At 34.1% G+C, this 55786-nt stretch overlaps 6 protein-coding genes across 9 annotated transcripts in view; 1 reads left to right on the top strand and 5 right to left on the bottom strand.

Moving 5' to 3' along the window:
* The window catches only part of LOC105122953 (E3 ubiquitin-protein ligase PRT1-like), a 7031-nt gene extending 5026 nt beyond the window's left edge, over positions 1-2005 (bottom strand). Inside the window, exons 1-3 of one of the 2 annotated variants that reach the window (XM_011022359.1) lie at positions 1492-2005; positions 244-272; positions 8-170 (exon numbers count right to left, since the gene is read on the bottom strand). In XM_011022359.1, coding sequence (XP_011020661.1) covers positions 8-170; positions 244-272; positions 1492-1661 — 362 coding nt within the window. In that variant the 5' untranslated portion in view covers positions 1662-2005. The remainder of the gene's footprint in view (positions 1-7; positions 171-243; positions 273-1491) is intronic. The other variant, XM_011022357.1, reaches the window with a different exon arrangement.
* A 1524-nt stretch (positions 2006-3529) lies between these two features.
* On the bottom strand, positions 3530-12607 carry LOC105122954 (transcriptional corepressor LEUNIG-like). Its single transcript, XM_011022360.1, has 19 exons — positions 12420-12607; positions 12251-12341; positions 12042-12113; positions 11821-11918; positions 11489-11598; positions 11108-11391; positions 10956-11031; positions 10755-10866; positions 9482-9531; positions 9120-9401; positions 8946-9017; positions 8508-8732; positions 7803-7944; positions 7615-7724; positions 5807-5956; positions 4978-5133; positions 4749-4865; positions 4448-4645; positions 3530-4057 (listed from the first exon to the last, which is right to left on the bottom strand). Exons 3-19 carry the CDS (start codon positions 12071-12073, stop codon positions 3914-3916), a joined length of 2358 nt encoding a protein of 785 aa, XP_011020662.1. The 5' UTR covers positions 12074-12113; positions 12251-12341; positions 12420-12607; the 3' UTR covers positions 3530-3913.
* A 4283-nt stretch (positions 12608-16890) lies between these two features.
* Positions 16891-17800, bottom strand: LOC105122955 (CLAVATA3/ESR (CLE)-related protein TDIF-like). Its single transcript, XM_011022361.1, has one exon. The coding sequence runs from the start codon at positions 17668-17670 to the stop codon at positions 17266-17268; it is 405 nt and encodes a 134-aa protein (XP_011020663.1). The 5' UTR covers positions 17671-17800; the 3' UTR covers positions 16891-17265.
* Positions 17801-22981: 5181 nt separating this feature from the next.
* On the top strand, positions 22982-27066 carry LOC105123165 (uncharacterized; the record flags this gene model as incomplete). The annotated part of the gene is made up of 10 exons (XM_011022676.1): positions 22982-23008; positions 23378-23473; positions 24140-24206; positions 24285-24383; positions 24513-24583; positions 24682-24789; positions 24883-25020; positions 25197-25302; positions 25658-25866; positions 26560-27066. Coding segments are annotated over 10 exons (990 nt in total), but the record flags the coding sequence as incomplete, so codon positions are not given.
* A 2540-nt stretch (positions 27067-29606) lies between these two features.
* On the bottom strand, positions 29607-40042 carry LOC105122956 (glutathione reductase, chloroplastic). The gene is made up of 17 exons (XM_011022362.1): positions 39831-40042; positions 39234-39401; positions 38666-38730; positions 37684-37753; positions 37079-37150; positions 36381-36584; positions 34996-35069; positions 34817-34900; positions 34445-34532; positions 34214-34295; positions 33479-33552; positions 33116-33223; positions 32907-32971; positions 31497-31610; positions 30732-30831; positions 30504-30557; positions 29607-30019 (listed from the first exon to the last, which is right to left on the bottom strand). The coding sequence occupies exons 2-17, from the start codon at positions 39378-39380 to the stop codon at positions 29924-29926; spliced, it is 1497 nt and encodes a 498-aa protein (XP_011020664.1). The 5' UTR covers positions 39381-39401; positions 39831-40042; the 3' UTR covers positions 29607-29923.
* A 2851-nt stretch (positions 40043-42893) lies between these two features.
* Positions 42894-52927, bottom strand: LOC105122957 (Beta-glucosidase, GBA2 type family protein). Of its 3 annotated transcripts, XM_011022364.1 has the most exons (19): positions 52482-52925; positions 52213-52377; positions 51453-51563; positions 51259-51315; positions 51071-51147; positions 50882-50981; positions 50685-50758; positions 50405-50505; positions 50216-50319; positions 49601-49654; positions 49445-49500; positions 49320-49358; positions 47627-47768; positions 47180-47364; positions 46410-46477; positions 46176-46248; positions 45533-45594; positions 44053-45337; positions 42894-43507 (listed from the first exon to the last, which is right to left on the bottom strand). In XM_011022364.1, exons 2-19 carry the CDS (start codon positions 52291-52293, stop codon positions 43246-43248), a joined length of 2931 nt encoding a protein of 976 aa, XP_011020666.1. In that variant the 5' UTR covers positions 52294-52377; positions 52482-52925; the 3' UTR covers positions 42894-43245. The 3 variants fall into 3 exon arrangements, with proteins under 3 accessions (XP_011020666.1, XP_011020667.1, XP_011020665.1); XM_011022365.1 differs by having other exon boundaries at positions 44053-45316; positions 52213-52927; XM_011022363.1 differs by having other exon boundaries at positions 52213-52925.
* Positions 52928-55786: the final 2859 nt, after the last annotated feature.

Genomic DNA, 55786 nt, shown 5'->3' on the forward strand with positions numbered 1-55786 from the left:
TCTTTCCCTTCTCTTATAGGCTATAGGGTACATCTTCATAAGCAGGAAATGCAGCAATTGACACACACTTGGGAAATGATTAAACTGGTGCCGACAAATTGGACAGTGTGACTCACGCATCCCATTCATGCTATAAAAGACACACCAGAAGCATGAAAGGTGGCCACACGCTACAAAAAAAGAAGGGATTTATAAAAATAAGATCACACACTGAGTATAAACTTCAATGTTTTGCCTCCTTACCTAATACAACTGGCTTGTAAAGTAGGTCCCTGTAAAACAAAGAAAACTCCCTTTAAACATGCCATGCACTAGAGAAAAATAGATTGGAATAATAACTATGGGGTCCTCAAGTCTGCAAAGATGCAATTTTGGTCATTAACATGATCCTCAAATTTTTGCATGCAAACGTAGGAAACAAACATGGTTACCAAAAGATCTAAGGATGGATAGTCTGTGTGCCTCTAGAACTTTAGATTAGTTATTCATTTGCTTCTTCAACCACAGATGCTGAAATTCTATCAACATCATAAAGAAGCATTAATTAATATAAAAAATGAGCATGAACCTGTTAGAATTCTACATTTTTTTTCTGCAAATAAGGGTTAATCATCTTAAAATTGTCTGCAAGAATATCGAAACAGTTGGAAATGAATATTTCACATCCTCAAGTAAGCTTTCTAATTTTTCTATACAAGAAGTTTCTACAAATGATCCCTGTTACCATTGGAGGAAGCTGGAAGCTTCCTGAAATTTCTCCATTTCAATCTAAATTCCTAAAAATTTAATATTTGAATCATGGTCCAAATTATTGAAATACTCGAGTACATATTTTCAATACACAGCATCATCAGTACACAATGTAACACACACGGAGTTGATTAAATTTTCAAAAAATGATCTTGACAACCTAGTTTCTTTAAATGAATACAGTGATACCAAACAACCAGCTTGTTACTGCAGAAATTAAAAAAGCTAAATCCAAATTAAAAACAAAGGAACTTCATCTTACTTGGACCCTTATCATAAATTTAATTGAAAAAGCTTCACAGAATCTTAACTGTAAATCTTTTAAGCATGAATTAGCAGCCCAACATAGTTAACAAACAATCGAGGCCCAAAGGTGAAGCACAAAATCGAAACAAAAATATAAAATCTTGCAATGTGACCTCTTTTTTTTCTTTTTTTCTCGTCTACCAGATCAAGCTATTCTTCAGCTGAACTCCGGAAAATTGGATTTTTTTAGAACAAAACAGTAAATTATAGCTTTTGTTCATTACCACCCAACATCAAGAGCCCTATCTTATCCTTTGATATAAACATAACAATTTTCCCAAACTAATCAAACAGCAATAGAAGAAGCCTTTAAGCATTACAGAATAGTAATAGTAACTTTCAACATGGAAAATCATTGCTCAATCAACTTTAAAACATACATATGTATAAAGAAAGAGATTTACACCAAAAAGATGGTGGCAATCAAATACTAACAGGCAAACAGAGCACTGGAAGTCATCAAGGAAATCCTCTTCTTCTCGGACATTATCTTCTTCAATTTGCTGAAGATGTTTCGGTGATGGGGTTTTCTTGTTATCATCGCATTGGCATTGCATTTTCAATTCTTCTGTTGATGGGATTTTGTTGTTATCTTTGTTTTCCATTTTGCTCAATTTGAAGAGACAGAGAGGCAGACAGAGAGAGAGGAAGAGAGAGAGAGATACAGAAAGCAAAAGAAGACACGAGTACGAGGCGGTGTCTTTCTTTATTCGGTTTGCGCAATTCGCATTTTGGTTGGCTTTTTTTCTTTTCTTACAAAAATAAAAGATATAAAGAAAAGGAAAGTAAAAAGAGAATTCAACCCATGTCGGTCGGTAATGGGACACCAACTTGATCGGCGGCTGCGTCTTCAGCTGCGAGCACAGCTCTCAAACGTGGCTGCTGGTGGGCCGATATTGGACTCCTAAATTCAAGGGTTACACCTAGCTAGGTTCATAGAAAAATCTAGATTAAAAATAAAAAAAAAACACTGCTTCTAATGCTTTTTTAAAAAGATATATAGATATCGGAGGCTAGCGAGCAAGTGGGCGTGAATGAGAGGAAGCATCGAAGTGATGGTCATTGATATTGTTATTTTAAAAAATATTTATTTATCATATTTAGTTTTTAGTTTTTTTTTTCTTGTATTGTCAAATGACTGCCTGTGTATTGTTGATGGGGGGAAATATTTTAGTTTGAGATTTATAATACATTAAAAAAAATATTATAGTAATAATTTTAAGTGCTTGGATTGCCCTAAAACATTAAAAAGCCGGTCCTTGCATCCCCTCAGACATGGATGCACATAAATACGTGATAAACATCTAATGAACACGAGTTTTATAAATGGAAGCTATGGCCACTAATTGAAAAACTTAGGGTTGTTTTGCTCAAAATCAAAAATTGGTCAAACCAGCCCTCATATTTGAGGCTTCCTCTCATACAGGCACTCTCTCGCTAGCATACTATATCTATGCTTTTTATCCAATTTTTCATTAAAATATTGAACAAGAATTCTGAAAAACAAATCTCATATCATTGAGATTGTAGCTTGAGCATAGGAAATTTGTGATAACAGCTAGAGTGTGATTATTTGCACGTATGGAAGTTGCTATTTGATATTTTGATTGTAACATGAAAGAAGGAAAGAGGTATGAGAGTTGTGAGGGATTAGAATGGTGAAGGTTTTGAAAAAAATAAAAGGAAAGGAGTTGGATTAATTTGAGTCTTGATTTTCATTTAACTACCATAATCAACTTAAATCACAGTTTATTCACAATCAAATGTATAGCCAATAATTGAGAGTACATGATCTCGAGTTAACATGAACTTATTTTACTCTTTATAAAAGTAGAAGATACTGCATTAAAAAATAATAATAATAATTAAGGACTTAAGCATAGGTCAGGCACGCTGGCTAACATGCTTGAATTTTAGGGTTTTTTTTTCTAAATTTTTTTTTTTAATTGATGGCTTTTTTAATATTTTTTTAATTTATATTTAAATTAACATCCATTCTTCTTTTTATTTTGTTTACTTAACATCTTTTAATTTATAATTATTTTAATCTATAATTATTTTGTATGAATTTAATTTTTAATATGATTATTCTAGTTTATCTAAATTTTGTCTATGTTTTATATAAATAAACTTTATTTTTTTCCATCATGCATCCGTTATCATTTAATTAAATGAAAATTCAACTTTGATAAACAAAATCTTTAAACATAGAACTTATATTTATCACTTCATTTTTTCTATTTTCATTTAACGGTTTTTAAAAAAATATATATACAAAACTTTTAAATTTACACCTCGGATTAAAGGTTTTCTTATATATAAAAATACATTGAAAAAATCTATATATATATATATATATATATATATATAATTATTATTATTATTATTTTGTGGAAAAAAATATATCCAACTCACATCAAAATGCAGTATGTCACCTAAGGTGGAGGATACGGCGAAACAACTTCACATTCAATCATCAATCCTAGCAATGACGGCACAATCTTCAATACGGAATAGAAGCATATAGGAAATGTTCCATCACAAAGCTTTTAAACTCAGATGCCGTTTATAGCAATCATCAGCATGCCGAGACCTCTCAAAGCAAAGCAAGTATACTTCCACCTACTCATTCTGGGTAATTTGTGTTCAGATCATAACAAAGGCAACATTCAAACAGCAAGTCGAAACCCGGAAACCTCGAATCCCCTTATTACATGTAAATAATATTAAATTGATAGAAGAAAATAAATCAAGTTAATGCATCCCTGTATTTTTTTCCCCCAGGAAGACCATGTCAGAGAATGGAAGGACCATTAGACTTGATGATGGGGGATTTGAAGCACCAAATGGCCGACACTTACTTCCATATCTTCACACATTTGTCATGACTTGCAGAAGCAACCATCCCTGTAGCTTGTGATTGAGCCAAAGCTGATATCACACACTCATGAGCCGCAACCGTCATGCTCTTGTTCTCAGCCATGTTCCAAAGCTCCAATGACTGAATTAGAACAATGATTACAACCAGGGCAGAGAGAATAGAAACCAACATGAGTAAAAAATATCAAGAATTGTAAGTGCAAGAGTTCTCCTTAAATGGATATTATGACCCCATGAAGTTAAAAATATAAGATACATTGTTTCCCAAAATACAAGCACAAGAGTTTCCTATGAACAAACAAAAGGTGGGTTAGAACTGAAACAAAAATCCTTTTATCCTTGGAACGTTTCCTATAAATATAACAAGGTTAATCTGTTTTAAATAAAATCGAACTTGAAGTAGTCATCTCCAAAGCAGGTTCAATTACAGGAAACGGCTCATTTCCATGGCAAATAAAAACAGTCAGAACTTAAACACTTAATATCATCACAATAAGACAAGCAAGTGTACCTGGTAGCCTCCAATAACCAAGAGAGTGGAATAGCCTGGATGGAAAACACAAGAATGGAACTTGTTCCCACTTGAACTAAGTTCATGAATGCACTCTCCTGTGGCCAATGACCACACTCTAACAGATTCTTGACTGACAGATGCCAAGTAATCTCCGTTCACATCCCAGCAAACAGAGTGTACCGCTGTAGAGTGCCCCTAGAGCAAACAAAAAATTATTTATTTTAATGGCGATCAAATAACAAACATGAAAGAGCAGAGTTTCATTGGTTTTCTCAACTTCTAAGTTTAAGACCAATACCCGTAATGAGTGTGTCTGTCTGTCAGCCTCGACATCAAAGATGGACACAACATTCTCTGCAGCTGCTGCCAGCAGTTGTCCGATTCTTGGCTGAAATCTAACTTGTGTGGTCCCTCCCTGCTCCAACAAATGACCAAGATTTAGAATAGGCAAGAAATAAAATCCATCAGAAATTCAAGAACAAAAGCGCAGTGTGCACGCGTGTGTGTAAAGGAGCTTCATGGCTAACCTTGGATATATGGGTGCAAGAATACTGATTGATGTTCCAGAAGCGAATCTCATTGTTATCATCACAAGAGCAGAAAACATCATTCTTCTTTGGGTGAAAGTCAAGGGACACCACATGTGAGGTATGCCCCGTATATGTTTGCAAGGAATATCTTGGCTGCGAGGATAAACCACATTATAATCCTAGTATTACATGATAAAGTAACTGATGCCAATTCCTTTTGTGTCTTTTTCCATAAGTTCAGGAAAAAATGTGGCATAAAAAGGCTATAACTTAAAAAAGAAGGGATGCCAGAATATCAAACTTCCTCAAAAAATCACATGTAGAATCTAAAATTACATCAGCAAGATCAAAGGGACAACAGCCATGTTTTACCAACTGTATTTGGCAAACTATAATACAAGACAAGCTGCAGTGTACATGCTGAGTAGAAGCAAAACATTTCAAAGAACATCCTAACCAGAACCTCAATGTAACAGAAGATGAATCGAGGGAATAAAATAGCACTTCAAAAGATTGCTATCTAAATTGAAAATTGCTTTCAATAGAATGAATATATGGTGAGATTCATGTTGTTGTCAAGATCATTGAAATGACATTAATAAAGACATGCATCTCCAATAAAAAGAGTGATGATTTACCTATATTAAAAAACAAGCACCCCCAAAAGCAAGAAATTAAATAAACAAATGCAAGCATAGAAACGTGGTTATCCCATGGCCAAAAGTTTTTGAAAGGAAAAGGAAGCAATTAACTTATGGAACTGATGAGTAGTTGATCCAAAAGAATGAATGATTAATATGAGAAGCATTGGAGGTAGAAAACTCACTACTGCAGCATCCCAGAGACGTATACTTGAATCAAATGAAGATGTCGCCAGCTGAGTTGAATTTGGCCTGAAACGAACATCAGTGATAATGTGGGTATGCTCGTCTGGATTGCACTCTGTTTGCAGAGTTTCCATGTTCCAAAGAACAACCTACTGACATGAAAACATATAAATCCACATCAATTCTTATCAACAAGATATCAACTTTCACAGTTCATAGTTGCTTTTGCTGATAAAAAAAACCCAAACTTGTAACAGATATCTAATGGAATGGTTTTATTCTGGCTTAGTCCTACATTAATTTGTCCACCTTTCCATTCAAGGTGTCCAAAATGTTTACCTGCTTCAATTTTTAAAGCATGGTATACATGAAACTTTACTATTTCTCTTGATGGGAATATTTAAAAACAAAAAAGGGTAGTTTTGGAAGTTATGGGAGCTATCATTTGATGTTTCATTATGTTGCAGTAACAGGATAGAGTAAAAGCAAAACACAAAAGTGTCCTGATGTGGCATCCACATTTTGGTTGCCAAGTTTGCGCATTCAGTTAGTTTTTTGAGACAGTTCCATTATCACATTTTTATCTGAGAATATTTCAGCTAAACTGTAAACACTTCTTTCCACAGCATGCAACTGTACAATTACTTTTGAAGTATAGCAATCATCTTAAATGAATAGAGAAAACTGAGGGAGCTCTGGTCTTCATTTTGCAGAGATCATGTCCCTCCTACAATCATCTGCCTTCTTCACAGTATTCTCATGATGCTTCTACTTTCTCCAATAATCATGAACTATATAAACCATGGTTTGCAATGAATGAAGCTTTGGCTAAGATTGCGATTCTACTGGTTAAGTTGCTCATCTCTGAACATACCAAGTTGACATGTTGAAACATTTAATAGTAAATCGACACAATTAAACTACCTAAAATGGTTGGCGTCAATAGCTAAACTTGAGACGGTTAGTTGTGTTGACTTCCTATTCAACAAGTAACGAGGTCTTAGTTAACTTGAGATAAGCTACATTAATCATGGTCACTTCCTTGTATCAGCCTATCAGGTCTATATAGGCCTTTGCTCTTCAGGTTTAGGAATGGCACACTCTTCATTTGCAGGTTCAACAGAACCATACAGAGATAGCATAGCAGGAAACAACTACAGCAACAAAAGGAAGATTAGAAGAATAACAAACTAGCCTAGCATATGCAGCAGCAAGAACAATGAAATACAACAACGGCAGGTTCGTGCTAAGTATTAACCTAATGGATAAGCCCAAGTACTACATAACTGTAACATTCCTAATCTATCTTGGTCCATTATCTATCAATTAATTGCTGAATAGTAAGCTGAAGCACATAGGGCAAACAAGATGATGCCATATACATAAAAAATAAATAAAAATGATCACTCAAGTATAAAGATGCTGTCTCAATTACTGCATTTATTTATGTATACCCTCGCATAACATTCATTTAGTGAATAGTTTCCCAATGCATATCACATCAATTTCATACTCTGTTTAATTGAACCTTGGAATGAAAGCAATGGTTTCTAAACCAACTTGAATCATCTATTTAACATGGTGAAGGCAAATAATAGGGTGGCAATCAAAATCAGGATTTAAAATGGGTATTATAAGCTCTTTACATTTCTCCACGTTGGTGGAGGTATGCATTAACTAATCAGCAATTTAGTTCAAAAAAACGCAAGCAAAACAGAAGTAAAAAGTTTCAATAATCAAAATTTCCCCAAACATGTAAATCAGAAATGAAATTAATTCTTGCACGCTACAAAACAATGGATTATACCTTCTTGTCATGCCCAGCACTGGCCAACAATTTCCCATCTGTGGAGAAGTGACAGCAAACAACTTTCCCATTACTTTTGCGTATCGAACTAACTTCACTGAAGTTGAAACCTGAGATGTTAAGGAACAAGCATTGCTGTGGTCAATTCGAACAAAATAATAGCAGAAGAAATTGAAAACATTGCTTACCTTTTGAAGCTTCAGCAGCATGTTCAGAAGAATTCCTTTTTAAGGTACCAAACAAATCTCTTCCGTCTCCATCATCAGGTGATAAAAAAGATTCCACATTATCATCTAAGGAGCCAACATCTGCAAAATGCTCAATATCTTCCTGCAGAGAGATGTAAAATCAAAGACAGGCAATGGTTAGGACCAACTTCGGGCACTACCGTGAGTAACACATTAACATACCAGCACAAGCTCAGACTCGATAAAGGATTTATATACTTGGACAAGCAATTTCATTGAGCAAAAAATATAAAATAATTGCATTTTGTAACAATACAAAAAACTGAACCCTTGACTTGACATTTTTTCCACTAGCAGGACCAACAACAACATGGACAACAACCTCCTCCCCCACCAACAAACAGAATCATCAGAAGACATCACAAATGAATCACCATGAAGATGAAATTTGAAGAATTTCCTTCACGGAATTTTATCTAGTTACCATATATTTCAGATAATAAATCCATCAACTACCTTATGTTTATGAATACCAAGCAAAGGCAAGACATGCCAATAATTGATGTTATTCTGTCCTAAAACTTTAGTTGAATTCCATAAACCAGTATGGGGTAGTTTTGGGTTCCAAACAGCAGATTCCCGATGTTCCATTCACATCTCTAGGTTATTCATGTCAAAGCAAGTGAGTTTGTTAAGAGAACATACCAGTGGGTTTGTGGATGATGCAAGAGCTCCAGTTGTATCACCACCATACATCAAGCCTTTTGACATGCTATTGACATGCTGCAAATTGCCTGCTGTGGCAATTCCATCACCAGGAGTATGAGTTGATGGGGTAGATGGCTGAGAATTAGAAGGGCCTACAGTATTTCCTGTACCGGTACTATTAGCAGGTCCAGAAGATGAAGGGCCTTTCCTCTTTCGGTTATTCTATTACACCATAAACAAGCATTGGTCAGTGATTTACCAATATTGTTATGCATTGCATATTTAGAAAAGGAATTCATCCTGGCACTAGTTAATAAAAAACTCATGGGTAAGTGCAGGAGAGTGGATACTTAAGCATGTGGTTTCAAGTAACTTCACAATTTGTTCCAGGTTAAACCAGGTGTATATCATAATGTGTATTTAAGGAAACACAACCTGCTGTCCTTGCTGCGGTTGCAAAGGATCTTGTTGTTGAGAGGATGATTGTTGCATCTGAGGCAAATTCATCTGTTTAACACAACCCAGCACAAAGAGCTTTAAGAACTCATGACCCAATTAGAATAGTTCAGAACATCAAATGTTGAATTATTATAAGGAAGAAAATCCTACCTTAGATGAAGTTGATTGCATTGGAGAACCAATAGAGCCATCCTTTACATTAGGTTGGCCATCTTTGCTATTCAAAGGACCTCTAGGCAACCCCCTAAACTTCCGTGGATCCATATCTCCATACATTGGTGAAGCAGAAAGGTTCCCTTGTGCCTGGACATGTGCCAAGAGTTGCTGCTGTTGTTGCTGTGGCAAAAGCTGAAACTGACTCGCAGCATGTAAAAGAGGCCTTTGAACTTGTGAACCTAAACTCGGCCGAGATTGTTCAATTCCCTGTATATTCTATAATGGCCTAGGCTGTGAATAGCAAGCTATATATTTAATTATACCCCCATAAAAATGAACTCCAATATAGAACTTACAGTTAAGGGCCATCCCTTCAATGGAAGACCATTGACTCCAGGATTCAATCCTGGATACATAAATTAGAAATAATTAAAAAAAATATTATAAACATAGAACTTTAAGAGGATTTGTACAGTAGAATTCTTCTGGAATTTTCAAGAATAAGTTGGAGGAAAGAGCATAGTGAATAGACATTTATCTTTTTTCTTGATTCCACATACCCCATTCCTCTATGCACTGCATACATTTTGTTAGTTATCTAAAATCTAAATCAACCATGAGACACATCTATTTTGATATACATGGCATCGCAAACAAGTCAGTTTACAATTTATACATTTTGAATTGACAGTATTAATTTTTTGGACATAACAGAAGATGATCAAATGTATACGTTTGGACATAACGGAAGATTGTCAATTGGATATGCAAGAAACAATTTATTACTGTTACTATGCAAGATCTGGATTTCAAAAAGGCTTCACACTGCACAATGATGATGGGCCAAAGTATTTGTCCCATACTGTAGGAAATAATTACATAGACAAACAGTCCCGCATATTAGACCATGCAAAATAAAGGGGCATATGTGCAGACCTTTATCCAAAATAATAATTCAGATGTGCAAGTAGCCAGGTACCTAGCTAACAGAGGAATCCTTCATGGATTCACTTAAATAAGAAAACAAATAGTTGATACAGCACTATGAACATAGACAGGAGACACTCAGCCTTCTAAACCTTTATAACACTGTTCTTGGGGTTGGAAACTGGTGGAGAAAGATTCTTTTTGGATCTAGCTAGTACATTAATATCTCAATTAATAGTTAAAAATCAAGTAAAGCAAGTTATGCAGCACGAATAAACCGAGAAAAGTGCAAGCACTCTTCAGGACTTTGCAGTTTTACCTTTCCCATTTTGACATACTCTATGCTATAGTTGGATCACCACATCTAGAGTAGAAGCACGTGGTACTTGCATGCTTATATTTCTTTTTATTTCTTACCAAAACTTTTGAGGTAACTAACTATAAACTGCATAGAGATTTTGTCAAAAGGCCAAGAGATCTCATAGGAAACAATAAGGAAAGTAATTTCAGGGCAGTGGAAGTTCTCGTTTCTTCTTTTAGTTAAGATTTAGGTAAGTCAAGATTCGCTCAAGACTTGAAAATCAATTTGTGGATTCACATGGTTACATGCCCTCATATTAAGTTCCATTTCTGGGATACAGTGAAAATTATATGCCCTCGCACTGAGTTCCAATTCTGCCATACAAGATCCCGTGCATTTACCTGAATTTCCAATTCCAGGTTTTGACTGCATGATTCCCTGCCCATAAATGGTTGAAGGGTCCATAGGCAAAGATCTCTGAGCAGCACCCAGGTTAACTTCTTGTTTGACATCCTGCAAATTGAAATTGAATCAAGAACTCGATGAAAATGTAAAGGCAAATAAACATAACGCATAATCACTATTGCTGTTTAAGTAGTTACAGCAGTCTGTTGAGTTTGTGCCTGGATTTGTTGCAGTGCAGCAGTAACATTCCCTGGATTTCCTTGGACCAACTGGCTGTGTTAGCACAAAAGAATCAGCACTCAAATAAGTGGTACAAACACTGTCTACTAACATCTATAACGAAACTTACCCTGGATGGTTTGTAGTTGATTTGAGAAGGGCCATCCTAGCATCAAGATGCGGTTGGGATGTTTCAGATTCCATTTGGTTGGAATGCTTCAATCGTTCCTCATACATTTTTGCAGCCAACACACTCGCATTTGATTGCCTGAGCATTCCTTCGGAACCAACAGCATTTACCGGACCACCCATGGTTGGGTTGTTATTACCCCCTCGTTGTAACTGAGCATGCTGCATTAGTTGGAAGTGCTGCATTTGCAGCTGTTGCTGTTCCTTTGTTTTGCTTTGCTGTGCCTATATATCAATACCACAAGTCCAGCTAAAGAATATCAAAACAAGATCCATATCCAACAGGGAGGTTTACAACACTCATTAAAATCTAAAAACTTACCTCTAGATATGCTGCGGCAGTCTCAGAATGTTTCTCATTAGTCCTTGCTATAAAAATATCCCAGAAGACAGACCACCATTCAAAAAGAAAACCCCCAGGAGCATCAATTGCTGCACATTCAAACTAGAAATTATAATTACATCTTAAACATTTCAATTTCTTTTACACCATGTTTAAGAAGCTAGTTCAAAGCCAAGCCATAAGAAGTAGACAACTTTCACTTCCATTGACCTCAAAAACACCCGGATAATTATATACAATGTAACAAACTACTTTCCCCGTCAAAATATGCTCCTGAAAAAGCAATGTCAAAGTAGGATTTCGCACATTACCTACTGGATCGGGGGCAACTTTCCCTTCTGTCATGAATGATTTTGCGGTGTCATGCAATTTCTTCTTCACCAAATAATCATATATGTACACATCAAGCCTACCAAACATAGCCAGTTAAGAGAAAAATCCAAAACATGATCAAAAACCGAATCATTAACTTGACTGAAAAAAAATATTAACAAAACAAAAATCAAAGAAATAGAAATACAAGATCACGTACATTTTATCTGCTTCCCAATTACTCTGTGCCATGATTTCAGCTCAAAAATCACCAAATAAAACTGCTAATAACCTAAATTAAAATAAATAAATTCTCAGCCAATAAAATTGACCGATCAAATTCAAATCACAGTTCACTGAATTTCGAAATTTAGATAAAATCAGTGACTCGAAGGAAGTAAAAACTAAATAAATAAATTAAAAAAAGACCTTAATTTGAAGAATTAGATGGATCAAAAAAATATGCACGACTAATCACGGACTCTGTGTGATAACGATCTCCATTGATCAAGCATTGTCACTGAATTGAATTGTGAGACAAAAAATAAATAAATACATAACAAAAAAATGAAATTAAAATAATTAAATTTTTTATTACCTCGAATTCTATAATTTATGCTATTAATGAAAGAGAGAACAGGTCTTGGGGTTTGTGATTTTCAGACGCCAGAAGGAGGTTTTAACGGAGTGAAAGTGGGGAGAGTCGACTCGAGAGAGGAGTTTGAGCTGGATCCGAAGCTCGGGTTTGGAGGGATAAGCCTGAGGTTGGGAGTCCAAAACTGAGGTGGGGTTATTGGTTCATACGTGCACAGTTGAAACCTAGATATGGCCGGGTTGAATTGGTGACGTGGACGAAAGTTAAAAAGCCAGCGGACTTTTACCACGTCGGATATGCCTCAAGTATAGACAAATAAAAAAAAAATTAGTATTTATTTATCTAGTTTATAAATATTGTGGTCAATTAAATGGATCCTCGCGTTGTTCTCGTCAGATTCTAAAATCTAAAAGAATTATGGATACAAATTGAATTGTGAAAATTTCGAATGTGGTATTGGAATAATTTTATTTTTATTTATTTTATTTATAATTTTCATGTTTGCTCCCCCTTAATTTTAAAATTTGGTATTATACCAGTCATCATATGTATATTTTTATTGGTTTTTTAGCCAGTCTAGTGAATCATGATATTAGAAAGTTCATCCAATCTCAAAGTTTCCAAAAAAAAAATGTAGTGTTATTGTCACTCCATGGTTTATCATTTCCACTCCATAATCTATTTTATTTACTTGGATGGATTAAAATATACCTAATTATATTTTTCATATATAATGATAATTGTTAAGGTAATGTTATTAGTTTTAGGTATTATTCGTTAATAAAATACTTATTTAAAAAAAACTAATAGAGAAATTAAAATTTTCAATTTCTATATACTTTTTTTTCTTTGAATTATTTTGAATTTTAATGTTTAAAAAACAAGATATTCCATAATTTTATTGAAACCCAAGGGTGGGGTGATAGTGTCCGTCAAGATATTTTATATTAAATATAAAGTGAGAATAACAATAATTAAAACAAGTAATTTTAAATAATTTGATCCATTCATGCTATGGGTCGATACCTAATACATTTGTTGTTGTAAACTAAAGTTAAAATGTTAGCACAAGCAACCATTCTTATAATTTAGAAATGTGATAAATATTATTTTTTATTAAAAAATTTATTTATTTATTTATTTATTAATATCAAATTATCCTTGAAACTTCTTTTTATAAGAGCTAACTTTGAGATCGTTTGTTTTTGTCTAGTCACGAGTTTAAAAAATTAATGTAGGTTGATATTTTTTTATTTTTTTATTTTAGTCTTTTATATTATTATTTTTTAAATTGCTTTCTATAACATTAGTTTCGATCTCATGACCAAGATCACGGGTTCAAAGGTTAACACGTATTGACTTTATTTTTTTAGATCTTATAAAGTTGATTTATTTTTAAATTTGTTATTGAATATTTGATTTTTTTCTTAATTGATTTTCATGTACTTTTGTGTTTTCACTTTTTTTAATGCGAGGTTATCCCAGTTCTATGTTAATATTTATAAAATTGACAGGTTAACTTATATTAATTCGGATTTTTTTTAAATATATATTTTTTAATTTCTCTACTCAATATTTTTATTGATGATTTTGCCTTGTTGTTTTTTAACTTTTCAGGCGGTCGATTTTGATCTCATAACCATTATTACGAGTTTCAATAGTTAACAAAAGTTGATTTTGGTATTTTTTAAAATTAATTAATTTTTAATTTTCTTATTCAATATTTAATTTATTAGAAGTTGATTTTTATACTTTTCATTCATTTTTCTTTTATATCTATTTTTTCATGATATCAAATATCTTAATATTATTTATTTTTTAATTAAATATCAATTTATTTAATTAAATGCAACTATAAGTATTTTAATTTATAATTAATTTAATTGTCAAAATATATAATAAAAAAACCTACACATTTATTTTCTCACTAAAAAAATATCAAACTAATGTCAAAGCCGAGTAATAGCAATGTACAAGACACGCTCCACCAGTTCATGTAGACGAGCCCACCTTTGTCATGCCGAGCTTCATAAATTTGCTAAGTTCCTTGAACGAGAAATCCTACATCGATAAACAGTGCACCTAAGCAAATGAGAGCTGCTAGAAATTTACGTGCCCGCTACTAGTATACAAATTACGCAGCCGTGCGGTAGACACAAAGCGAACTATTCTCTCTCCTTTTACTAGAGAACGTCGTGTGTCTGCAGCAAATCACGGCATACGCTAATTTTTTAAGGGGTTCTCCTACGGCGAGCCCTGCATTTTTATTTAAACCTTTGTTAAGTTAGTTAAAACACCAATCCCTACGTAACTTGACAAAATTGACACGAACCACAAACCATGGAGTGAGGTTGGGTGCTGGCAATACCACACACAGTTCCTTTAGTTTCGTACATGACTAAAAAAGAGACTCTAAAATACTCTACTAGTACTGGAACATATTCTTTCCTTTCAAATGAAGGACAAAGCAAGAGCACCGAGTAGTTTGTTTCTGGGTTTTAAAAATAATTTTAAAAAGATTTGAAAATTTTTTATTTTTTTATTAACTTTAAATTAATATATTTTTAGTATTTTTAAATTATTTTAATGTGATGATATCAAAAATAATTTTTAAAAAATAAAAAAATATCATCTACATACATTTTAACACAAAAAACTATTTAAAAAGCAATAATAACCACACTTTCGAACAGAAAAGTAGAAAGAATGATTTCCCTAATAATAGCAACCACACTTCCAAACAGAAAAGTAGAAAGAATGATTTCCCTAGCTAGATTAATCTTTGCCGAGTTGAATAAACATTATTGAACCAACCCATCCCACCTCTGGACTTCTACTCGACCACGCTGATATTGTAGCTAATGGGTTTCGACTGTTCTCGATCGTGTCATTATATTAACCCACTTCCTGATGCTTTGGTTATATATCTTGAGACGACCAATCTCCTGTAAGGGAAGCTAATTAGGATATAGAACATGTATGGTGAATGAGGGATCATGACTGATGACTCTCCGAGCAGCAAACCGTTGCCAAAGAGAAATCCCACATCGCTAGAAGCGTTTTGACACCAAACGAAGAGCTGCGATGTAAAGCAACCCACTAGAGGTTGTTTAATTACGCAGCCGCGCGATGAGCACAGAGCGAACTATTCTTTCGCCTTTTACTAAAGAATACCGTGCGCTCACTGCAAATGGTGGCATACGCCAATTTTTTCAAAGGGCAATCCTCCCGTGGATAGCCCTGCGTTCCGAGTTTAAACTTCAAAGAGTTAATGTTTCTCACCCAAGACAAGAGATCACAAGCTAGTGTCGGTTCACATCTTGCTTGATTCTTTTGATGCAATGCTTGTCGCTATTGAATCAATAAACTCTTTTACTCGTTTGTAAGAGTTTTTTTCCTAAATCCAAACTAAAAAAATTAGAAAAACACTTCTTAACAAACAGAACAAATGCAAAAGTATGTCGTGCATTGAATGGTTGATTATACTTGACAGTGACAATACACATTATAGGAAATCAGAGGCCAACATTGCTTTATGTTTGTTTCCAACAAAAGGGGCCACATATCTTAGCTGAATATATCCTTTTTCTACTTTCAAATTACAAATGTGATTCAAATTCACGTGAATCCCAATCTGAATTTCAGCTTCATTTTCAATTAATTTCTTGCTAAGTTACTGACAACTTTTATTCTTGATTTACTGATTTAACAGAATGATTTGGGATTTGATTTAATCACTAAATCCGAAATCGTGTATTACACTATTATCTTGTGTTTGCTCCGTTTCCGATTAAGCATGTCTTAGATAATTAAGAAAATGTAATTTCTGCTCCAGTCTCATTTCTAAATGAAATGTGAATACATAACTCCTTTTTCCCTTGGGATTTGAACCAAGTGCAAAAAATTAAATGAATTCAGCTATTGTAAACTTTGGTGGCCTATTTTGCAAAATCTGGGGGCATCAATATCCCATATACAGCAAACAATTATCTATAGGAAAGCTTCAATTATAGAGATTCCTTGCTACCTATGATTATCAAATCATACCAATCGACTTTTTATGGTGTGATGTATCTTGTTTTCTTGTGCTTTTAAAGACAAATGCAAAAACCCAAGGGCTCTTACAATGGCGACAAAGGAAAAAACAAAGAGGACTCAGTACTGAACAATGTTTTGATGACACATCTGACACCATTCATGTCTGCCCTTGTGCACAGATACCACACTCTCACAATTTCCATAATTTTTAGACTCGAACACGAGACCTTTTAGAGAGAGATTCTACTGTCAGTTGAAGTATATCTTCATTGGCTACAATTTGCATCATTAACTGACCAACTCAACTACTAAAACACAGTACCCCTGCAACTAAATCCATCATGGCAACCCATCATGCATTGGTCACATACCAGGCTTTGAATATCTAACCAAAACACCCACTACTCATCTGATAAATAATTGTTGAAAAAAGGGAGAAAAGAAAAGGACTACAAGGCCAGGTTATAATTATACTCACATGACCAGCTTGAGCATATCCATCGCATTACATAATTTACTACACATGTACTACTTACTTATTCTTGTTCTGAGAATTTCTAACATTTTAAGATCAACAGTATAAGCCCCTGCACTCTAACAATTCAACACACAGAAAAACAGAAACTAAAGAAGTATTGCTCGCTAGTTGCTATATATAGACAATATCCTAGCACTTCTGTAGGACAAACTAGACAATGAAGATGAAGTTGGTAACTGCTTGATGCCTCGCTAATCAAATGTGAGGAAGATCATTATTATAATCATGAAACAATAATGGCCACAATCAATCGTGGCTCCTCTTGCTTACTTGTTAATTGGACTCAGGATTTGGACCACTAGGTACTTCATGGAAAGCTGCTTTAAACGGTTGACGTGAAGCAGAACCAGGAGTGGCAGAAACCTTCGTGGTGGTGCTGCTTGTCACTGCAGCAGCATCAGCGGTGGTTCTAGAAGGTGGCGTGTACTTTGGTTCTTGTGGATGGATTTCTGTGGTAGAATGTTTTGCTCTTGTAGATGGCGAGGAAGCTGTGGATTTCTTGGATAAATCTACGGGACGAGCAAGAAGAGGAACAATCAAGAGAAGACCAAGAAAAAACACCATAGCTTGCAATTTTGTCGTGTTTTCACAAACTGATAATTCTCTAGCTGGCGCCATGAAATTAAAATCAGTAATAATGAACCACCCCCCAGTAATCCAGAAGGGATCAATATCCATGAACTACACTAAGAACACCAAGACAAGAAATAGAAAAGATGGTGGCAGATGGCAAGGAAGATGTACAATTCTGAGACCACTTTATTGTTTGATGCTTTAAAGCTAGGAGCCTGGGAGCTTATATATAATAAGCTTATCAATTTCTGTACTGTAATAACCTGCTCAGTGATGCCATTTTTACCCCTCGTGCTATCAGTAAATCAATTTCAAGGAAATCTTGATTAATATGAAGAGATTTGTTAACAAATATGTTGAGCATTTATGGGATTCAAAAGATTAATGTACCGGTAAGCTGACCACAAATGCTTGCATTACCTCCTGGTGCCGAGGTGAACATTTGAACTACATTAATTGGATGCTAAAATTGTGTTCCGAAGAACATCTACTCAGAGGTCATTATGGTCATATTACGAAAGCCACACTTACCCTTATCAATTATTCAAACTCTGGGTAGTCTAGGTCATGTACGAAAAAGGAATCTGAAAAGATAAAGATAGCAGAATGAGAGGAGGGCGCCCTTTTTTGTGGCTTGGCTGCTTGCTCTAGAAATCTTTTCCTCTGCTTTGACTTGAAGAGCCCAGCTAAGCCCCTCGAAATTTACAGATCTTGGGTTGTTGTTATGTCTATTTTCTTTTATCTATCAGCACTTTTTTTTTTAAATTTATGAAAACTTGAAATAAAGGTTAACACAGAGAGAAAGCAAAGCATCATATCCTCAATCACTGCTTTCTCCGCTTATGAAAATCCAGGACTTGTCTCCACGATCTGATGCATAGCGTCCCCACTTCCTTTATAACCTGTTCAACACAAAGAACTCACAGGTTACGTTAAGGTTATTCTTGTAAATCTAATTAGACAGAGATGTTCTTAGCTAGGGCAGACGGGATTGCTGTTGCCATGAACTTACAGCCCAGCAGCCGCCAAATTACGCAGGAGAAATCTATTGACAATCATCATAGAAAAATTATATGTTTTCGAGCTCGCTCTTTTACATATGCAATATGCAAACTATATAGATTTTTAATTAGTTGTTTTTAGTGATTATTTCCCCAAAGTTTCTTGTGAAGATAAATTTGAACTTCCACACAGGAGAAAACACCATATTATTGAATTATGCTTCTCTTTTAAAACAAGAAAAACCAAATTCACAATTTTTTTTTAAAAATATCACTCTTTAAGACTGGTAATGAATAATTAATTTGTTAGTTTTCCTTATTAACTAATCATTATTTCAAGTGATGGAAAAACCGTTATAGAGTCAAATAATATATTCAAATATTGGAATTGAAAATACCAATCTCGCCACCCTGATTCTTAACTTGTTTATCATTGGTATGAAATAAAAAGAGAATTTCATATAATAGGAGCGCATGCATTTATCAAGACAGTGATGATCACTCACAGTTATCTTAATAAAATAATCCACGTTTTTATCCTTCTTCGCGCCTGCAACAGTTCATCCTTAACTGGTGGCCAGAAGGAAGGGATTGAAAAAATAATTAAAAAAAAAATACTACGGGATCCAATGTGGATGTTCGAGATAATTGCAATAGACTTCTTCCTGCCCCAATATCTCCTCGTCAATATTCAATTACGTGCTTGTTAAAAAATAAATATATTTATTTTACTTTATTTATTAAAAATAAAGTAATATTTTCAGTTTATATATATATATAGTATTTACATTAATTAAACATTTTAGAATACTATAATTAATAAAACCCTAATTTCTTTTTTGTTAATTTAGATTGCTTTAAATTTGTTCTCAATTATAGAACTCTCTTATCTCTATTTTTTAGTATACAAGAATGCATGATATCCCAACATTATTATTTTTTCTTTCAAGGGATCAAATATAAAAACACATTTGCCAAACACACAGACACACACAGATATATTTTCAAAAGCATAGAGTATGGTTGCGGCTTTGAAGTTTGCAGATAATTTGTCCTTAATGGTGGCCGCAATGGCGACCAAAGGAAAAGAAAGCGATTCTTACCTTTATGTTTTGTCCAGTCTCCTCCATGGTGACGTGCCAGTTGATCTCTTCTTTTGAAATGGGAGAAAAGAAAGACAAACGAATGCATGGTTAAAAGCAATTTCTGCGTAAAAGTTTTCACACACAGGTGCTCTAATCCAGTCTCCATTAATATCATCTCTATCTTTTTTTTCTTCTTTTAGCCTTTCAGGTCCAATTCCTATTCTTAAGGTGCCGGCTGAGGTCATTGATTAAGTTGGTAATTAAAAACTTCACATAAAAAATAAGGCTTTTCATGGTTTATTATGGAATTGGACCAAGATCGATGCATACTGAGCTCTGCTGTGTGTGAAAGTTTTGAAAAAGCAAGTCATTTAAGTTAGTATTTATATATGGGGGAGAAAATAGTGCATACAAAGAAAAATAAGACTACGTAGTGGGTACATATATGGCTCTAAAAAAATTTGACCCGTTTGCTTGGCGAGACTGAGTTTATTCATGCACATAACTTCAAATTTTTTCATGAAAAAGAAAATCATGTCATTGACCAACTAAAATGATTCATTGTTTGTGAAACACTGTCCTTAGAAGAGAATCATGTGTTTAATATGATTGGAGAAAAAGTTAATGTGTCATCGATCTGTAACGAGATATATATATTTATTTTCATTGGTTTTAATATGAGATTGTAAGTGAAACATAGTTACTGGTTATAAAAAAGAACATCTGTATTGCAAGAAGTTTGCGTGTAACATGTAAAATTGTCAATGTTGAGGAAAATAGTGTGGGAGAAAAAAATAGACAATGAGAAAACATAAACAAAAAAAAGGGTTGATTGCTTGGCCACACTAATCATCCAAGCCTAACTTTAGGTTTGATTTGGAGACGAGGAGAAAACCATGTTTTTAAAAATTTTATTTTGTTTTTTATAATTTTTAGATTGTTTTAGTGTATTAATATTAAAATAAATTTTTAAAAATAAAAAAATTATTTTAATATATTTTTAAATAAAAAATACTTTAAATTATTATTCACGTCATAATTACAAATAAATTACTGATGACTAGCAAAGCTATTTGAACCAGCTCAAAATAACCCAACTTTTTATTTTTTAACATCAGGTAGCCAACAAGGACTTTGCATTGCGTCACCTCGAAATCACGCATATAAATAAAATGTACATGCATAATATATATATTATTGACTATTATTTATAAATCTCGTTCAAGGCCTACACCTTGTCAAACTTATCAAGAGATTATCATGGACAAGGCTCTATGTAGAAATTAATCAAATCAAATCAATTATTTTTATTAAAATAATAATATTAATTTTTTTTTTGTGTTAATCCACTTGAGATCCTAGGTTCTGGCATATCAAATCTTCATCATTAAAAAGTAGGATTAACTAGATTTTACCATATTAAATATTGTCCAATTCAATTAAAAATTCTATTTGAGTTGGACTTAAAGATCCTAAATTTCTCGTGGTAACCCAAAACTAAGTTGAGTTTAACCAACATACAATATATAATGTTTAAAACTGACTTTTTAGGTTATAATATTAAAAACTTAGCTATTATGTTTTTATAATATGGTTTAATAAAAAAAGATTTACTATGGCGAATAAACAAGTTAGAATATTTAAATAGTCTTATTATTTAATTATTTTTGAATTTGAAAAAACCTCATCATCTAGAAAATATATTTTATAAGTTTAGATGAGAAAGTAAAATTTTGATTATTCTAAATTCTTACAAAAAAATATATATTTTAATTCAAACTCAAGATTTATTACATAAATTTTTAGTTTTTTATCATCATGTCATATCCTTGACCACATCACCTAAAGACTCTTATTACTTAATGCTCAAGCTATTTCATTGATTCATAAGCACCTAATCAGTGAAAGCGCTCGATTTAGAGATTAATTGGAATTCTAGTAGTTTATATATAATTTTTTTCAATTACAAAGAAAGAATTATTTTATTAGTTAAATAGTTTTTATCTTCTATATTAGACTCATAAATAATTACATTTGAAACTTGATTTTATAAAATTTTAAATAATACATATATTTATTTATTTTACATGTAAAAATTTAACTCACTAATTTTAACCAAATATATTTTCTTAAAACTGTTCTTAAAAATATTTTTTAAATCTATATTTTTATATATGCAACTTCAAAAACAACCGCACCTTCCGTGGAATTACCCGTTTCGTTTTCACACAGGATCTTATTGCTTCCTGTTTGCTATTATTAGGTCACATGGATGAAAGACGAGCACTGCAAATCTTGATTAGTCTGAAACCCTGATAAATTTCTTCCACGTGTAAGAGAAAGACAACATCTGCGAATAAAAAAGATTTCATGATGCATAATTAGTCATTCCATGGGCCCTTAAACAAAGACTAACCTACGGATCATTCTAGTAGATAAATATAAGCAACAACATATATATATATATATATATATATATATATATAGCGCTTTATGCTAATTGCCTTGATTAATATAACTTAATTATCATGCCGCTTCAAATCAAAATGCTAATAGTTAAACATATATGATTAGTCAAATGTGTAACAATAAAAAGTAAGAAGCAAACAAATTAACCCCGTCCACCTGGCAAAAAGCTAGAATTGTCTTTTGAATGCGTGATCTCCGCGATTGGTATTGTTGAAACATGACATATACCTAGAAATCATATATATAATTTTATTTTATTTTATTTTTATGAATGAATGATTATCATTGATCAAAGGGGGGAAAAACCACGCTTTATTTTAAATGTTTTCGGAGCCGAGGGTTTACTGTTCCAATGCATAAGCAGCAGTTGCTGGGTGTCTATTGCCACCTATTCCTACATGTCCAGTGCATGCAAAATATATATGCTATAGCAATCTTTCCTCTCATGTTTAAGTGGGCTGGTTTCTCTTGTTATAGTCTACATATATGTAAATAAATAAATAAAAAATGTAAGAGGAAGAAGCAATATACGTACATTGAATGGATTGAGTAATTAATTACTCCTTTTCTTTCAAATATTTGAGTGTAAAACTTGATCACCACGCTTGTGTCTTATGCTATTTCCATGATTTTTAATAGGTTTCGGGGAGACTTTTTAATCCGCGTTGTTAAACTCATTCCAGTTTAATAAATTGACTAGACCTGTTGATCTAGAATAATTTTTTAATTCAATTAAATAAAGAATTGATTCCGTTGAAATCTAATTTGATTTCAAAAAAAAAATATTCAAAGCATCGTTATTCTTTAATTTTTGTTTTAAATTATTCAAAACATCGTTATTCTTTAATTTTTGTTTTAAATTCACCATCACCAAACGATGTCGTCCAGGTTTCTTCCATTTCAATACTTCAATTTTTCTGGAACTTCAATTCAAGCTGCCCGATGCAGAATTTTTTGTGTAGTTCATTTATTTCGATTTCTATCAATTAATAAATGTCTTAGGGAAGTGTTCATATAAATATCTGAGATGATTTAGATTGGCATTAGAAATTAGTCAATTGAACCAGAAAAATCGCAACACATATACTTCATTTCAATTTACGCTAGTTATGATACCTGAAAATGAGGTGATCCATCATATTTTACTCTTTTCTGTGATGTTTTGGTGAGCTGATGTCGAACAATTATCATTCCTATTCCTGTGCAGTGTGTAATTGTCTGTCTCGCTGTCAATTGACTATGTGTCTGATTTTACAGTCTAACTCCATGTCGCTTCGAGAATTTGGTGCTGCTGTGTCAGTCTTGCTTGGTTTTGTGCCATCGGATGCACTCTCAGCTGCTAGTTCATTGAAGGTCATTTGGAATAACATGCTTTGCAGGCTTAAATTATATAGTTTATATTATTGTTTGTGGGAATTGTTGATTCTGATAAATGTTGTTGTTGTACAACTCATTACCTGAACTTTAAACTAATAAAATTTAATAATTTTGCTTGTAAGGTCTGTTTAGGAGGAGGGAGTATGAATGGGGATCGATGAACGAGGGGATGAGTTAGAAATGTTTCCATTGTTGGGTATGCTAAATGGAGATGCAAGTAAAGGTAGGAAGGATCCCTCCTATTATTCCTCACTTGCATCAGCACGATAAAATGGCAGGCCAAAAAGATAAACCATGGATATCTTCGCAGATATAGCTATCCTTTCTCTAATTTTTTTACGAATATTGTCAACTTTATGATTAATGCTTGTCAATTTATGTAGATTTCTCTTGATCACCTTTTAAAATAGTTATTAAACTTGATTGCATGATTTTATCCTGTGCAAATTCCAGTTCATGAATTAAACAAGTTGATCTAAATTATTTAAAAAAAAATTAAAAATTAAATTGAGTTTTGATTGGTTTGATCTAATTAAATTAAATTGACTTTTTTATACCAAGCCAAGCCAAGGAGTAGGTTTTTCAGGTCTTCAATCAACCTATCAAACCAAATCAGATTAAATAATTATAATCTCAGTTTTTTTTAATGTTCTCTTGCCCAATCCGTTTAACAGGCCTCGTGCTGTTTTCATGCTGGAAGTCACTGAAGGTTAGGGTCTCTGGTATTGTTGTTTGATTTGTTTTCTTTTGTTGACCTAGTACTTGAGCGAATTATCTTTGCATGCAGAGCTTCCGTCTGTGGCTGATCAAGCAAATGTAATATTCAATGCTGCCTACAAGAGCAAGATTGTTCCTGGTTCAAATAAAGCTGATATTCAACTTCCAGGTGCCGATGCGCAATATACGTGAATAATAGAAAGACTTGTTTTGTTAATGTGACTATTTATTGTTTTTTGAATCAATGGATTGTGAATTTTGATAATTATTTTTTTTCATTTTCCATAATCTGTTTCAGGTGAAGAGGTTTTAGTGGTTTCTCTCGATGAAGAATTTGTGGATTTCACTGACGAGGATTTAAGTGATTTTGTAAGTCTTGACTTGTATTTAGCCCCTGTCATTGCCTTTTCCTGTGTTATTGATCATTTTGCTTAAATGTGTGACACTGGCGTTATGTGTTTGTTCAGGCATCTTGGTTGGGTGGATCATATGCTGTTGATCCCTTGGAAGCACTGAAGGGAGAATTAGCAATCCCACTGGCTAGTGGTGCCACTATAAATCTTCATATGTCTAAGGTCTGTTATTTGTTATAAATATTGCATTTTAGATCCTTTCATTTTATAATTTTCAAACTTTTATTGGAAGATTTACATTTTGATTGTTTGCAGAAAGCAAACAGGGAATTCATAGCAAGTCTTCTAGCTTTGCTCCACAATAGTAGAAAAGCTGTTGAGATGCATGGAGATGTGTCACTGAGCAATCAACCACCTGCAGAGTTATTGAAGGGCAGTTTTGATGGCCTTAAGGTGATGATATCCACGTATAGTGAATGGAATGAGCTTGATTGCATCCTTTTGAATGATTGCAAATTGGAACCTCTCACCAACTCATTTCTTTATTCAATGAAATCATATTTCTTTAATGCCCCAGTCTAACTACGAAGCGGTAAGCTCATGACTTATTTTATTTATCACATTTGCAGGCTTTGCAGGAGCATTATGGACCCGAGGGTGTTGCACAGAAAGGGCTAGAGCTATTAATTACTATGTTGTCCAAGATGTTTGATTCATTGCAAGCAGCTTACAAAGGTTGGTTGTTTGGGTTTTTGGGAATCACCAACACAATCTTAAGCTGAAATGTTGTTGTTTTCATGCAAATGATAGGTGAAAAGAGTGGCAGTCTAATTTATCTTATCAGTGCTTGCAATCATTTGCCCCACTGTAGATTTCTTATTTTGTTTGCATGAACATAGCAGGGTTTTTAAATCAACAAAAATATAGAATTTAAGCTAACTTTGGGGGTATCGCATTGGTGTTTCCAACCTGTATTTGTGATTAACATGTGCTTCATTTTTTTTTCCTTTTAGTACTTGTTGTTCCCTAGCTTATTGCTGAACCTGAAAATTTTATGGCTGTGTTACAAAATTGAATGGTAATTGGGCAGGTCAAATTGTCGGAGCAATCCTTTTTAATACAGCAACTGCACCAGAATCAGAAACATTGCTGAATGTCATGTTGACTTCCCGGCCATCTGCACGTTGGTTGGAAGAAACAAAAGTGCCCACTAATGAAACCATTGCAGAAGTGGTCTTGGTTAGAATCACCCTTGCTTGGATTACTGGAATTGTTCTTATCATTGCTACTCTTTTGGGGGTAAGATTTTGTAACAACAAAATACTTGCACCTTTTTTTCCTCTAATTAATTTAGTAACACTGAAAATTTAGATTGTGCTAATTATCATCTCTGATTGCTCCCTATCCCTGCCTCTTTTTCTCTTTATCTATTCTCTTACATTTTTGTAGGCAGAAAAAATCTAGATCACTAACTAGTAAAATGATGAGTTGCCTTGCATGTGACTTCTAGGCTTGGAGAAGGAAAAGGAGGGGAGTGGATTGAATAGCTATCCCATCCACGAACCTTTTTATAGAATAATTTACACAAATGATCCATATTTCTTGTGATGTTGCTGAGTTTAGGACTAGATTCTGCATAAGGTGCCTGATTCATTACTCTCATAAGTTACATGGATAGAACAGCTCATCATGTGAGATAGAACCTAGACAAGCATCCGAAGACCGTGGCAATTTAAAAGTCTGCTGATCTTTTTGGTTTTCTCAATTTCATCTGTTTTATTAATCTTTCAAATCAATCACAGATAGAATCCATATTCCTATAGTTCATAGGCATCCATGGCAAAACAAGGCTTTCAGGCAATTCGATGGAAGGAGAACCTTAAAAAATGTGTATTTAGTTTGCCTAGAATACACATCTTAATTACCAAAATCTCTCTCTCTCTCTCGCTCTCATTATAAACAGCGTTTCTTGGTTTGTTCTTTTGGTTGCAGATCTACTTTCTCTTCAGCATGCCACTCACAAAGGACACCCTTTTGTATTCCAACGTCAAGCTGGACTAAGCTGAAAGGAAGCTGATCGATCTTCTGACTGCTGGGAGTGATGCAGTGGATATGGCTTATTTGTAGATGTCTTGTTGTAAACAAACCTACTCCTTGGTTGTTGTGTTGCATTGAGAAGGTTTCCAGCGAATCAGATGCTTGCATCACAGGCATGTGTAGCTACTTGACCAAGGGTGTAGAGGCTTACAAGAAAACCCGTTGGTCGATGCGAAGTCCTTTCATATACAGTAGTAGGTACACTGTAAACCCCGTTCGAGGAGATAAAAAATGCGGAGCAACAATATCATTGTGCAATCTTGTCTTTTCGTTTCTGAAGTTGTTTGTCATAATCTACGTGCATTTGTTGAATAAGGAGGATGCCATCAGGATTTGTACTTGTAGTTAATCATTAATACTCTCTCCAGTTTTTGAATAAAGGAAACTTCCCTCGTTTCGTTCCTTGCGTGCTGGGGCATCAAAATACTGTGAGCTCCCTTTAGGCAGGAGGAGGAGGAGCCAGCCCTAAGTTCATGGTTTTCAGTCGAACCAAACCACCTGTTTGTTTGTTTGTTGTTGTGATTGAAGAAGAAGCACAAAAATATCATTAATCCTCTTTCCAGCTTTCATTTCCATTCTCTCACCCTCTCCTAAATAGATCAGATAAATAATAATAATAATTATAATAATAATAACGAGAATGCCGTCTTGTTCTGCCTTTCCTCTGCCTCTAAACCCTAAATCTCTCTTCACAAACCATCTCGTGCTCTCTCCCCGCTCCAATTCTCCAAACACGCAACTGTACTACCTACCGGCTAACACTACTCTCACGCTATCTTTCAAATTTCATGTGGCTCCTAGATGAACAGCGGTGGCTACTCGAAGATGGAAGATTGAATCGCTCCTTGCCGAAATACATTCCTTAAAAGCTTCAAATTGAAGCTGAAGAAGCTCTAGATCGTTTCTTCAAGTGGGAGAGAGAAGATGATGATAATAATAATAATAATAATAATAATAATAATAATTCAGATTCCTTTATAACATCATCACTCTCATAAGCCTTCATTCACCTTCACCAACTGACAAGACCTCAATAATAATTTCAAGAGTCTTTTCCCCAAAAGACAACGATAATTTTCATGTGGTAGACGATTGTAAACATCAACTTTAATATTTTTATAATAAATATCTTAATAAAATCATCCCTCCTATTTTTTCTCTTCAATTTCAATTTGTTCCATAAAATTTGCAAAAGACAAAATAATTTTATGAATTTATACAAACTCAGTCGAAATAACTCATAATCATGATATGGATAACTCTTCCATAATTATATATTTCAAAATGAAGATTTTAAATGTCTTTAACCTATCAAAATTGAAACCAAAATCTTCATGTATAAAAGAGATTTTCTCAAAACTCTCAATCTTCTGGATGCAGTTATCTTGACTATTAACGAACATGATCGAATACTCTTTACCTATAAAATTATAATCATGCTTGGTTTATTTATTTTGATAAAAGTTGTCCAAAGAATTTTTTAACATCGTTTTCAAACAAATGGTGGAGATACTTTTCTTCAACATTTGAAATTCTACCTCAAAAGATTTAGGAAGTCTTGGATCTATTTGCACCAAAAAAAACTTTGAAAACATGTTCCTGCGGTCCTTTGGATTTTATGTTGAGATTTCATAATAATGCTTGATGAAAAAAATGATATTACCCAAATCTCATGAGAGATATCAAAGGTAAAATGGTGGCCACAATTCAATATAGACTTAGCCTACTCTCAATTAGTTCAATTATGGATATAGTCTACCCAAGACCAAATTACATCATCATCCTCATCCTGGCCAGTATATATTTTTAACATCAAAAAGCAAAATTCAAGTTGACCTTGCATCTTCCAGTACTGAATCTCAATATAAAATGAAATTTCAAGAAACCCTATCACAAATTTAAAGTTTCTATGAAAAAGACGATCCTACCCTATCACAAATTTAAGGTTCCTATAAAAAAGAATATCCTACCCTAGCCAATGAGATGAGGATACATGTTATGATCCCGATATGATAAGGTAATTATATGAAGTTCCTATGAAAAAGAAGATCCTACCCTAGCCAATGAGGATACATGTTTTGATCCCGATATGATAAGGTAATTATATGAATTTTAGACTCATCAAACAAGTCAATAATTCAAATTCCTCTATCACATCACTTGTAACATCATCATCCACTTGACAATCCGACAAAACCTCGATAATAATTTCAAGATTTTTTCCCCTCAAAAGACAACATTAACATTCATGTAGAAGACAACCGTCGGCATCAACTTTAATAATTTTCAGTTGCAATGTTTACCTCTTCCACCTCGCTATAAGAGTCATGGTCAACAATGATCATCCATGACTTCTTCACAATTCAAGCAATTTCTAATTTTGTTTCAAGTCTGAGTGCTCAACTGTATATATTTAATGTTTATTGTTCGAAAGACACTGTTTTTAGAGTTAAATTCTATTGATCCGCCTTGTAATGATCCCAATCATCCTGTAAAATATTGCTCTTTCTCAATCATCCTGCAAACTGAAATCAGAGTCCTCTGGTTAACCAGGCATGACAAATTGTGTTATCAAAGTATTTTAACAGGTTGGTCGACATCGAAAATAAGAGTTCGAAAGTTCTATGGGCTTGCCAAACAGGTGGTTGGCAGTAGCCTGACCTCGTTAACCCTATTAACCTAACATATGCTGTACGGTTGAGCTGCATTTGCTTCTGTGAGAAGCATAGGAGCTGGAGGGCCAGTCATCACAGCTCGAGAGCTTCACACGAGACCACCACTCTCATCAGAGTTAATAGCGGCACAACAAAGACAGGTAATTGTCATAATTTCATGAAACCCAATCCTAGTCAGGCCATCGAGGTAAATCACTCTTTTTTTCGAATGAATCAAGGCATACATAGACAGCTGATCCGAGCAATCTACCTGGGCCACCGTTTTAGCAAACAGGAAACTCCCTTTATAAACAGCAGCAGAGCTTTTGACAGCAACGTAAATGTCAATAAAAAGATCTACCTACTCAAAACACTGGTTCTGAGATAGTAGTTTGTATCCACCATAAAGGGTATGGGTGCCAATCCAAAATAAGACATGTATTACTTCGGCAATAAATTACTTTTCTGTAATAGAAACAGAGCTACCAGGCTTACAACATCCTATAATGAAATAAATTTTATTGGTGAGAAATCTTTCTTATATTTGCTTGCATATAATGATTTTCCTGTGACCTTGTTTGGATTTTCTTTTTGAGCTGATATTTTTACAGATTTGTTTTTGGTTTGCCACTTGCAGTAACACGCCTTGTCACTGAACGCATGGTCACAAATTCCTCAGCGGCAGATGGGTGTATTCCCACCTGTGGAACAAAAAAGAAAAGGAAAAAAACTCATCAGCAATACACAATCCAAAATGAGTACAGCCGGATTACCCAGAAATCTAAAGAGCGATTATCCTTTTACACATCACCAACTGAGCACATGCTACCATAAACAGCAAGGAATATATATATATATATATATATTGATGCACAAAGATGTCATCGCTTCTACATGTATTGTGTGTGTGTGTGTGTGTGAACTATTAAACAAGAAGAGGGGTAATGAAGGGGGAGAGCTAACAATTCAAGGACATGGCCACCCATAAGCAAAGAGTGGGTATATCATGATGTGAATGCCAGCATTTACAATTTAACACCCACATCACTTACATATTATTGATTAGACCACAACATAATCAGTTCTATGTTCCTTACAAGAACGTGTCAAGGGATGCTAGGAAAGGAAAGAATCACTAAGATCCTTATCTTTAGCCTCTCTAAGGGAAAGTTAATTAATACTTACAGTACTGTCAAATTGTTGCTTGGTTGCTCCACACTTCAATGCAACAGCAATACCCTGTGAAATCACCAAAGAACAATGACCAGGGCGTGCATGAATAACCAAAACCAAAAAATGTAGGACAAAAAACTGGAATAGGGAAGGGGGTGCTTTCGGCAATGAAATTATGTTAAGCAAATGCAAAGTACTCCCTACACAGGTTATTCATGAAATGAATCGGAAAACACACACCTGCATAATTTCAGGTGCATCTGGCCCACACATGGAAGCTCCGAGAACTTTATCCGTCTCAGCATCAACAACAAGCTTCATTATTGTCTTCTCTTGTCGACTAGAAACAAAGATGAGATCGTACATATTAATTAGAAAGCATAGGAAACACAGAGAACACCTCGCAATTAAGGTAAAAAGGGGCAGGCTTGACTACTACCCTGAATTATGAAAAACATCCCAAACCATCTATGCTTTATGGCTTTCATGGTTTTATCACACCCTTTATCTTAACTCATAAACATCTATCGATCCTTCATTGTTTAAACATTTCCTTTTAAAGGAGGAAACTCCTTTTTCAGACCAGGGAAATTTAGTTAAAAAAGAACGAGGAAAACTGGTTTCACGAAAATGAACAATATGAGGATGCCTTGAGCACTGAAGAAGTGTCAGGTGTTGTTAACATGTAATGTAAAGATGGTTCAATCAATCAACAGAAAGACTTCTATCAGAAAGTAAAGATGTTTGAAGTCTATCTGCTTTAGAGATTTAAGGTACAGATACAACAAACTTCCAGGACCTCTTTAAGAGATACTCTCTACTTATTGGCCAGTTTAAGTTTACAAATAATTTCTCACTTTTAAGTTTCCAAAGGAAATGTTTTGACCCCTACTTCTTTCATGTCATTTTGCAAGTGATGTTCCAAAGTTTTCCATAATGCTAACTGCTTGTTTGTAACACTACAGACCAATTTAGCAACATAAGATCTCAAATTTCAGTACATACCCAGAGATAGTGTTCTTCATAGGATTAAAGGTAGAAGTGAAAACCAACACATCACCATTGGCTTGGTCTAATGCCTGCTCCTCGCTGAGCCCCACTACAGAGAGAGGAGGAATGCTGCAGAATACCAAATAGCACATTTTATTCACCCATGAAGAGAGATGAACACAAACACTAAATTTTCTCACTTAGACTTCTATGTTCAATGTGTATGACTTAGTCACAGTGAAGCAACAATCTAATGTTATTGTATGTATCAAATGAAGTACCATACAACATTAACCAAATGTTATGTACAAAATATAGGCATTAGATTCCAACAGAGCATGGTATCAGTAAAATAACGGAGTACACAGATAATATGATCATGGAAAGAACATGAATAGACTTGAGGTAATCCCAGTGAAGCAACAAACTGATATGACTACGCATCAAATGGAGTGCCAAATAGCATGTAACAAATATAGGTATCGAATCCCAAAACAGAACATGGCATCAGCAAGATAGGGAGTGAAGAGAGAGATGGTCATGGAAACAACATGCATAGAATAGAGGTATCTCACATAACTAAAATGACAAGCAAATTTCCTTCAATAACCTGTTTACTAAATAACCTCCAACTGTATCACAGATTCACTCTGGGAGACATGAAAGACTGTTGATTGATTGACCAACAGAATATCAGCAACCAAAATTCAACAGTACTTTAATCCCAAACTAGTTTGGATAATCCATGTCGAACCTTTCCGTCCAGTCTCTTCTTTTCTTGGACAAACTTTCTCTGAGCTCATTTAGCAATATCATTCCTGATACCACCACCACCCCCCCTCCCAATTTTTGTTTGAGAGATTTGCACTTCTTTAGTACCATGTCATATTATCCAAGATTTCAGTTACAAAATCAATTTACATTACAAATTTCTGTTAAGAGCTTCCAAATCTCTGTTCTAAAGCACAGGATTATACATCCAAGAGTTCCATGAAATGCTAAAGTACTTTAAAGATACCTGAGTGATTGTATGAGCTGAAACCTTTTCTTTCACTATCATTATGGAATTGACTGAAAGTTTGGTTAATATTATCAAAGGTTCCTAGTTGTAGTCACCATGGTGGCATGGTCTCCTTTTGGAGTTCATTATCATGACAACATGATGGCTCGTTAGGTTTCAGAGATGCACAAACAATACTGACATCCAACTAAATGTCAAGTTCTAAATACTAGCTCTGGATATAAACAAACTCTATGGGCAGGACAGTTCTTGCTGATATTTGAAGTTCTAAAGCACATATATTTATCACGACTACATCCCAGTTTAAGTGCAATTTCATTAAAATCAAACAGCTATTACCATCATATAAAAAAGATGTTGACTAAGAAAAAAGAACCACACATGCAAAATCCAAAAAGAGATACCTAAACACAGCATATGGTATGTGATTGTAGTCTGGTTTGGTAGGTTGCCCTGCAAAAACAGTTTTCTGCAGCCAATACACCAGGAAACAGATTCCATGAATTATCAAATAAATTTAAAAAATTCCAAAAATGGAGGGGGAGGAGCAAAAAAGAAAACTGTTGAGGAAACAAAGAAACAAAACAGAAGGCATGTCATAAGAAACACATACTGCAAAGCATGTTCCCTCCATCAAGGCCACAGGAGTAAGATTCATGCGGTTTGTGACATCACCAGCAGCCCATATGCTAGGTATATTGGTGCGAGAGAACTCATCAACCTGATCAAGAAAGTAATATCCCTATATCAACCCAATACAGATGAACTGGGTACAGACAAAAGATCACAATAGTAATGAAATGATAATTATACCCACATCAGGGATATAAGAAAATAAAACACCAAACCACAACCGGTATGTATGGTATATAAACTGCTATAATAATGCTGAAATTGGCATCTGCCTTTTGCGCACTAAAGTAATAACATGAAGCTCAATGCTTAAAACCAATTGAATAACTGAAAAGCTACTGACCTTCACAGCTCCTGTTTTATCAAGCTCAACGCCTGCAGCTTCCAAATTTAATCTCTTTGTATTGGGAGCTCGACCTGTAACAAATGAATGATGAATATCGATATGAAAGTAATATCAAAACAAGGACAAAACATAGAAAATATAAGAAATTAACAAAATTGCAGGAATATTTCCCATTTTGATGATGAATAGCAGACAAAGTTCCTTGATGAAGCAAATGCTGTTGATTATGCAAAAACAATAATAACAACTATAAGAAAAGGCATCTTATAATTTTGATTGGGGCTCCAAAAACCAATGCCTGCACGTGTCAGGTTTAGATATGGAATATAAATTATCAAGTCAAAAGGCACTCATGTTCTACACAAATCTATTGCATTCTGCTTGGCAATCCAAAGTCTTGTAACTCATAATATAAACCTTCAGTCTCCATACATTTGCATCAAAATTTCACAAAAATTCCAAATTGATCTGGCAACACTGCCTTAGAAACGTGGATAACATTATCTAAGCAGATAGTACAGTGAAAAATACTTAGAGCAAGGATAAAAAATAAGCTAGAACGAACATATCCAGTAGATCCCCACATGTAAATTGCAAGTTTACCCTGACTTGTAAAGTGGAATTAAAACAGCAATGCGTGCTTTCTATTTACAATACAAACTTACATGCAGCAGCCTATTAGAAAACAGAACAACTTCACAATGCAAATAATTTAACTACGATTATAATTACCGGTGGCAAAAAGTACAACATCTGCCAACAGCTCCTCTCCATGGTCTGTGCGAACTTTAATTCCATCCTCTGTTTTAGTCAACTGTATTTACAGCTAATATAATTACAATGAGGTTTGCTATAAATAACATGGAAAAATCAAAACATAAACTGGGGAGAGGCAGATGAAAAATAACATGAAAAAGCAACACATGTTACAATGACACCAAATCCTAATAAAGGTGAAAGTACCTCTGTCAAATTTGTTCTGGGGTGCAAATTAATTCCCCTGCCTTCAAGATTTCTTGCAACCACAGCCCGCATTTCATCATCAAAACCCCTGAGGCAGATAGCTATCAGATATATTGGCATGAGAAACACAACTGCAGTCCAAACCTTCAAAATGATTGAACAAAAAATTTGCTATCTTCCATGTTCCAATTCCTGTGGACAACCTAAAGTATTTTGGCCTATGAATATGCAAACCAGGAAGTAATTATCAAAATGTTGATAACATATTCTTTACACAGTTTACTTGCAAACATACAATGTGTACACTACTATATAAGATAAGAGCTTGGTCATCAAAAACAGAAAAAACAACATCAAGGCCTTAACCACAACCTTAATGGAAGTTCCCTTCTGAAAAATAGATCCACAGTAGCACCCATGCCACGCCATATTGAAGCAAACTCAACAGCAATGTACCTAAACAAGAAAAGGAATGATTATCCAAAATCATACACATGCTAGGACATAGGCAAATAAAATAAATAGATAGCAAAGCTTCGTGGAGAGTTTACCCTCCACCAAGCACTACTGCACGCTTCGGCAAATCTTCCAAACTCAATGCCTCATCAGAAGTTATGCCCAACTCCTAAACAATCAGAAAGCAGCAGATAAGGCAGGCAGGCAAGACAAAGAAAAAAAAAAAAAACACTTCAACGAGAACATATCTGCACCACAGATAATTTGAATCCTGCAATAAGTTTCAGTAAAATCAAACAAAATAAGTTCGACCAGGTAATTACAGCAGTAATTGTGATCAAGAATTAATGCACAATTGAAAGGTGAGCACCATGCATCTGAATGGAGAAACTTGTATAAATGTGGTGGAGAACAAGACTCAAAAGAAACTACAGATAGGAATGTCCATCCGATTGTAAAAGATAAAGATGGCTTAGGTAGTGCCATGACAGGTACACGTGAATTCATTAAAAAAGGTTGACGTTGGAACGGAAAATAAAAAATGGACAAGTGAATGAAATATGAAAACCGGATTGTAAAATCCACAATCAACTATTATATGGGGGCATGTTACAATGGACAAGGTGCACTCAAATCACATGCTATAATAATGCATGGCCCACTCACTATTTCTAGTTGAAATAAAATAAGACATGATAGAATTTCAATAACAAGATCGCTGACAGCCCCATTACATACATAATTACATGGCATATTAAATTATGAACTTCCAGATAACAAATCAATTTCATGTTGAAGTAGCATCTAAACTCAACTGCAACACATCTCACATGTCGTATTGAAATTATGAATTTCCAATTAACAAATCCATGTCATGTTGAAGTAGCATCTAAACTCAACTGCAACACATCTTACGAAAGAAAGTAAAGAGCGCAAATTTGTTACAGGCATGCATCCGCAAGCGGGAACGATACAGAGATGTAAGGCAAAGCAAGGGTGTTTCTGAAGCATTCACTCATCCAATTTCTCCAAAATTCCACAAATTTCTTTTAAAATGCCTAAAAATGACAAGAAGTTTATCTCCATGTTCTATAGAGCAATCCTTCAATTTAATACTAAGAAAAAACTATTAATCACTAACTTTTACTGGTTGACAAGTCAAGATAAAAAGAAAAGGCACATGTAGAGTACATATCTTATTCTATGTCAGGTAAAAATTTATTTTTTGACAGATCTGCCTGGTATGCTATTTTAGCCAAAACTACAAGAAGTAATGGCCATTAGAGCTTCCGTAATCAAAAGGCAATTCAAATTATCTATAACATTTTACCCAAGAAAAACAGCAGCTCTTCAATAACACGCAACAGACGAAAAGGATATTAACTTTTAAATGACTTAATTGTTGGATTAACTAGAAGTCAAAATACCCCATCAGAGACCAATTCCTAAGCATTCAATAAGAAAAAAACAGGAAACTAACCTGCCCAGGAATATCAGGACGCTGAGCCTTACTGCCAGTTGCAATCAGGATGTGCTTTGCTGAGTATTTCAATTTAGTGCCATCTAGTTGCGTCAGTTCAACTTCATTAGGACCAGCAACCTTTCCCTCTCCTTCATACAGTTTAACCCCAGCATTAGATAGTAACCTCTTGTAAATTCCATTTAGCCTGAGTATTTCATCCGACTGCAATTTTAACCAGAAAAATAGATGAAACAGTATATTCACAAACAAGTGCTTATGTATTCCGGGGTATGACAAAACTTTAGCCAAACAAACAAAGAAACTAGTGAGAATTTCTGAAAGAAAAAAAAAATCTTGAATGCAGGAGAAAAGGAATCTAAATGCTCTAAAAAGTAGATTTCTCCTTAACAGTTACCACTGTTTGAACAAAAGATAAGGAAGTTAAATGCAGAGCGATCAATCACTTCAGTCGCTTGTTCAGGCATACAAGGTTGGAAGTTAAAAGTGAAAAATCCCCAGCCTGGCCACCTGTCACACCCTCTAGAAAAAAAGGTGGAGTGAAAAATGGAATAAAGGATGTACTTTCCTTCAGGAAAACTCAATTGTCCTCTGAAATTAGTTGCTTAATAAATGACAGACAGCACCAGAGTGGGTGCCACATGCATGTTAATAACAAATATCATAAATAAAGAAACAAAACTGAAAAGACCACCAACCTTTTTCTGCATCAACTTTTTCCAGTTGAAGTCCACCCTTTCATTGATTTCCCAACCATAATTCCTGGCGTCCTACAAAAACAAAGCACTCCATTCATGGGACCAACTGCCATTCAATACAGCTTACTTCACCCAAAAAGATATTAAAAGCAACCTGATAAAGGTCTCTGCATATGAAAGACAAATGTATTGCATACGAGGCAGCAGTGTCAGACAAATCAAACATATTCACTGCTCAAATATTTACACTTTGTATTCTTTTTCACGATGCACATGTGTTCTTGCTATACAGACCAAAAAATTTGAAAAAAATATATAGAAGTACGAGAGTTTCAAATGCAAGATCTCAAATTTCAGTTTAAGGAGAACTTAGTGATTCTGAAATTCATCAATTTAGAACTAAACAGAATGGAAGCACATTAAAATACGGTCCAACATCCACGTGCTCTCAGATAATCACGTAGAATGCTTTCAATTTGTCATTAACTTTCTCCTCACTCCCAACTTTGCAACTTGAAAAAAAGATAGGCTGTCATTTGATCAAGGTTTCTGTTAACACACTAAGTAAATTAATCATTTCAGCCTGGCACATATCTTGTTCTCACCTCAATCTCACCTCCAAAATTTGCTCCATAAACTAAAATCTTCTTGGGAACACAACCGCGAAGAACACACCTACAAACCAAATGAAGGCACGCCATTGATTATGAGTTAGGTTTCAACATTTCAGTTAATTCAAATTCAGTAGCAATCATCTGTAACCTAAACTAAAAACAAACTTGAAAGTAAACATTCTTTAAGTTTTCAATAATAACAATAAACTTCCTTTACCATGGCACTGTAGAATATCAAAAACATGTTTCTCCATTTGAAACTCATCAGAAGTACTTCAATGGCCCATGAAAGTACGAATTCAATAATTCTATTTAATGTCATCAAACTCTCATGCATGATAACTTGAGATTTTTAACTAGTAACTGCCATGCCAAACAAATCTCTTATTCAGTCAGACAACTGACCTACAGGAAACATTCCTTTAAAGGTCATTTAATGTCAAAAGCAACTTTTCTTTGCTAAATTTCAGCATTATTCCACGACCAGATAAATCTCCCCACAATAGGAGATAAAACAGAAGCATATAGCACCAAATGTTGTTTAACTTCCACTCGTAAAAAAGCATGGTAAAACTTAATTAACTTAAACACAAAATTCCAACAACCAGTTGAAGTTCATGAAACTGGACATGACTGCAAACAAATCATCCACCATTGCTACAAAATTCAAACACATCAATTCTCATGGTCTAGATTTCTTCTATCAGCTCATCCATTGACATTGTTTCCAAAATGCTGAAAAGCTGAATCATATATCTAATGGATAGTGGAATATATCTGGAAAACGTAATGCCAATAAAATAACCATGCAACAACAACAACCAAGCCTCCATCTCAAACTAATTGGGGCTGGCTATATGGATTGTTTTGTGCCATTCTGCATGACCATTGTGGCAGCAGTAAGACAACTATGCTGCAACAATTGCAGCAAACGAAACTGAGATGTCTATTTTAGGATTTTAGATAAACTTACGTTCCACCAACCCCTCCATTTACTTCTGAGCTGATAGGATGAAATGGAAGCTCACAAATTCCAACCTTGAAACACAACATTGGATACCATTAGCGAAAAGTTAACCATCATGCTTTCACCAGAAAAATTATATATATTAATATCACCGAAAGCCAAAGTTTCTCACTTCAAAAGAAAAAAGAACTTGCAAATCAGTTTGCACAAAGTCCCCCATCAGAATCAAAATGAGACAAGATTATTTTAATTCCATTATGCAACAGCCTTTATTATTTGCTCTCACAAAATCAAAACCAACTCCCTTTTCTTTATCAATAAAAAAATCATAACCTGATTAACAAAAAGCCCTCCAAGGTATTTTCTTTTAATCCCCACTAAAGTGATTATAAACCAATTAATACAATATTATATCCATGTAATTGAACTTCATTACATTACAAGTCTTCAACAAAAGTTTAAAAAAAAAAATTGATAAAAAACTTCCTCAAATCACATCAAGAACTCATGATGAATGATCTTGTTTGCTTATTTATTTTTTCAACTTCCTCAAGATCCGGAACACATATTATACCTTGGCTCCATAATTAGCAGAAAACCTAGCAGCACGAACACCGCCACTCCCAGCTCCAATAACAAAAAGATCAAAATCAAATTGGGCATCTTCTTCTACTTGGCTAGCTTGGTTCACTTCCCCATCGATGGGCATCTTTCTTGGCATGATTGTAAAATTGAATTTTAACTGCATCCACACATTCACACAAAAAATTGAAAACCAGATCAACAGTAAATTTATTTAAGTTATAAAAAATCGTGAAAAAAAACTATTTTAGGTCCTAAACTAAACCACACTGGTCCCTCCAATTTTAAGAGCAATACCATTTAAAATACAGCCAACACCACCATAAAAAAAAAAATCAAAATAAAGAACCTTAAACGATAAGTAAAATACGCAAGGATGAAAAAGCTAGCAAGCATCTAACAAAACATCAACGCCAGACGAAGGCCAATAGCCAAATAAACACCGGCTGCAGTAGGCTCGGTTAAGCAAATCTAAAAAAAAATCTTTCTATAATTAAGAAGAAGATCAACAATTTCGATGTATTTATTTATTATTTTTTTTACATTTTGCTTCAATTTTCTAGAGGAGGAAAATGAAAAGGATAAATACCTTTGTAGAGATTGATTAGCGAAGGAGGAGAAATCAGTGGCAGAGAAGTATGGAGGTAGAGGAGAGTTTTCTTTTTATATGTGATTAAAGGGAACGTCGTCCTTTCCACCCATTTAAAGCTTCATGCCGCGATAGAGAGGGAGGAGGAGGAGGATTTTGATTTGATTTTGGCACCTAGACACAGTCTTCCTGCCTATATAAAAGAACGGTCAATTTTTATTAAATATTTATTTAAGTGGAGTCTTTATACATTATTATTTTTTTCCCTTTTCTTCTTCTCTTTTTCGTTTATAAAAGAGAAATTCTTTTATTTGACGGAAATTCCATTTTTGTTTCTCGAAAGATAAAAAAAAAACATTTGATGCTTAAACCTAAAAATAATCTGATTCGTTTATGAATATATGCTGGTGAGTATGATAATGGTTGTTTTTTTATTTTAAAAAATATGTTTATAATATTTTTTATTTTGTAAAAATTATTTTTAAGATTAATTTATCAAAATAATTTAAAAATATTAAAAATAAATTAATTTAAAATAAAAAAAACTTAATTTTTAAAAAATTATTTAAAATATAGTACCAAACATGCCGAAACGTACTAGTGTCGCATTCCTGTCTATATCCGACTAATGAGTTATAACAAAAGCTAACAGATGAATTTATGATTTTTTTCAAAAGGCTAGATGGTAAATTCATTGTCTGTCACAGTAAATTATACCTAAATTAGCATTGGATTCACTACCTTTTTAGTTATTTATTTATTTATTTATTTATTGTTTTTAAATAGAAAACAAAGATAATTTAGATAAAAATTACATATTTTTCTTGTATTTTTTATTTAAAAAATACAAAAAATTATTTTAAATTATTGAATAAACAGATTTATTTTATATCTTTGTTGTTATCTCTTTAACTAAATATATATATTTGTCTTGGCTGGCAGAATTTACACCCACCAAATCCTTAATTTTATAATATGCTTGCTTTGCCTAAGAAAATAGGATAATACCAACTTCTAGTATGGTATTTCATGGGGAAAACAATATTCTTCCAGAAACGAAGCTCATTAAACTGGGATCAAAGTGGTCAGAGAGGAGGAGAAATAAAAATAATTGAAGGGTTACCACTTGTCGTGTTTGATATGGAAAGCATGCAACTTGTTTGATGTGACCTGGTGAATCCTTTAATAATGGTAGCTCGCGATTGATCAAACCTTTTTTCTTCTTTTTCTTTCTTTTTTTTTTAATTTTTTTATGAATTCTGTAATAATTTGTATGTGTTTTAATTAATTTTATAAATTTTAAAATTAATAATTATATCAACGTTTACCATTAGTTTAGTTTTAAGTGGCTATAAAAAAAATTAAATTCTTGATCATTAAAAATAAACTCAATAATTAATTAATTAAGCTATCTTAAAATTATTTTAATTAGATGAGATCTTTAACTTTTGTCACCCATTATGTAAGCCTCCAGGGCGGCATTGTTTTTGGACGGTTTTGACTAGACGAGATCTTTAACTCTCAACTTACCAAAAGAAAAAAAAAGATCTTTAACTTTCGTCATCATTATTGCCAGGGCAGAGCTAGGTTAATTTTATAAGGGAGGTTAAAATTAATATAATAATATATATTATTAAAAAATTTATTTATTTAAATTAAAAATATTAAATAAAAAAAAAAATATTTTACATGGTCCGGTCCTGCTTGCCGCCTCCTGGTTCCGCCTCTAATTATTGCATTGAAGCATTCAAACTAAAAGTTGAGGGCTTGTTAAATTAACTTAGAAAAATCTATAATTTATTTTTTTTAATTTTTATTGATATTATTTAAGTCAAACCTTATTTTAACGGGATCGAGCTAATCCATCCGGATTTTATATATGAGCATGTCGTCTTGCTCCTCTGTTTCTTTTTATATATTTAATGTGCTTGTTGCTAACAATCCTGCTTTGACTTTTTTCTCTATAATAAAAAATTATAAATTAATTTCCTGTTGTATTTCTCGGAGTAAAAAACGAAATTGCTAGTTTACAAGTTTAACTTTCTTTTAGAAGCCTCGTTGATCACCAATTCTTCGATTTCTCAGTGTTTTAAATAAATAAAAATAAAAACAAAAACAAATCTCCAGTGCCCGCTGTATTCTCTCACGTTCATCAATGAAATTGACAGGAGAATGAATTGATTTCCCCTTTTTTTTTGAAAAAAAAGGAACTAGAATGTTATGGAACAAAACATGCCAGCAGCACCAGCTCATTATCAACTACGACCGGCGATTTATTAGCACGTCACAATCAAATGATCAGATGTCATCACCTTTTTACAAGTTGCTGAAAAGGAAAAACCAAAGGAGAAAAGCAAGAATGAGACCACTCGAAGTCTCACTTTCCTGGTTGTGAGAAAGTGGGAAAAATCGGCAGAGAACTAGTGGGAACCAGCCTTGTTTCTGGACAAATGAAGAATTTTCCGGCGGTTAATGAAGTTTGTCGATAAACTAGCATGATTGTCAAGCTGACAGAAGAACCTTCAAAGAGATGTTCGTTCAAGATTACATCCATATAAGATAAAATATAAGAGAGAGTTGCTCGTAGTTCAAAGATTACATCCATATAAGAGAAAATATAAGAGAGAGTTGCTCGTAGTTCACAAACCACATTTATGAAAACTTCCATTCCACTTGACGAATGAACAAAATCTAACAAGGCAGAGAATTATAAATCTACAAAAGAAGAGAGTGAGTCGAGTGCTTCTTCCAAGCCCGGAACTTCTATAGAATCATTGAATGCTTTGCCTTACAATTCCTTCAAGCATCATTCAACTGAATTACGGCCCACAGCTAAATGTTTCCGGTCCACACACTCAAATTAAATCTAGCTAGCTTGTTGGCGTAGCATTTCATACCTGGAAAGTTGCATTGCTTTCCTAAGTTTCTGAAAGCAAAACGCTAGAAGAGATTCTGCATATCAAGATTTCAAAGAGTAGTCCTACACAACTCATGCCGAGCAGCCCGAAAGAACTGATTTCAACGTCGAGTGGCCTCCCTGCGAAACTAAAGCATTCCCACATCTTGGCATGTAACTTGTACTTGATTACATGATATTACATTATTAAACAAGAGGATTTAAAATCCTCGTATCATACAGATAGAAAAAAGAATAAATAAATAAAGAAACCATGAGGACCAAACTCGTTGAAATACAATAAAGTCTATTTAAGGACAGAGAGACTCATCTTTATCATGCAACTAAAATTGGCTACTAAGGCAACAGCTTGCTTTTTTATTGCCTGTCTAGGAAAGAAAGATTTTCCCAAACTTCTCCCCCTACTTTCCTATGGAAGAGAGTTCAAGAAGGGAAAAGGAAGAAAAAAAATATAATTAACATTTTTCTTTACAAAGATTACGGGACTTGTATGTATCATCAGCATGAACAATGGAAAACTGAATTGCCCAAACAATTAGCTTTCGTTGCAATCTTCCTAACTCCTGTTTCACCTATGAGGGAGAATCTTGCACTAGGAGATAGAAGGCTCCTTTCCATTATGTTGATCTTTGGCGCGTCAAGAATTGCTTTAGGGAGTGATAGTGCCCATTGCATGCCCCAGATTGCAAGGGGTCTCATATAAATAAGGGAACGAAAATGCCCATCAATCGTCCATGCCTCTGGAGTCTGGAACCAGTATCTGTATTCCGCAGAAAGGAAGATTAACCCACAGTTATTATACATTAAAAAAAACACATCACAGACAGTACAGCAAGGAGAAAGCAAGGACAGGCTCTTCCCAATGGCTAAAATGATGGGTTATCAGAAAGCCCAAACTCAACTTTCTTTTAGCTGGGAAGCCAACTAAATCCATGCATGAATTTGCTTGGACGATGAACAGATCATACTTCTCAAGGTAAAAGTTACACATTGTAGGTTCAATATTGACCACGAACAGCCAACAGTAAGTCTTCAAGAATAACACGCAGTTCACTATTTGGTACAATTTTCACAGGAATTTGGCATGGAAAAGAAAAGAGGTAGTGAATGAGGTAGTAACAGTGTTTTCCATGTAGCAATGGCTTTTGATTTAATCCTAAAAAGAGTTCAATTTATTTGCTTGCTTTTACTGTGTGAAGGAGTTCAATTTATTTGCTTGCTTTTACTGTCAGTAACTTCTATATCTGAGTCTTGTTCTGTGAACACACAAAAATAAGAAAACAATATAATATGCACAGAGCTTACCCATAGCCCTCCTCAGACCAGCCTGCAGTGAAAATGCCTTCAGCAGTAGTGAATGCCTTGTCTTCCATTCCAGAGAGAATCATGGTAGCAGCCACAGCATAGGTGACACCAGACCATATTTCACGGGACTGCATACAAGTTTCATCCACCTTTCCATTCGGATGCATTCCATTTACAGCACCCATTTTACCTCCTCGAACTTTCATTACATTGAAATCATATATTTTATTAAGAGCACTTCTGATTTTAACATCATCAAAAAGTGACGGCAAACCTGAAGATGCCATATACCATTCCCCTGCCAGTTGATCTGCCTGTATAGATTTACTGTTATTACTCGAGCCACTGTCATAGTTGAAATATGAACCATTCCATAGTTTTGATTCAAATGCTGATTTTGCCTTTGCAAATTTGCTTTTGCATAATTCAGCAAAATACTTGTCGCCTAGTTGTATGGCCATTGCAGCAGCAGCTTGAAGGGAGGCAAGCCATAAGCAGCCACAGTAAGCACTTACACCATGAACTGTCCAAGCATCATATGTTTGATCTGGGAATCCATCATTTTCAACCAGACCATCATCATCCCTATCAAATTGTTCCATGTATTCCATGGCAGTGCGTACTGCAGGCCACACATCAACTCCAAACGACATATCCCCTGTTGCAGCAAAATCTCTATACACCTGAAGCACAAACTTAGGATTCAGATCCTTCCACTTGCTGGTATCATGTATATTATATGCATTCATTTCATTCCACGGATCATGCGTCCCAAGATCATGAGGGACAGCTCCTCTAGCCTTGCGAATTCCAACACTACCATCAGCCAGAAACTTTACTTTTCTTCCATCCTCCGATAACACAGCTTTGGCAAAGTCACGTTGAATATTGAGTTCAATTTTGGGAAACAATGCAAGAAGGGCAAAGGATGCATAGAAGTGCACATCATATGTGCACCACATGATATATTCAACTCCTTCCAAGTACAAAAACCTACCAACATCATCGCTCAGAGGATCAAGAAATGTGAAAGGATCTAAAGTGTGGTCAAGGTTTCCCCCTTCCCGAGAGACTGCTGATTCATCTTTGCATGTGCGCTTTGTATGGAATGCCTTGTTGTTTTCTTTTTGTTCAGAACTAGTGGTGTTATGATGATTAGTTGTAGTATGATTAACTGCACCTCCATTGCAGTTTAATTGGGGTTCAGTTACTTCGATCCCTGTGGTTTCTACTTCGCTTGACCGATGATGACCATTTCTTGTATCTGCACTTGGAAGGGAAGAGTCTGTACAGATTATGCTAATGTTAGTTTCCTTTAGGAACCATATCTAGCAGCAACGACAACAATATATATATATATATATATATATATATATGATTTAGTGATGAAAACAAAATATGCACTTATGATAAGAGCATCATCAGAAGTAGCTGTAAATATCATGATAGGAAAGACTTGGCAGTTAGTATAGATGTGTACCAATCCAAACTGTCCCACCAGCAACCAAAAAGTAGAGCTCATTAAACAATGTGAACTTGTACCTGTGATATTAATTATGGTGTTAAAACAATGTAACCCAGAAAACAGGAATATGTATTTGCCCACAAAAAGTAACAGCATTTAAGCATTTGAAAAGAACATAGCCACAAAAGTTAATCTGAGTGGCATTGATGTCTTTTAAGGCTGACATCAGATATGATGGCACAATTGGTGCTATTCGGGTGCAGAACATCATTAATAAAAACTTTGTAAGAACAAAAAAGGTGTGATTGGGTCAACAACATGCACAAGTGCACTCACACATCTAAGGCCTCAAAAGATACAAAACAACGCCTATGTGCCGGCTTCTTCCCTAAATTAAAATGGTCATTCGTGCAAGGTTTTTTTTACTGATTAAGATCACAAATCCATGTGTACATGCACTCATATAATGTTCTATTCTTTGTTTGCATGTATTTTAGCCTCTTTAGGCAGCTTTAATTAATGTATTGCTCCAAGATATATGCATCCAACATTAAGTGTAATGGCTCATCCACCACATCAAGATGGTTTTTAAGTGTTTTTTGCTGTTCAGATTCCGAGGTAAGTAATTGGTAGCCATTCTTGTGGTCAAAGGAGTTACCATTCTGGTAGTTTTTCATCCTTGAGGATAGGATCTTGCCATTTCTCAATCTCTTCCTCCCACTGCTTGTAATCTGATCAATATTCATAAAGTTTAGATTGTTAAAAAAACTCTAGAAGCTAAAACTAAGTTTAAAATTGCAACCTTAAAATAAGGAGTTTGTTGGCAGACTGCTTAGCAAACAAGATGGTTATATTAGAGGAATCTAAAAAAGTGAAAACCAAGCATGCATACTTGTCAGCGCGTCATGCACCAAATTCTGAGCCGCTCTTTCGGAAGTGCCATAAAATTTTGTATATCTCCTGCAAAAAAAGAAACATGCACAGAAATCAATTTTCTCTTCACAGAATAGCGTTCCTGTCATGTCTGTAAGTAATACAATCAAAAACATGATTCAACCGCACAAAGAGCTAGAGACATGCACGTAATACACCATGAAATACCATGCAAAAGATACAGCCAAATGAAAAAACAAACAAACACTACCAGAAAATCAACATCTCAATGGTATATAACCCAGCAGAGCATGTACAGGCAAAATACAAACCAATATGCTAGATAATTAAATATCAAGGAGGTTAAAATGGGTTTGTTACAACATCATATGACAGTTTTTGTTCCTGGCTCGAGGATATAAAGCTCTAATTCTGATCAGCAAGTCCGACAGAATGAATGTTGAAGTCGTCCAGCCAACAAATGGAAAATAATATTCCATAACTCACATTGATGAGTTATCATTGCACTACAATGCACTTGTAACAATTGGGAGCCTGAAGATGTTTAGGACTTATAATGCTAAGATTTTAATCAAAGAAAATACTAAGTAGAATTTAAAATCTCAAAAAGAAGACTCCAATCACCTAGAAAGAATATAAGACGGACATAAAAACACTGAACATATGGATACAAGATTTTTGAACAGTTTCAACTTTCAAGCAATATAAATTAAAAACATAGGGTGCAATAAAGAACATGAAAAGGGGAAAGGCTAATCATAGATGTACCTATGGTAGGAGCTTCCCTTCAAAAACTTTATTTTTGGAGATGACCAAGCAAGAGCAAATGCAACAGTGCACTTTCCATGAGGTTCCACCCAGGCAGAAGCTGAAACGGCAGCACAAAGTGTCTCTCCATGTGATGAAGGCATGCTTGGTCCGCAATTAAAGTTCCCCCGATCAAAATGTCCATCCTTGAAATGCAGGAAAACAAGTTCAAATTCAATTCTTTTCCACAAAGCATATAATGTCAGCTGTGGACATCAGATTCGAGAAACAGTACAAGGAATTTGGAAAAAAAGCACTCTTTATATGAAAGCTCAAAAGTAAGATTCCAGGTAAACTATATGGACAGCAAAGTTCCAGGTATGAATATCAATTAATCAATCATATCTGAGACAAATGCCTTCAAAAGTAGCAAGAGATTGCTGCGATGAAAAGACAAGAAACCAGTACCTGTACCATTGTGCCCCACATTGCCTTTGCCGTGGTACAACTTCCTTCAGACAGCCCAAAGCTAGGCAGAACAGTGACACTTACATTCTGAGTTTCACATGCAGCAATTGCAAATGTAACAGGAGGGTTGCCCTTTGCAGTCCTGCAGCATTGTGATAATCATTAGAAATGCTTCAAAAATAGATGCTACTAACAATCCAGAATGGAGAACTATAACTTCCATGATACAGAACATTAAACTAAACTTCAAAAATTCCAAATGTAACAAAAGTTTCAGAAAAGAAGCACTTATCCAAGGAAAGCAGTGACTTTAATAGGCATGGAAGGGAAGATTAAAAATAGATAGATAAAAGGAGAACCCTGATTTTCCATGAAAAGCCTATGCGGGGTGAGATGAAATGAATGACACCAAAAATTTTGGCACCAGAGATGTTATTAGAAACTCCATAATATCCACCAAATAAATAAAATATTTAAGACAATTAGAAGATTTGAAGCAAGATTTTTCATTGACAATCATATACAGCATTCATCTAATAGTGGGCACAGAATGGATGTTGAAACTTCAAGGCTGGAACTAAAGGTGAAAAAAAGTCCAAAAGTGAAGGGGGGCAGAAAAAACTTAGCAGAATTAGGAGAATGAAACAAGCAGAGATGATCATAGAGTGATCCAATTGCAGCATTGTGCATGCTACCTAGGTTTATATTAACTAAATTAATTGCATCATCCGCTTCTACTACTTTTTTGTGTGAAGGGAAGAATGACAGAAAATTCACTCTTCATGACTGATTTTCAAGTCCTTAGACAATTTGACACCTAGGAGAATCATGCTTAAGATCGTTCAACATGGTAATACAAACCACATCAAAAGGAGGGTGGTGGAAGCTGACTTAATGGAAAGGGTCTCAGAAAAGTCAAGAGGTTTACATGGATCGAGTCATAAATAACTTGATCAGCTTGTAGTTCAATGGTGATTATCAACAAATGAAAGACTCAACTGCTCTCTCTCTCTCTCTCTACACACACACATGTATATGCCACCATGCATCCTATTCAAACAAATTCCAAAAATAAGGTAATCTTTTTTCATATAGGTGCATTAAGGCATATTATAACTGACATTTGTAGCCTATATTCATTAGTATATGGATGTGGCCGCATTAGTACCATCTCATTTTCATATTGGCAATGTGCTCCAGGCAATGTCATCCAATATTCATTACCAGGTAAATCGACCATAACAGCCAAAGAAAAGAAAAGAAAAGTCAACATCCTGCATGATGCATTGCAGAAAAGTCTTGAAATTCTCAATAAATTATTTTATTCGTGTAAGGTTCTGAGGGCTGCACCATACAAATATCCTTAGAGATGTTGATTCTGTCTTCCCACCAGGTGATTTCCATTTTATATTTCTTTGCCAGGGCTAATTACTGGACACCCCTTTTCTTCTGTGTTGTTATGTCCAAATATTTTGTAAGTAATAAGCTAGTTCAGCTCATTTGTTTACTCAAAGGATTAAGGAGCTATTGTTCTGCCTTGCCTCCACATCATCTTCACTAAAATATTCATTTTCCTATTTTAAGGAACAGGTGGGGCAAACAGTTTCCTCTGCTTTCACCCCCTGTGATGCATTAAACAGCAAGAGAAATATGCAAACCAACCGTCATAAGCATTTAAGGTTTGATGACTTGCTTGTGATGTAGAAGTACGCCGGAGACTCCATCTTCCCCTCTGTCAAAGTAAAAGAATAAATTCAAACTATGTTTTAAAACATGAAGGAATATAAGGAACATGGAATGAAATGTGCATATACTAACATGAATGGTTCGTTCACGTGATCTCCTGACAAGTGTGAAATTCCTCCAATTGAATTCTGCACCAAATCATACATCAATAGCCTAACATCTTATGACTTGCGAAATCTTTCAATTGCCCAGAAGAGTGAAAAACAAACATTGTGAAATGAAGCTTACCGCCCATGTAAATAGAAGGCTGACTTTGGCTCTTTCCTTTCCGGTGTTCACCAACTACAACAGAAACAGATGGAAGCTTTAACAAAAACCAATAAAAAATATAAACAAGCTTGAAATGCTTAAAGGGTTCAATTATCTCAGTTATGCGATCCATCAAGATTGCAAAATTCAAAAAAGACCATATGCATCCATATTTCCAAGACAAACAAACCAATACAAATCTACAGTCTCTTTGTTCAAGTCAGTCTCACAAAACCCATGATGTAATTCTAGGTTGAGATAACCTCATAGAGCTTCATGATAAACTGACCATTCTTTAGCATACCCAGCGTATAATATGGAGACATTGAAGTTCAATAGCTTAGCAGGACATAAGAGTAAGTAAAACCCAATAGTTTATGGGTCAGCTAAAAATCTTTAATTGTTTTCTTTCCCCCCTGCAGAAGGTTCTTTCTCCAGTTACTAGGTAGAATTAAATTCACAATATTTGCACCCAGGTGCATAATACCATATTTTGACAGAATGGTGGTAGCAATAAGATCTGGCCAGGTACTTAATTAATAATTTCATTTTAACCACATCTGAATTCTGAAATAAGAAGTGAAATGAACATACAGTGTAGACGAAAACAGCAGTAGGAAGACTGCTATCTCTGTAATTATGTGGTATGAATGGTGATATCTGTCTACAGGAGATTTTCAGCTCAGGATCTGGTTCACCTGGAAAACAAGAGTCCCATCATTAAAATAAGAAATGAAGAGGACGACTCTTACAAAAACAGAAAAGGATAGAATAGAATAATACCATCATATATTGTCCATGCCCTTGGAAATAGAGCGTGGTATGTGGAATGCTGGCCACTCAGGTTCCAACCCCATGATGAAATGCCCTGATCACCAGCTTTCCTGTGACAATATTACAGCAAAATTAGATTATGAATCTCCATTTTAAATACTATAATTTCAATTCCTTCAACACGTTGATGAAAACAGCATAGAAGCTGCTGTTGAAGAATGTAATATGCCTCAGTCATGCAATTTCTTCCTAAGAGCAGCATAAAAGCTGCCATCAAATTTCATCTTACCCTATCCCTTCATGCTGGCCAGGAGCCAAAACTGAAGCATAATTTTTGTTCCCTCCATCTCGAGATATAAAAATCTGCAGTACCCCAACATGGACAATTATGTCACATAACATCAAAGGAAAAATAGCAACAAACAATTCGAAAGGTCGGAAAGCATGAAGCACACAGATGATAGGTTGAGAAAGGTAGAGATTTACAGAGAACTGATTGGCCATGACAGGTGAAGATTCACATATACCAGGTACAATTTGCCACTGCCTGAACTCGCCTCTAAAACCTCTGGATATGCTTCCACTTCTGTAAGAGAAAGCAAGGTTGACCTTATCAGACAGATAAATTAGAAGAGATGTTAGGATGAAATGGAGGATCATATACGACTCACATACCCCATTCCTCCAAGTGGAACACCCTGAGATGCTGATGGCTTGCAACTTTCTCTGGTGAAGGGATCTATAGGTGCTTTCTACACAAATTAAGGCAGGCCCAACTTTAGTCAAGTAGCTAAAATTTTATTATACACTGTATTTAAAGGATAAATAAAGAACTTCTGAAATAAGAAAGATGAGAGAATTACCCTTCCTTGAGATGCTTCCTGCCTGACATAAGACCAGAGCCGAATACCCAATCTAACCTAATGTTTCAAATTCCAACACCATACAGAAAGTGAGAACCGGCACAGAAATTGAAAACGGAAATCATATATGAAGACTTCTCTGTCCCTTGAACCAGCAAATACGTATTAATATTTACAAAGATCATATCACACACCATCTGTATCGCTTCCTTAAATGTAACGCTGAATTCCTTAAGAATATTGGCATGGCTGTTTAATCTCCTTCTCCAAGCTTGCTCCGGTGGGGCAGCACTATCAAAATCAAACTACAGTTTGAAGAGGAAATAAAAAGTATGTTGAGAAGTGTATTTGAAACTGTAGAAAAAATGATCTTGTCTAAACAAAATCTAGTAAAGATACGATTATCAGCAAGACCTGGTGTACCATTTTTTGAGGCATGATATTTCGAGTGGGTCTTTAAATCATATATCTGATTTCAAACATCTACATGTAACATGTGGCCTTTTAGAAAGAGCAGCCTGTTGGGAGCCCCAGTCAATCTATACAAACCCCTTACTCGATTGATTGAAAAAAGATATTAAGCCACTAAACTTGCATCACTTCTTAACAGAGCAGCTCAGGAAAATCACTCATATAGAAAACCTCATTTCCAAGAAGTCTTCACAACACTAGCCATAACTAGCAGAGTTAATGCTGCTGTGCATAATTAAGCTACTAGATTTCAAAAACTACACATGCAAGAAGCAACTCCAAAAGCCAACAAAGTTTCTGCTGATTCACTAAAACAATATGTAGCTTAAGGCATGATCCTTTTGTACATCTTAAATAGCAACCTCCAATTTCTATTTTATTTTTTACTTGTCATGAATTTTCTCAGAAACCAAACAAACGACCCAAATCAATAACAAAAAAGAAAAAGATTTATAATACCATAGCAAGAGAGGGAGAGGTTACCAATTGTAAGGTGTTTCTGCTGATATACTCCTCGGGAGGCCATGAATGCTTTCTACAGTGAAACAAATTGCTAGTCACCATTTCGACTAATTTTAGATTCTAATCTCTCTCTCACACTAAATCTCTCCTTTCTTCTCAGACTGCGAATCCAAAGCTCCAAAATATCTATATAGAGGAGTAACACCAACAAAAAACTTCCTTCAGCTCTAAACAACTATAACATCCAAAATCCAAGCAAACACCAAAACTTCACATCAAACAAAACTTGCCTTTCCTTCCAAGATCCTATCAGTATCAACCTCTCTCTATAATTGAACTCCGGATGAAAGAAATCAGCGGAGAGCGGACCGAATCAGTTAATATAGAATTGGATTTCTCGAAATTCGTGAGAATGACTTTGATTGGCGAATCACTGTGTGTAATTGGGGCGTGGCGAGCGGAGGATCAGCCACCTTCAATTCTTAGCTCGTACGATCGCCAGGTGGTCCAGGAATAATGCTACCTCGGACTGCCCTTCTTCTTCTTCTTTTTTCCTCTCTCTAAAACAGTAAAATTTGGTGCTTTGCTTTTGATCGTGATTAAGCAAAAACAAGCACACCGAGAGAAAAGATGAGAGATGGAGTTTTTTATTGAAAAAATGGTGGTGTGTGGGGATTAATTAGGATGCTTTACTGTGGACTATACCGTTCTGGATTTTATTTTATTTTTATATTTTTGCGTTTCCTTAATTTATTTATTTATTTTGGAAATAGTCAATCAATCACTATTTTTATTTTTTTTGAAAAATGAAAATAGTGAGCAGCGAAATTCTAGATTCGGTGAGATAGTTCTTTCGTCCATTTATCGATGGTGGTGCTGAGGGAGCGTCGTAAGCACCCGTGGTTATGTTAGTTAGAGAGCCGCTGTGAGTGTCATTTGGCTCCGCCTGGGTTTTATTCAACAGAGACGGCTTTGGAGATTTTTAAATCCCCATAAAGCTATGAGGTTAAAAAAAAAAAAAGAGCTTTTTTGTTTTGTTAAGATCAATATAAGCGTTCGCATAAACTTTTATAGCTTTTATATATTTTAATTAATTTTATAAATTTATAATTTATAATTATTTAAATTTATAATAATTTTAAAATTTATAAAACTCTAACCAGTAATTTTTTAAAGCAAACTCATCAGTTAAACTTTCTTGTTTTGATATAGCTTCATAAGTTATTATTAACTTTCTTTTCTTAATTTGCAGTTTATTTATTTGAAAGGTAATATTATAAATCATTCGGATATTGATCTTTTGTTTATATTATATTTGTTGTATTTGAAATAGTATATTTTAGATTTAGAAATTCAAGATTATTTAAAAAAAATATTTTTTATGTGACTTTAGTTATAAATTAAAAATATATTGTATTATGAGTTTAAAAAAAAAAACTAACTAGCTTCACCTGACTTTACTATAAATCGAAGCCCCGATGGTGGCACGGATAGAGCCTTGCAATTTACCTTCGACGGCTATGGAGTGGGGTAGAGGTAAAACTGAATTTGTGGCGGCGATTCCTCACCTTCCTGGGGTCTGTAATCAACGGACAGTATGTGTGACATCGCTTGTAAGAAAATAATTTTTGAATCTAAGTCATGATTTAAAACCTTTTTTTATAAATAAACTATGTTTAGTGAAAATGACTAGTTTGAGTTAGAAAGCTTTAAAAATTTTAATTTTTGATTAAGTTAAAATTTTGACTTAAATTTGCATTGATTTTTTATTTGAGTGAAGATTTATTTATAATAACTTTTATATAAATCAAAAAAATTAAATAACTTAAATAAATTTATAAAAAAGCATACCAAATAAAAATCTACTATTTTTGTGGAATATTTTTTTACAATAGTTGTCATTTTTCAATTAAGTACAATGGAGTAGGAGCTCCTCGGTCATATAACAATACAAGACAGAAAATCTCTTATTTATAATAAAATATAAAATTATTTACAATAATTAAAAAATATTAATTTTAAATTATTTTTTAATCATTGAGAATTATTTATTTTTGGATAAAAAAGTGGACTAGACCAATTAAGTGTTGATATAACAATTAAGATGCTGTTATATTCATGTAAGGATAAAAATATAAGTTTAATTATTAAAAAATTACATTTATTAAAAGAAATAGCCACAAACCTCAAATAAAACTATTCTCGTCTTTTTCAAAGAATATGAGAATACTCAGGTAAAAACCAACAAAAAATGGATTGAACTTTATAGCTCAGTTATACCGCATGTACGTGCATATATATATATATAAGAAACTAGATAAAAGCAAATGGAGAGTATGCTTGACATCATTTGTAAAAAAATAATTTTTGAATCTAAGTCGTGATTTAAAACCTTTTTTATAAATAAACTATGTTCAGTGAAAATTACTAGTAGTTTGAGTTAGAAAGCTTTAAAAATTTTAATTTTTTATTAAGTTAAAATTTTGACTTAAATTTGCACTGACTTTTTATTTGAGTGGAGATTTATTTATAATAAATTTTATATAAATAAAAAAAAATAACCTAAATAAATTTATAAAAAAGCATACCATATAAAAATCTACTATTTTTGTGAAAAAAAATTTACAATAGTTGTCGCTTTTCAATTAAGTACAGTGGAGTAGGAGCTCCTTGGTCATATAACAACACAAAACAGAAAGTCTTTTATCTATAATAAAATATAAAATTATTTACAATAATTAAAAAATATCAATTTTAAATTATTTTTTAATCATTGAGAATTATTTCTTCACGGGTAAAAAAAATGGACTAAACCAATTGAGTGTTGATATAACGATTACGATGCTGTTATATTCATGTAAGGATAAAAGTATAAGTTTAATTATTAAAAAATATACTTATTGGAAGAGACAACCACAAATCCCAAATAAAACTAGCCTCGTCTTTTTAAAAGAATATGAGGATACTTGGGTAAAAACCAATAAAAAATGGATTAGACTTTACAGCTCAGTTATACCGCATATATATATATATATAAAGCAAACGGAATAAAAGCAATTCATGAACATTAAATATATTTTATTTTGTAATTAGAAAAGACAAAAAACAATGTTTGTGTACAGATATTTATTTTTTACATTGGTTTTCATGAGTTATGAGGAGTGTTTTGATATTTTTTTATATTATTATTTAAATTTTTAAATAAAAAATTATTGGAGCATGGTGTGTGTCCAAGACTAAATAACATTCATATCATTTAGATTATACATGTGTTATCACCCAATCGCCAAACCTATTATTTTATTATTGTTTTAGATGTGTCTTTTAGTTTTCTTCCACGTGGTTTTGAAGTGTGATGGCGTATGATGATTAAGTTATTGCTCGAGGTTTTTTTTTTTTTTTTTTCTGACAAGTAAAGTGCATAATTGTACTTCTTTTGTATTTTAATTTCAATCTTTACTTGTTTAGTTTCTTATTTTGTTTTTGTTCTTTTTATTAAAATTTTATTCGTTTTCTTTCCAGTTATTCAATTACAGTTTTTTGTAAGTTTTGTTTTTTATTTTTATCTTTATGTTTTTTCTTAACTCTTTTGTTG

The sequence above is a fragment of the Populus euphratica genome, unplaced genomic scaffold, assembly GCF_000495115.2.
Source record: "Populus euphratica unplaced genomic scaffold, PopEup_1.0 scaffold8.1, whole genome shotgun sequence".
NCBI lineage: Eukaryota > Viridiplantae > Streptophyta > Magnoliopsida > Malpighiales > Salicaceae > Populus > Populus euphratica.

Excerpts from the sequence above, each read along its gene's own strand:
- LOC105122954 (XM_011022360.1), bottom strand. The coding sequence starts at position 12,073 with ATGGCACAGAGTAATTGGGAAGCAGATAAAAT. Across the intron at positions 4,646-4,748 it reads GACAGACACACTCATTACGG|GGGCACTCTACAGCGGTACA; the intron begins GTATTGGTCTTA and ends TGTTTGCTCTAG. Across the intron at positions 4,058-4,447 it reads TGGTTATTGGAGGCTACCAG|TCATTGGAGCTTTGGAACAT; the intron begins GTACACTTGCTT and ends GTTCTAATTCAG.
- LOC105122955 (XM_011022361.1), bottom strand. The coding sequence starts at position 17,670 with ATGGATATTGATCCCTTCTGGATTACTGGGGGGTGGTTCATTATTACT.
- LOC105122956 (XM_011022362.1), bottom strand. The coding sequence starts at position 39,380 with ATGCCAAGAAAGATGCCCATCGATGGGGAAGTGAACCAAGCTAGCCAA. Across the intron at positions 33,224-33,478 it reads ATAAAACAGGAGCTGTGAAG|GTTGATGAGTTCTCTCGCAC; the intron begins GTCAGTAGCTTT and ends TTTCTTGATCAG. Across the intron at positions 32,972-33,115 it reads TGGAGGGAACATGCTTTGCA|AAAACTGTTTTTGCAGGGCA; the intron begins GTATGTGTTTCT and ends TATTGGCTGCAG.
- LOC105122957 (XM_011022364.1), bottom strand. The coding sequence starts at position 52,293 with ATGGTGACTAGCAATTTGTTTCACTGTAGAAAGCATTCATGGCCTCCC. Across the intron at positions 50,506-50,684 it reads GGCCAGCATGAAGGGATAGG|GAAAGCTGGTGATCAGGGCA; the intron begins GTAAGATGAAAT and ends ATATTGTCACAG. Across the intron at positions 43,508-44,052 it reads TGGTCTGAGGAGGGCTATGG|ATACTGGTTCCAGACTCCAG; the intron begins GTAAGCTCTGTG and ends TGCGGAATACAG.